Source organism: Andrographis paniculata, unplaced genomic scaffold (genome assembly GCF_009805555.1).
Source record: "Andrographis paniculata isolate CXL003 unplaced genomic scaffold, ASM980555v1 Contig34END, whole genome shotgun sequence".
In the NCBI taxonomy this organism is placed as follows: domain Eukaryota; kingdom Viridiplantae; phylum Streptophyta; class Magnoliopsida; order Lamiales; family Acanthaceae; genus Andrographis; species Andrographis paniculata.
The window spans coordinates 5167625-5234409 of record NW_026137567.1 but is presented as its reverse complement, the minus strand read 5'-3'; the positions used below and the strand labels follow the sequence as shown (position 1 = coordinate 5234409).

At 35.2% G+C, this 66785-nt stretch overlaps 14 protein-coding genes across 21 annotated transcripts; 7 read left to right on the top strand and 7 right to left on the bottom strand.

Moving 5' to 3' along the window:
* The first annotated feature begins 14182 nt into the window (after window positions 1-14182).
* On the top strand, window positions 14183-14741 carry LOC127248729 (non-specific lipid-transfer protein 2G-like). The gene has a single exon (XM_051271241.1). The coding sequence runs from the start codon at window positions 14230-14232 to the stop codon at window positions 14512-14514; it is 285 nt and encodes a 94-aa protein (XP_051127198.1). The 5' UTR covers window positions 14183-14229; the 3' UTR covers window positions 14515-14741.
* Window positions 14742-15156: 415 nt separating this feature from the next.
* Window positions 15157-20883, top strand: LOC127248927 (LEAF RUST 10 DISEASE-RESISTANCE LOCUS RECEPTOR-LIKE PROTEIN KINASE-like 1.3). Of its 3 annotated transcripts, none has more exons than XM_051271512.1 (4): window positions 15157-16045; window positions 19251-19286; window positions 19369-19710; window positions 19779-20882. In XM_051271512.1, exons 1-4 carry the CDS (start codon window positions 15283-15285, stop codon window positions 20666-20668), a joined length of 2031 nt encoding a protein of 676 aa, XP_051127469.1. In that variant the 5' UTR covers window positions 15157-15282; the 3' UTR covers window positions 20669-20882. The 3 variants fall into 3 exon arrangements, with proteins under 3 accessions (XP_051127469.1, XP_051127467.1, XP_051127466.1); XM_051271510.1 differs by lacking the exon at window positions 15157-16045 and adding an exon at window positions 17059-17884 and having other exon boundaries at window positions 19779-20883; XM_051271509.1 differs by lacking the exon at window positions 15157-16045 and adding an exon at window positions 18203-19121.
* A 499-nt stretch (window positions 20884-21382) lies between these two features.
* LOC127248928 (uncharacterized) lies at window positions 21383-21823 on the top strand. The gene has a single exon (XM_051271513.1). It carries the CDS (start codon window positions 21383-21385, stop codon window positions 21821-21823), a length of 441 nt encoding a protein of 146 aa, XP_051127470.1.
* Window positions 21693-27629, bottom strand: LOC127248926 (chloroplastic group IIA intron splicing facilitator CRS1, chloroplastic). 4 transcript variants are annotated; one of them, XM_051271507.1, is made up of 10 exons: window positions 26508-27629; window positions 25390-25870; window positions 25157-25287; window positions 24300-24650; window positions 24076-24232; window positions 23643-23932; window positions 23486-23545; window positions 23271-23400; window positions 22816-23108; window positions 21693-21823 (listed from the first exon to the last, which is right to left on the bottom strand). In XM_051271507.1, exons 1-8 carry the CDS (start codon window positions 27420-27422, stop codon window positions 23374-23376), a joined length of 2412 nt encoding a protein of 803 aa, XP_051127464.1. In that variant the 5' UTR covers window positions 27423-27629; the 3' UTR covers window positions 21693-21823; window positions 22816-23108; window positions 23271-23373. The 4 variants fall into 4 exon arrangements, with proteins under 4 accessions (XP_051127464.1, XP_051127462.1, XP_051127465.1 ...); XM_051271505.1 differs by having other exon boundaries at window positions 21741-21846; XM_051271508.1 differs by having other exon boundaries at window positions 21741-21846; window positions 22816-23069.
* Window positions 27630-28307: 678 nt separating this feature from the next.
* LOC127248380 (delta(7)-sterol-C5(6)-desaturase-like) lies at window positions 28308-30838 on the bottom strand. The gene is made up of 3 exons (XM_051270692.1): window positions 30452-30838; window positions 29718-30023; window positions 28308-28870 (listed from the first exon to the last, which is right to left on the bottom strand). The coding sequence occupies exons 1-3, from the start codon at window positions 30666-30668 to the stop codon at window positions 28578-28580; spliced, it is 816 nt and encodes a 271-aa protein (XP_051126649.1). The 5' UTR covers window positions 30669-30838; the 3' UTR covers window positions 28308-28577.
* Window positions 30839-33340: 2502 nt separating this feature from the next.
* LOC127248768 (glycosyltransferase BC10) lies at window positions 33341-35490 on the bottom strand. The gene is made up of 2 exons (XM_051271285.1): window positions 34157-35490; window positions 33341-34068 (listed from the first exon to the last, which is right to left on the bottom strand). The coding sequence occupies exons 1-2, from the start codon at window positions 34631-34633 to the stop codon at window positions 33424-33426; spliced, it is 1122 nt and encodes a 373-aa protein (XP_051127242.1). The 5' UTR covers window positions 34634-35490; the 3' UTR covers window positions 33341-33423.
* A 485-nt stretch (window positions 35491-35975) lies between these two features.
* LOC127248613 (uncharacterized) lies at window positions 35976-37649 on the top strand. Of its 2 annotated transcripts, none has more exons than XM_051271051.1 (4): window positions 35976-36163; window positions 36502-36562; window positions 36647-36857; window positions 37044-37649. In XM_051271051.1, the coding sequence occupies exons 1-4, from the start codon at window positions 36026-36028 to the stop codon at window positions 37084-37086; spliced, it is 453 nt and encodes a 150-aa protein (XP_051127008.1). In that variant the 5' UTR covers window positions 35976-36025; the 3' UTR covers window positions 37087-37649. The 2 variants fall into 2 exon arrangements, with proteins under 2 accessions (XP_051127008.1, XP_051127009.1); XM_051271052.1 differs by having other exon boundaries at window positions 35980-36163; window positions 36653-36857.
* A 445-nt stretch (window positions 37650-38094) lies between these two features.
* LOC127248612 (plastidic glucose transporter 4) lies at window positions 38095-44122 on the bottom strand. Its single transcript, XM_051271050.1, has 14 exons — window positions 43947-44122; window positions 43416-43689; window positions 42750-42864; window positions 42545-42612; window positions 41976-42108; window positions 41801-41900; window positions 41604-41716; window positions 40566-40659; window positions 40284-40437; window positions 39790-39936; window positions 39638-39711; window positions 39118-39206; window positions 38916-39030; window positions 38095-38509 (listed from the first exon to the last, which is right to left on the bottom strand). The coding sequence occupies exons 2-14, from the start codon at window positions 43660-43662 to the stop codon at window positions 38327-38329; spliced, it is 1632 nt and encodes a 543-aa protein (XP_051127007.1). The 5' UTR covers window positions 43663-43689; window positions 43947-44122; the 3' UTR covers window positions 38095-38326.
* A 2248-nt stretch (window positions 44123-46370) lies between these two features.
* LOC127248764 (uncharacterized) lies at window positions 46371-47411 on the bottom strand. The gene has a single exon (XM_051271280.1). The coding sequence runs from the start codon at window positions 47226-47228 to the stop codon at window positions 46542-46544; it is 687 nt and encodes a 228-aa protein (XP_051127237.1). The 5' UTR covers window positions 47229-47411; the 3' UTR covers window positions 46371-46541.
* A 1224-nt stretch (window positions 47412-48635) lies between these two features.
* Window positions 48636-51509, top strand: LOC127248440 (uncharacterized). Its single transcript, XM_051270771.1, has 9 exons — window positions 48636-48944; window positions 50061-50156; window positions 50246-50330; window positions 50404-50525; window positions 50659-50683; window positions 50774-50857; window positions 50964-50993; window positions 51077-51182; window positions 51271-51509. Exons 1-9 carry the CDS (start codon window positions 48852-48854, stop codon window positions 51332-51334), a joined length of 705 nt encoding a protein of 234 aa, XP_051126728.1. The 5' UTR covers window positions 48636-48851; the 3' UTR covers window positions 51335-51509.
* A 2194-nt stretch (window positions 51510-53703) lies between these two features.
* Window positions 53704-55678, top strand: LOC127248637 (mannose-6-phosphate isomerase 2). The gene is made up of 5 exons (XM_051271090.1): window positions 53704-54170; window positions 54265-54432; window positions 54595-54807; window positions 54882-55148; window positions 55231-55678. Exons 1-5 carry the CDS (start codon window positions 53829-53831, stop codon window positions 55540-55542), a joined length of 1302 nt encoding a protein of 433 aa, XP_051127047.1. The 5' UTR covers window positions 53704-53828; the 3' UTR covers window positions 55543-55678.
* A 96-nt stretch (window positions 55679-55774) lies between these two features.
* On the bottom strand, window positions 55775-57705 carry LOC127248638 (40S ribosomal protein S7). The gene is made up of 6 exons (XM_051271092.1): window positions 57555-57705; window positions 56951-57032; window positions 56778-56851; window positions 56574-56697; window positions 56196-56378; window positions 55775-56099 (listed from the first exon to the last, which is right to left on the bottom strand). The coding sequence occupies exons 2-6, from the start codon at window positions 57023-57025 to the stop codon at window positions 55980-55982; spliced, it is 576 nt and encodes a 191-aa protein (XP_051127049.1). The 5' UTR covers window positions 57026-57032; window positions 57555-57705; the 3' UTR covers window positions 55775-55979.
* A 905-nt stretch (window positions 57706-58610) lies between these two features.
* LOC127248734 (protein MAO HUZI 4, chloroplastic) lies at window positions 58611-60312 on the bottom strand. 2 transcript variants are annotated; one of them, XM_051271246.1, is made up of 6 exons: window positions 60149-60312; window positions 59936-60062; window positions 59753-59853; window positions 59310-59438; window positions 59133-59221; window positions 58611-59055 (listed from the first exon to the last, which is right to left on the bottom strand). In XM_051271246.1, the coding sequence occupies exons 1-6, from the start codon at window positions 60197-60199 to the stop codon at window positions 58902-58904; spliced, it is 651 nt and encodes a 216-aa protein (XP_051127203.1). In that variant the 5' UTR covers window positions 60200-60312; the 3' UTR covers window positions 58611-58901. The 2 variants fall into 2 exon arrangements, with proteins under 2 accessions (XP_051127203.1, XP_051127204.1); XM_051271247.1 differs by having other exon boundaries at window positions 59936-60036; window positions 60149-60234.
* A 5119-nt stretch (window positions 60313-65431) lies between these two features.
* On the top strand, window positions 65432-66584 carry LOC127248402 (LOB domain-containing protein 41-like). Its single transcript, XM_051270715.1, has 2 exons — window positions 65432-65687; window positions 65785-66584. Exons 1-2 carry the CDS (start codon window positions 65498-65500, stop codon window positions 66414-66416), a joined length of 822 nt encoding a protein of 273 aa, XP_051126672.1. The 5' UTR covers window positions 65432-65497; the 3' UTR covers window positions 66417-66584.
* Window positions 66585-66785: the final 201 nt, after the last annotated feature.

Genomic DNA, 66785 nt, shown 5'->3' with positions numbered 1-66785 from the left:
CTAGATCAATTTTCTTTGTTTCGGGCTTTTTGATTTAATTTTTAAAATATTTATATAAAAAACTAATCCGGAATAATGTTGCCGGAGAAATTTTGAATTCCGGCAACTTTCCCGGCCATTATGGGTTCAAAAGATACTTCTTTACTTTAGCATCTAACTTCAACTAATTAAACCATAAAAAAAATAATAATAATAATTAAACCAAAACAGATAAAAAGAACAAAACTAAAAACAGAATTTGAATTTGAATTCAAAAATTCAGTTGTGCAGATGACATTATAGAAGTGGTCGCCGGAGGAATTTTCCGGTACTTCTCCGCCAAGCGTCTCAGGGAGGGACAAACAGCAATTCAGCAGCAAAAGAGAAAGAGAAAGAAGAAGAAAAAAAAAAAATTAAAATGAAGGAGAATGGGCTGAAGAAGAGTGGCATGTTGTTTTAATATTAGCTTAAATTTTGTTTCGATTTTTTAAAACAATTAATTTCAATAATTATATATGAATAATAAAATAATAATATTAATTAAAAATGGATTAAACAACTTTTGATTTTAATAATAATTAAAAAATATTATTATATAATATAACTTCATAATTTTAAAATCTATAATACCAACTTAAAAACTTTCAATACTAATAATAATTAAATTTCAAAATTTTTGAGATTCATAGTACATACTAAATATAAATTTCAAAATTTCAAGACTTATTCAAATATCAGAAATAGTATATTTAAAAATAAAATAAAATTAGATTTTCGAGAATTATATTAGTATAACTTTAGAATAAATTCAAAAACTATTTATTCTTTTAAATATTAAAAGTTATATTTAAGTGAATTTTTAAAATTTTTTAGACTAATAACATTGCGTCAAGACACATTCAGAATTTCTGATTAAAATTATTATATTTAATAAATATTTAAAATATCCGAAACATTAACACTAGCCACAAAATAAACTCAAATTTTTTGTAAACTCTAATTCTTTGAAAAATCAAGCCGTGCTAGGCCAACACGATTTGCACAAACCCATACATCGTTCGGTTTTTCGATTGTGTCGGACTGACCCGGCCCGAATATATTTCAAGCTTAATTTTGAGATTTAAATTTTTATTTCTTACACAAGGTTGAATTTTATGATTGTTTTTATTTTTATGCTCTAATTTATGATTGACAAAAAGCAAAATGACAAGTTTAGCCTTATAAAATTTAGTCTGTGTTTACTTGTGAGATTTGTTTTTCCGTTTTATTATTTTAATTCTTTTTTTAAATTCAAAAATCTCAAATCAAACACCTATTTTTTATTTATTATATTACACTAAAATTAAATTTTACATTCAAAAAATATCACATCAATACATATTTATATCACATCAAACAATCATTTCAATTTAAAATTTTACTATTAAAATCATACAGTAAATATTTATTAATAATTGAAATAAATAAATTTTATAAATAAACATAGAATTTGTTTATTAAAAAAAAAAAAAAATTGAATAAATTTTGAGTAGATCTTATATGATGTAATATTTTTTTAAAAAAAATAGGAGCATATAGTGTCAACGGGCTTCAAAAAGATAACTAAACAGACCCTAAATATATTAGTTGTTTATACGTAAAAATATCGGTTAATCATATTTTTATGTTTTATTTTAAAATATATAATAGCATTATTTCATATTTTAGCATTTTTAATAATTTTTGTTATTAGTTAGGTCCGTTCTACTATATATATTTTTTTTAAAGATTATACATTTTAATCATATTTTAAAATTTTTAATTTTTAATTTTTTTAATTTTAGTTAAATTGTTTAGTTATTTTAATTTTAATTCATAATTATTTTTATTATATAATAATTATTTCGACTAATACACTCTTTAATTATTTACTAATTATATTTTACTTAAATTCTCGTATTTATATTAACGTCGACAAAAAAAACTGGAACGGAGAGAATATTGAAATTGTGAAAGTATAATTTAGATATTTACTTTTATTATTTTTAAAATGTTTGATGAGAAAAAAGAAATACTTCTTACGTTCCTTAAGAATGATATTATTTTTTATTTTTGTTTGTTCTAAAACTAAGGTATTATTTTTTAATTTAGTAATTGTATTTACATATCTAACATAATAAATTTTCTTACCACTTATAATATATTTTACACAAATATTATTACTTTTATATTATGCAATACTAATAGGAGCTTTTTTGTTTTTTTAACTACAAACCAATGTAATATTAATTCTTAAAAGATTACATGTAAAAAGCAAATGATGCTCTAGTTGCGGAACGTATAGTATTCCCTCCGTCCCGCAAGAAGGTTGTCATTGATTTTTTGCGTGTTGATATTTGAATAATAATTATTATATCAATACATAGTACAAATAAAAATAAAAATACAAAAATATGTTTATTAGTCTCTTAGAATGCAAGTAAAATGATATTTGTTAAGTAAATTATTCAAATATAAAAATTATTTTAATGTCAAGTATAATGTCACAAAAATTAAATCACAATATAATATTTTAAAAAAACTATTACTAAACATTATAATGAACAGTTTGATCCAACAAATAATTAAAAAAACTACTTCATAAAAAAATTAAATCATAAACAAATTGGGTTTCTATATTAAACTCACAATTAATTACTACAATAAACTTATAAAAACATTTATATAGTGTGTTTGTTTGGAGGTTGAGATTTGAATAGTAAAAATTTTGAATTTGAATAGTTGTAGGAGGTGATATAAATAGGTATTGATGTAATGTTTTGAATGTAAAATTGATTTTTATTATAACATAAAAGATGAAAACTAGGCGTTTGATTTGATGTTTTTGTGAAAAAAAATTAGATAACAGTGAATTTAAAATTCAATCTCCGAACAAACACACTTACACGTGTATAATGCAATTAAGGTAGAATTTGACAATCAACTGTTAATTTAAATACTTTGTTTAACTAGTTTAATATATTACTTATTTGTGTTAAAACATTTGATAAAATAATTATTGACATCAGTTATTTATATGTGTAATAACAATTATAAATATTTTATATTTTATTTTTACAATATTCAGTTGCATTATTTTAGAATTTAGATTTTTTTAAAATTTTATATTAATTATTTTGAATTGTAAAATATATTCTTAAAATATATATTTTGTTATTTTTAAATATTTTATGAAAATAAATAATGTAGTATATTTTTATTAAAAAATATGAATAATTTTTCTTCTTAAAAATATTCTTAAAATATAAATAAATGTTTTATTGAATAATTAGTTTATGTACCAAATACTTTCACTAGCCTTTTAACTTATCAAACATTTAATAATTGTTAAATAAACTATAATTACCAAACACATAGCTAGGTTTGTAGCCGAAAGGTTTTGTTTGAACCAGAACTTTTCATGTTTAATTATTATTATTTTTTTTTTTTGAAAATAATAAAAAGTTGAGTATATAATATAACATTTTATAAAAAAACATAGATATTCGACGCGATATTTTATAAAATATATATGTATATTTGATATAATATCATTTTTAAAAATAAAAAATAAATTAATAAACAATATCAAAACTTTCAAACAATAAAAAGAAATGTGCAAGAACCAATTAAAGTAGTTAGGCTGCTATCTTATCCTATAAATACACATATAAATATTACACACAATTCGTTCATACATTCAACTTATATACAACAAATTATATAACATCTTGTTAATCAATTACATCCATCCATGGCCAAGTTGGGGTTCATCGTGTTGGCGTTTGCAGTGGTGGCGCTGACGGTCGAACTTCCAATGGCGGTGGAAGGTCGTGAATGCGATTATCGTTCGAAAATAGTAAAGCCTTGTTGGAAGGTACTGGTAAATGTAGTGCCACGTCCGCTGCCGGAATGCTGCAGCGCGGTGGAGGAGCAGAAGGAGTGTTTCCCATGTTTAGTCGAGAAGCTCAAAGTCAAGTCCGCCATTCAGGCGTTTAATCGTATAGCCAACGACTGCAACGTCTCAATCCCCAAATGCAACGGATAATTTTAAGTTTCTTATTGCCACCATCGCCATAATAATAATAATAATAATAATAATAATAAAGGCGATGTAAGTTGGTTCTGTAAAATCATGGTGATGAATTGAGAATTGCGTTTGCAAACAAAGTTCCGGTAAATAAATTTATATTAGACTAATCGTGTGACAGGAAAGTACGGAGACTTAATAAATTTATTTCATATTGTTTATTATATACTACATCCGTTGCCTAATTTTGTATTTAATGCATTTATAAAATACGAAAAGAATGGATGTATAATTTTAGGACGGGGGAAGTATATTTTATAGAACGGTTATTTTGATTATGCAACAATATTTTCAATTTATCTTCATCTATTCGTATTCAAATAAATATATGTGTTGATGTCGATTTTCAACAATAAAAAATAAAATTCGAAAATAGAAATTATCTTCGAATTTGATAAAATAAATGTCTGAGATTAAGAATCTCTAAACACTGTACAATACATAAGAAAAATAGGAAACTAAATACTTCAGACTGAAAAAAAAGTAAATGGTGATCCCCAAAAGCAATTCACTGTGAATTTGATATCGATTGAAGATGGTTTCTTTAGATCATGAACAGACCTATTTAAAACCCATGTCAACCGCCACAATCAGGTCGTGCCTTCATGCCCGCTCGCCGGTTGTAACTTCTCTCAACCGACTTACAGCAAACACCTGTCCACCGCCCACAAGGTCTTCCTCTGTCAACACGTGTCTTAACCAACTCACCGACCGCTCGCGCCAGTTACAGCACTCAACTGCTTCGACCGACCGCATCTGAATACCTTTTCAGACGGATCATAAATCACCATCCGACTGAGAAATCATTTGGACCATCCACCGACTGAACCTACTGAATAACTCAACGATTGACCAACCGACCAATCCAGATATTAACTAGTCGCTAGACCAAACGACTCATTGGTCGCCCAATCAAGCGACCACCATCTGGTCCGTTCAATCGGCTGAACAACCATTCGTCCAGACGATTCATTGGTCGCCCCAATCAGGCGACCACCATCAAGTCTCTTTGATCGGCTCGATTCATTGGTCGCCCAATCAAGCGACCACCACCTAGTCCCTTCACTCGGCTGAACAACCGTTCATTCAGACGATTCATTGGTTGCCCAATCAAGCGACTGAACTACTGTCTGACCAAGTGACCGGCCAATCGATCAGGCGATTAACAGATCGCCTAATTAAGCGACGAACTAATAGACCTTTCTTTTGACCGACCTCCATATCGACGGTTGCACCCTTCTTCGCCCGACTTCTTCTTTCGACCGACCTCAGTATCGGCCTTATCTTGTCCGACCTCCGTGTCCGACCTTGTCTTGTCCAACCTTATCTTGTCCGACCTCCGTGTCTGACCTTATCTTGTTCGACCTCCGTGTCCGACCTTCTCTTGTCCGACCTCCGTGCCCGACCTTGTCTTGTCTGACCTCCTAGTCCGACCTTATCTTGTCCGGCTTCCGTGTCTAATCTGTATATCACCCGACCTCTTAATCACAATTTTCTCCCGAGGAAACCTTTCTCTTAATAGCGCTTGGACTTATATTCGGACTCCTTTTTTAAAGGTCCTGCTACTGTTAACAGGCCCATTAGACTCTACCCCAATCCTTAACCCAATATAATAGGCCTATTCTCGAAAACTCTACAAATTAATTTTTTTCTTGTTCAACAATATGATTATTCTACTTTGAGTAGTTTAGTTATTCTAACTTGTATTTCTAATTTAAAAAATGACAAATTGGTGAGATCATTCATTGTATCACTAATTATGCATGTACATCTCACTTTTTATGTTGTTTAATCAGTTGTCACACATTAATTTTTTGTATCAAATTAGATGGATCGATTGATTACAAAAATATTCACATCTTTTAACAAGATATAATTTTAAAGTTTTCTTATATATATATATATATTCCTTAATTTTTATTCAAATAAACAATTGTCTTATTTATTATTTAAATCAAATTACATATTTACCCTACTCTCGCAATCTCATATATTGATCAATAATCTCATCCGACTGCTTTAGTTAATTCAAGATAGTTTTGAATATCTTATCAAGGAGGCTAACTGGACGGAGATTAGAGATTCATTAAATAATTTTTTTATATATATACATAAGACAAAAACATCAATTATATAACTTTAAATATGTTAACATAACGTAACTGATAATATCAATTATATAATTTTAAGTAAGAATTTTTAACTACAAAAGCACTTCAAGATCTTTCCTACAATATATTTAATATTTTCTCTGTCTCATATGTATCGTTTGCTTTTTGCACGAAGTTTTAGAAATATTAGTATTATATTAGGATGTAGTAGGAATAAAGTAGAAACAACTAAAATAACTTTATTAGTATTTTATAATATAAAGGTAATGATGTTTGTGTAATATATTGTAAATTGCAAGGGTGTTTGTAATGTTAGTTAGATAGTATATTTATTAAAAAAATGGATACTTTGTATGAGACGGACCAAAATTGAAATTTTGATAATTTGTTATAGAACAGACTAAAATAAAAAAATATATAGTTTGTTATAGCACGGGAGGGAGTAATATAATTTCATAAATCAACGTTACAATATATATAAGTTTCACACACGTATTGAGTTTTTCTCTTTCAATATCGACTGATCAGAGTGGCCAAAGTGGTCTATTATACGAACATTAGCGTGTGATTTTTATATTTTAAAGTTTTTTTCTTTTTTAATATTTATAAATTTAAAATAATTTTACGATCTAATGTTAATTTTATATATATTTAATATATGAACATTTTTAGTTGTTGGTAGCAAATATTTAGGAAAAATACAAAATTAAATAGTAAACATTACAAAATAACACGCCCTTACTCTTAAATAGTCGGCAAATTAAAATTTATGAGCCTAAAAGGATGTAGGTCTTGGGATAGGACATACAAAAAAAAAAAAAAGCAAAAACGTGTATAAATTATTTAACTGAAAAAAAAAAAAATAAATCTGACTTGATTTTATTAGCATAGTTGAATTTGAATCTACAAATTACTTGAGAATTTTATATTCTTCAAGTGTATGATGCAATCTTTTTTGAAAAAAATCCTAATATCTGTCGTTACTTTCACGATGAGATATGAAAAATAATAGAAGTTGAAGCTAGACTTCGTATCACAACCATAATAAATTTATACATTTTATTATTAAGTAGTCTCATCACCCGATTAATAATTTATTAAATTTTTGCATATAGAAGACCCGTACTTATTAAATATATTATTTAAGTCTATAAATTTAATAGATCACTTAATACACCGTTCAAATAGTTACGTCTATCCACAATTGAATTTTTAATAGGCTTGTATATTAATTTCATTAATTTTTCAACTTTAATTTACTCAAATGTATCAATTTAAAAATAATTACATAATAATATTAAAATATTATAAATTATAAATATATTATTCACATATAATGGCGGACAATTTTTTTTATATATTTTTATTAATTAATAATATTAATAAATAAAAGTACATAAAGAGTATATATATATATATGATATTTACATTAAGGTAAAATTTGAAAGCACTTCAAAATATATTAAAATATTTTTTTATTATATATATATATATATATAACAGCGGTTAAAGTGTTAGTCTAGAATATATTTATTTTATAAGTTAATACAAGATAATAATATAATATTATGCTATATAAAAGTGTTTGTTTTACAATATATATATATATATATTATATTGTAATATATACATATGCATATGCTTAGGGTGTGTTTGTTTGGGGATTGGATTCGATTTACACTGTTCATCCATTTTTTTTTTTCAAAAAATATCAAATCAAACACCTATTTTTTATTTTTTATATTATACTAAAAATTAATTTTACACTCAAAACATCACATCAATACCTATTTATATCACATCGTATAACTATTCAAATTCAAAATTTTTGCTATTCAAATCCCAATTCAAAATCCAAATCCATAGAAACTGCTAAAAAATTAATAATATATTATATTATCACGTGTTATCATTTCTAAGGATGTCTCTTATATATATTTATGTTAACTAATTGGGTCAAATCGTAAATACAATCAGCACGATATATATATATATATATATACACATAACCAAAACAGTAAAACTTGCAGCTATAATATATATAATCTCAACCAATAATCAAATCGATACTGTGGCTCTTTGTGTGCCATTAATACATGCTCCCATTTTTCCATGATAGGCTTTGTAGTAACAAAATATTTTCCACAAGAAAATTAAGATACCAAAAACCACAGCATTGCTAACTTACCCTATAAATTACCCATCTTTCCTTCTCCCCAAACTCACTTCCATCTTCTTAATTACATCGATCGATCATACATATAATTAATTCATATATTTGATTCACATCATTAATTATAATTAGTACATCATGATGAAGGTTGGGTTCGTGTTCTTGGTCGCAGCCATGGCCGCCGTTGTTTGGGCGGTCCAACTCCCCGTAATGGCGGGGAACTGCAACAACCCTTCGCCGCTGCTTGTTTGCCAGCCGGCGATATCAGGCTCGCCGCCATCGGAAAAGTGTTGCGCCGCATTGAAGGGGCAACAATCTTGTTTATGTCAATACTTCGAAACCTACGGCGCGATGATTCCCCGCGACCAGGCTGAGCGAATTCTCACCGCCTGTGGTATTAATGAGAATTGCTAAGTATGGTCGTGGTCGTGGTCGTGGTCGATGTTCAACACAGAGATTAAGGGATTATCTATGAACCCTAATAATGATGATAAAGCAATGTCAGTAAAATATTATGCAAGTTTATTTTGTGTTGCGTGAAATGGAATTATATTATTTATATATATATATATATGAATGATTATGATATGTTTAGAGTAATTCAAATTATTATTTTTATTATTTTCGTTTCTCGTATTCAAAATCATCTTTTTTTTTTTTATTTTAGTAAAAGTGATCATATACTAATATTAAAATAATTTTAGTTTTTACTTAAATGATAAACATATTATTATACATATACAATTAATTTATGTATAAAATTAAATAACAAAAATATCAAAACCTTATACATTTATATTAACTAACAAAATACTAGTATTATTTTTTAATATATTACAAAATCTAAAAAAATATATATTTTTTGAAGTGGGATGGAAAAAGTATATAATATAATAAAAATATATAAATTAAATGTAAAACTCTTTCTGAAAAAAAATCATACAATCAAAAAAATTATTTTATGTAAAAATTAAAATCATACAATCAGGTGTCCAAACAAGTTGAAAATTATGATGACATGCTTTCAATATCGATGGATTGAAAATATAATTATCATAGTTCGCAAAGGTATCTATACAAAAAAATAATATATTTGTAACGGAATTTCGTCCCTAAAGTTCACGTAGCTAACGTAATTCCACTCATAATTCCGTCTCTAATGTCATTAGTAACGGAAAAAGTAGATTTAACGACAAAAAAAATTTTATTACAAAAATGATTTTTTCTTTGTAGTGGTAGAATTATGAAAGAATTTGAAAATGATTATAGCAAAATTGTGACACTTGCAAAATATATTTTTTTTTAGGATCACATTTAAAAGACAAGAAAAATAATTACGGATACGAGATGTTAGTAATATAAAAATAATATCTTGTATTGACTATTATTTTTTTTTTATGAGAAAAATATCATATACTCCCTCCGTCCACGAATAAAATATATATTTACTTTTGGTGCCGTGTTTAGTGGGTAGTTAAAAATAGAAATGAGGTATTTAATGAAATATTTATTTTATAATTGGACGTCTCAAAATAAGTATACTTTCTAGTTAGACGAAAAAGAGTATTATATAAATTAAAAATTATATCAAATAGAAAATTTATTTTGAACAAACAAACCCATATATTTTAATGGTAAAACATATTTATTATTTATTTACAACTGACGGCATATTCATCCCATCATATGTACAGACTATCGGATGTAAAAGGGCGTGTTGTTTTGTATTTTTTTTAACATAATAAAATTTTAATTAGAATAAATATTAAATATAATGTTTAACATAGAAATGTTGGATATAATATTCTCATTAAAAAATAATAAATTAAGTAAATGTTAAAATATTTTGTGAATGCTCTAAAGCTTGCATTATTGATAATCAAAATAGGGCGTATATATAGGCAACCTAAAACAGACTCGATAGACTCAAATCTAAGTAATCGTAATACAATGGATATCACCAAATCTAAATCTAAATTTAACAAATTTAAAACTAAATATCGAAAATCTTTCGGCATAAAAATAGTAATAATAATAATAATAATAAATAAATAAAAAAAACATGTCCATACTATATGTGTTCATTATTGAATGTTTTGACCAATATTTTTTATTAGCTTTGCATGATGTTAAAAAAATTTCGCCCATGCTCTAATTAACTTAATTGCTGCCCATCTTCACATAGGCTAATAAATTAACCAATTATTGATGTTTTGACAAATAATATTTTTTCTTCTTCTTATTTTATTTTATTTTATTTATTTTTTTGCATTTTTTGCATGCTCTAATTTATTGCATGCCCCTTTTTCATATAGGCTAATAAATTAACCACATGGCACTTACATTGGAGAGAGTTGTTTCCACAGTATTTTTGAATTTAAGTGTAGTAGTATTTATTTATTAAAATATCACAGTAAATTTATTTTTCTCTTATATAATATTAAATCAAATACTAATTTTATATTATTTTCAATTTTTTCAAAGCTTCAAAAATTTCAAAAATATATTGTTTAAATGGAGCCCAAAACATAATCATACTAGTTACCATGGTATGGTCATAGTTTAAGATGTTTTGTCTATCAAATTTTATACATAAAAATTAATAATAAAATCATGTGATGTTTTAATTTTTATAATAATAATAATAATTTTAATTTTAGATAAAGTATTTTATATAAAAATATACATGTATGGAATGTAATAATATTATAAAGGGTGTGAAAACAAGATTAAAACCAACTGTTTGTTTTTCTGGTGATTTTTTAAAAGGGGCATATTTAAAAAATAAATAAATAATTGGTATGGTCTTAGGCATATTTTTTAAACTATTTGTATCTAAAAATAAAAAACAGAAATTAATAGAAGTAGATAAGCTCAATTTTATTTGAGATCAACTTCTTTACTTTATTGAACAAAATTTTATTGAGTTTAAACAACCTCAAACAATTTGTTCCTTTTATTGATCTGGAAAAGAGTTGCTGGATTTGCATTAAAAATAAAAAATTGTGACTTTTCTTTGGAATTATTATAAGATTCAAATTTAGATTGTATATAATATTGACGTGCAATGTGAACGAAAGAAACCTTTGTTATTTTTGGAAAATGGACAAAAATATTTTTTATTTTCTCCAGCAAATTTTTCTTTTCAAGTAGTCTGATGTTGCAGTAAAATTGTCTCTGCAACCCGGTCGCAGTCTGAATCTGTGTGCTTTGAATTATTCATTTTGTCCAAACATTAAATGTCTGCAAGAGTCAAACTTGGTATTTAGGGGATGGTCAGACTCATGTAGAATCATTGGAGAACATTCCATCTTTTTCTATGCTAAGAAAAATTAATGTAAAGTGTGTTATTTTCAAGGATGCATAGAATATACAACCAAAGAAAACAAACAAGTTGGTGGTGTGTGAGTTGTGCATATATTGGAGAGACGATTATTGTGAAAAGCTTTCACCACTCATCCAATTTAACTCTCCATATTTTGAATGTGTGTTCTACACTGATATCAACTTGAGAGGTCGAAGGTGTTCGAAATTAATGGAGTTCCAACCGGAGGGAATGATCAAGCTCTGGACTTCTGGTCGTTGTTAGTACGAGGTTGTAGCAACGCGAACCTGATGAGGTATTTTCCTGGGTTAACCATGACAAGTGTTAGAGTTAAATGAGTTGTGGTTGTTTGTGTTCTTAATCAGCACTGGTTAGTGGAATTCCTCTTAGATTGGTATTCCGGATGTAGATTTGTTGATAATCGAACCGGGCCAACAAGCACCTGTTTCATTGTTATTTTATGTTCTGCATTGTCATTCGTTGTTATAACTGTGAACGTCCATGATTAGAGAGTTGGCCCTTTAAATTGTTCGAATATGTTTTACTCAATAAATCACTTCCCCAACATGCAAGAATATAATTAGACATACTTTGCAACATGAATTGTTTAATTTAAATTTTCCATTTTTGTTCAAACACGTCATTAAGTATATATAAAAAAGATGATAAATATTAGCTTAAATAAGAATATTACGTAATTTCTGTCACAATAAAATACAAATAGGCTGGGTAGTCAGTTCATGCTTATCATATAATTTTTATTTTTATTTTAATAAATAAAAGTTTTATTTTATTAAATCAAAATTTTGAACTCCTTGTTATTTAGTTGTAAATTTGATTATGGTATAATATATTTAATTTAAAGAGTATCTTAACAATTTTAAAAATTATACGTCAATAGTGTATATTCAAAATGAATTTTGAAATTAAAAATAAATAAATAAAGAGTATAGTAGTTAATTGTCAACCTAATACACATTGTCGAAATTTTTTCAATTTTGTTTTCATTAATTAGACATAATTTTTTTTAACCTTTGGTTTAGTATCTTAGATAAAATAATTTTCAGAATTTTTTAAACTTTATATCCTTAATTATTTTAATTTGGTGTGTTTTTATAAATTATTTTTGAAAAATATACAAATAAAGAAAAACTTTGTGCAAATAAAGAAAAATTTACAAAACATTGGATTATTCAAGATTAAAAATACTCCATCTGTCTCATTGAAAGGTTATCATTTTCTATTTTCATTCGTATCAAAGTTACCGTTTCCTAATTTAGTAATTGTACTACCTATTTAACATAATAAATATCTTTTTTAACTTACAATATATTACACAAATATCATTCATTTTATATTACACCATACTAATTGGGATATTTTTGTCTTTTTCACTATAATCCAATATAATATTAATATTAAAAAATCTAAGTGCAAAAAAGCAAATGTTACTCTTCCAATGGACAGAGGAAATTATATAAAATGTTGAACTTGTGATTGATTGACAAAAATGACAAAAAAAAAATTATTTTAATTATATTGTCTTAAAAAAAAAGAAAAAGAAAAAAAGAAACATATTCAATGTATATTTTGTGATATAATTAGAGAAATGATTAGAAAAAATTTTCTTGACAACGTATAATAAATTATGGAATAACCAAATTTGGCAGCCTCTTACCAGTAGCCTAAAATCTCAACCGTCCATAGTCTTGATGAATTATTGTGGATTTCGATTATTCAAAATAGGGTGGGCACAATCTATTGGATGCCAAGTTAGGTTTCAAATTGAAAATAATAAAAATTTAAATTAGATATATATATATATATATTTAATAATTTTATATGATATAAATAACTATTTTAATTTGTCATTTTAAATAAAAGTTATTGTTAACATGTTCTCCAATTTTCAATAGAATTTTATAATAAATTAATAAAAAATAATATTTTCTTCTTCCTATCCAAATATATATGCATGTTTTTTAATAAATTAAAAATAATATTATTTTATTAACAAGTAGAGTGCTATAATATTTCAACTAAGTTTGTCTTTTATATTTCATGTATAAAATAGTATTTTTATAAATTATGTAAAAATAAAATATATTTTAGTATTAATATATGAATATTTTTTATTAATAGAAAATAGAAGTAAAAGTACATTGATTATTTTGTCTGGCTATACATGTTTTTTCTAATGTGAGTTTTTTTATTAGCATAATTTGTAACTATTTATAAGGTCACGTGACACATATGCGTTCGTCTAGTGTGAATTATTTTGTCGGATTTAATTTGCAGGTATTAAGTTCGACTGGAGGTTTATCAAGTACACATTTTTAGATAACAGTTGCGGGTTATCATATTATAAGAAATAATAATAATAGTAATAATAAAAATGAAAATGCAAATAAAATAAAATATTTGACGCCGCAAACCTAAGGCCAAACACAGCCTATAAATAACCCTCAAAATTTCCCGCAAAGACATCGCCAATTAGTAAGATTACGTACAGCAGAGTAGTTAATTAACCAATATGATGATGAAGAAGGTAGTGATAACAATGGTGGTTCTGGCGGCGGTGGTGGCGGCGGCGGCGGCGCAGACACCGCCGGTGTCATGCGACCCTCAGGCGCTGTCGTCGTGTGCGTCGGCGATAATTGGATTTCCGCCGTCGAGAACGTGCTGCGATGGGCTGAGGCTGCGTCAGCACTGTTTCTGTGAGTATCTGAATGACCCGGACCTCCAACAGTACTTCACTCCGGAGGTGGCGCAGCGTCTCGCCGCCGCCTGCCGCGTAACCGTCCCCACCAACTGCTGATCAGATCAGATCGACGGACACGATCGAATTGATCAACATATGCATCGAATAACAGTGGACTGCCACGTGTCGTTAATAAATTAGTTTTATTCGTGTAATAAACTAAAGTCGTTGTTTGAATAAAGGTAGCTGCTAATTACCTGTTAGCATGCATGTGTATGTGTGTGTATTGTTGTGGCCTAACTAATTAATTATTATGAAATGAATTTATATATATATATATATAATCGATCGCTTTTTGATATGATAAAGTCAGTACAACAATATTTTCAATATATATATATTTTTTTAATCTCTAATTACGTGTTAAAACCAAATTTATTCAAGTATTTTATTTCAAAATGTTGCTTTATAAATTTTATCCAATCTAAGTCTAAGTTGAGCTTGAAATAACATATTTAAGATGGACTCAAATAGTTAGATCGAAGTACTAAAAGTAAAATTTCGTATGTGAGGCTCAGAAGGATTTTTTATTTTATTTTATTTATTTGGCCAACATTAAAGACCATACTTATTACTATTATTTTTAATTTCAACTAAAAAAATGTCAACGGTGTTTTTATTGTTGAAATTTAACTGCTCAAAATGAAGCCATCACCCATTCAATTCACCCTGTACAGTGTACCGTACAATAATGGATTCTCGTCTGCCCCATTAATGAGCAATCTTTAACTAACAACACTCAACTGCCATCAGTTTTTCAGCAATCATACATCGTAACCGCAAGATATGTAGAAGAGGAAATGAAATCCTCGATCCATGTGAACTATGAAGCCGAGTTTCATACTACTCTGGATTGCCGGAGCAGTCGTTATTCCGTCAATCGCCGATCTTCCTCCGATCTTAGGCGGCCAAACCGATCCCTACAAAAGTTGCGGAGCTCGATTCAACTGTGGGAACCTCAAAGCCGTCGGTTATCCATTTTGGGGGGGCGAACGCCCCCAAGAGTGCGGCGACCCGCGCCTACAACTTGTTTGTGAAAATGCCACAGCCAAAATGCGGATCGAAAACGTCGAGTACCGCGTGTTGGAGCTAAATTGGGGATTGGAGGTGCTCAAAATTGCTAGAAATGATCTCTCCCAAACGCTCTGTCCGCAGCGGTATTTGAATTCGAGCTTGGATTACGAGCTCTTCGAGCTCGTAACCCCTGGCTACTTGAATTTAACGATGCTCTACGGCTGTCCGGCGGTGAATTTTCCGGTGCCGTTCCAATTCAACTGCGCGGAGGGGAACGGTTACGTGGAATTGGAGGCGATGGCGAAGCTGAATTTGGGAGCAGTGTGCAGGACAAGCGTTGTGGTTCCGGTGAGCTATGCGTCGGTTCTGAATTCTAGGGATTTGAGAGAAACTATTGGGGAGGGATTCAAGGTGAAGCTCAAGGTGGACAGCGTAGCTTGCCGTGAGTGCGAGGGCTCCGGCGGGAGGTGTGCGTATGATGCTGCGGGGAAGCGGTTTGTCTGCGCGGCTATAGCGGAGGGACCTGCCGGAAATTTCAGCACCCGAGCGTCGACGGCGACGGTGCCGGCATCGGGTACGCACCGCACTATCCTTTAAACCTATATTTATTTTAAGGGTGAAAATTATATAAATATTAAAAAAAAACACTTATTTTACAAATACAGACATAGTAATAATTAAATAACACCACATATATAATATGCACGAGGTACAACAAGTTGTTAAACTGTTCTTTTCTTGACTATCTTGTATGAAATATTTTATATTGTTGAAAATGTTAAATAAAAAAATACATATTTTTTTAAATATATAAATAGAAGACCATTATATAAATTGACGGTTGAGATATTTTTAGGGGGTGTGACGCTAAATCTGACGTGTGAGATTCATTGTCGTCGGTTGTTAGAAGGAGTGACTCTGATATCATAATCTCATAATTGATCTCATAAGAAAATAAATAAATAACATAATCGTGACTTGGGGTTTTCTAATTTTCTTTCCACTGAGGGCCCAGTTCAATTACACATAGATATGATATCATCGTGTCTGCAAGTCTCACTGGTAGTAAACTACACATGTATGTATACATGTTTAGTTTTGGGTGTGTACACCAACTCTTTAGCCCGACAGCCACGCAACATAAACAATAATAGTAATCCATTGAATTAGTTCTTCAAGTAATAAAGCCACACCTCAACTCTCTATCTATATATGATTTCTTGAGGTAGGTAGGTAGAAAGAAAGAAAGAATAGGTAGAGGTTCAACAACAGCAATCAGAAAACCCACCCCTTCAATTCTTTGATCAAGTCAAGATACCAAATTTTCCTCTTACTTCTTTGCAATTAAGTTGGCACCCATTTTCTCACTCCATTCCATACGCCATTGTCACACACTCTCTCATTTTCCTATTGTGTCTTGAAACTAATTAATTTCTTCTTTGAAATCCAGCCTCAATATATTCCCTTTTAAGTCAGTTGCTTGTGTATCATCACATCCTTAAGAATTAGGATCATCTGTGAGTGTGAGTGAGAGAGAGATAGATAGATAGATATAGAGAGAGAGATCTCTCCCAAGTCCAGCCTCTAATGGATTCCCATTCCCAGCCCCTGTCATCATCCTTTTCCTACCTCCATTTCCTCTCCATCATTCTCCTACTAATCCAACCCCGCCGAGGCTCTGGCTTCAGCGACAAATTCTACAGGTCATGCAGCAACAACTTCAGCTGTGGCCAAACCATTCCCAGGATTGGATTCCCTTTCTATGGATCCAATGAGCCAGCCTATTGCGGCCATCCCGGTTTCGCCCTCTCCTGTGATGAGGAGAATTCTGTGTTCAAAACCACCATTGATATAATGTACACGACCTTTCGTGTTCTGGGGATTGATCAGAGCAAGCAGAGTATGAAGATTGCTAGGGAGGATCTCATGGTGGGGAATTGCCCCGAAGAAATGGTTAACACCACTCTAGACTTCTCCCTGTTTGACTACACTTCTTCGTATGCTAATATCACATTTCTGTTCAACTGCCCTGATTCTAACATATCTGATGCAAAACCAATTTCTTGTGGGAAATCTGGATATAGTGATGCTGCTGCAGATTATGTGTCTTCAGGCACTCGAGGGCCCGGAAATTGTGAGACTAGCGTCACAGTTCCAGTGCCTATTTCTGCAAGTTTTGGAGGTGGGAAATTTCTTGATTCAAAAGAAATAGATCCTCAATTCTTCCGGCAGGGCCTTGAAGTTAGATATAAAACTAGTAGCAAAGCTTGCATTGATTGTTTGGGTTCGAAAGGTCGATGTGGATATAATCTTGAAAGCAATCAAGAAACTTGCTTCTGCCTCGCTGCGCCGTATATCTCCTCAACCTGTTCGATGGATTCCGGGGCTTCTCCAGACAAAACTCAATCCTCAGGTATGGACAAAATCCTTATTACTGATGTCTTATTCTAATCCTTAGTTGTGATCGGTAGTTGCTTGAGTTGGGCTTCCACATTTTGGCTGATGACTAATAACCAATACTATCTTCCCATTGACTTGTGAGAAACAAACGTGCCAAGAACTTGACCTGAAGATTTCAGTCACTGTTTAGATGATGTAGCTTCCTTAAATGTGCTAATGTTTTTTGTCTGATTTGGAGTCTTACGTTCAAATAATCTCATCACGCGTAGGCTTTCATGTCTGCACACAAATTTCTTCTAGAATTGGCTGGTGACTTTGACTCTTTCCTCCTATGTATCCCTTTCGATGTGTCTGTCATAGTCCACCAAATCCCATTCCCACTGAAGCTTCCCAGGAAAAAACCATTAATGGCGAATTTCGTCAAAATTCCACCAAGTCCTCCACCATCTTCCATGATCATCTTTCATTTCTGAGAAACCCTCTGAACGAAAAGATGAATATCCTCAAGATCCTGCTAGTCCTAGGAATCCCTGCAGTCTGTTTCTGTCAAGAAGATCAGCTCTATGAAACCTGCAGGCAGCCACTTCACTGCGGCGCCATGGAAAACATAAGCTACCCCTTCTGGGGAGGCGACCGGCCGGAGAACTGCGGCCGCCGTGACTTCAAGCTGACCTGCGAAGACGATGTTCTTCGTATAAACATCTCTTCTGTAACTTACCGTGTTCTTGACCATAATCCCTCTGCAAAAACTCTCAGTCTTGCAAGAGATGACCTCTGGGACTCTCCATGTCCATCCCTGTTCTTGAACAATTCCTTGAATCCATCCCTTTTCGAATTCTCCAGCTCCTTTGATGCCGAGAACGTTTCTCTCTACTACCACTGCACCGTCGGTAGTCCGACGAGTCCCCCAAATCCTTTTCTAAATCGATTCCTCTGTTGGGGGACTTGGAGCTTTTACCAGTACCCGATTACGGATGTATCTGGGCTGGGAAGTGGAATTCAATGTGGACATAGAATTACTGTTTGGGTGAATCAATCTGTGGCCTCGAGTTTGGAAATTCCTAAATCTTCATCTGTTGATCTTCTACGGAATGCTTTAAAGGATGGGTTTTGGATCCATTGGACTGTGGATGATCTCGGCGGCTGCGACCGGTGCCTGCAATCCGGCGGGGCCTGCGGCCAAATTCCGACGTCGGGGAAGTTTGCTTGCCATTGCAGGGATGGACCTCATGACTCCACCTGCAATGATGGTAAATTGAAAATCCAAATCCAAATGGTATAATCTGAATAATTGGAGATGATGATGATCATAAATGGATGTATTTACCTTGTGATCTTTCTTTGCAATGGCGAAGAAACTAACATCTGTGTTGTACCAGGAAAGGAGAAGTCGAAGAACACGGGGATGATCATTGGTATGTCGATGAAATCGATCTTTAGATGAACTTGCAGGGCTGCTGCAGCATCATTTGTTGACTGAATTTTTGTTTCTTGCAGGCCTTCCTATAGCTGGTGCAGTTCTTGCCGGCGCCGTGTTCGGATGGCTGATCTTTTACTACAAGCAGAGGCGGAAAGATCGTAAGCAGCCGCTGGCAGCGCAGGCTGTCGCTAAGGACATTACGACTCCTCATCCTTCGAGCACGCCTTTGTCGACGCCTAATTCGAGTAATTTCACCAGAAGTATTCCTTCTTATCCCTCGTCGAACTCCGACCTCGACAGGGGCAGCTCATCTTACTTTGGAGTTCAGGTTTTCAGCTACGCTGAGCTTGAACAAGCTACCGATAATTTCAACTCGTCTAGAGAGCTCGGCGATGGTGGATTTGGCGTCGTCTATTATGGTAACAATAGTTCCATGGCTGTAGGTTCTTGCATCTTCTATCGGTTTGATTTATCGATCGTTGAACAGGGGAGTTGCCAGACGGTCGCACCGTTGCCGTCAAACGATTGTACGAGAACAACTACCGGCGATTGGAGCAATTCATGAACGAAGTCGAGATCCTCACGCAGTTACGACACCCGAACCTGGTGGCGCTCTACGGATGCACTTCGAAGAGAAGCCGGGAATTACTGCTCGTTTACGAGTACATACCAAATGGAACAGTTTCCGATCACCTCCACGGCAGCCACACGAAGTCCAGCCGGCTTTCATGGCCGGTTCGTCTGAGCATCGCTGTCGAAACAGCGGAAGCTCTGGGCTATCTCCACAGATCGAAGATAATCCACCGCGACGTCAAGACGAACAACATTCTTTTGGACAACAACCTCCACGTCAAAGTCGCGGATTTCGGGCTGTCAAGGCTATTCCCGACGGGCGTCACTCACGTATCGACCGCTCCGCAGGGGACTCCCGGGTACGTCGACCCCGAGTACTACCAGTGCTACCATCTCACCGAAAAGAGCGACGTCTACAGCTTCGGAGTGGTTCTGATCGAGCTTATCTCGTCGCTGATGGCTGTCGACACCAGCAGGCATCGCCACGACATCAACTTGGCGAACATGGCTGTCAACAAAATCCAGAACCACGCGTTGCAGGAGATGGTCGATCCGAGCCTCGGATTCAAAACGAATCCGATCGTCCGGAGGAAGATCACCCTCGTTGCCGAGCTGGCCTTCCAGTGCCTGCAGCCGGACAGGGATATGAGGCCCTCCATGGATGAAGTTCTTGATGCCCTGAAAGGGATTCACAGTGATGACATGAATGCTAATAAAGCAGAAGCTGTCGAAATATTAGTCGATAGCGACGAAACGGGGCCGCTCCGCGGCAGCGCGGCGCCGTCGTCGCCGCCGGAGGCGTAGACGGGAATGCTCATCGGAGCAATCCCTAATTCTTATGAATCATGTAGAAGTGTAGAGATCAAAAGCCATCTGATGCCAATTTTCTGTCTGTATAATTATGGTTTTGATGGTAACTAGACTCGTTTTTTTGTTTGTAATGAGTAATGAATGAATTATTTGTACCTTGTTGTAAGGTAATAAAGATACCCATTTAGATAATTCCCTTTTCTTCAAAATTTCAAATGCAACAAATTCTAGGTATGGATCAAATCTTTGCTTCTTTTTTTTTTTTATAATTTGTGTAAAAATTGGTAATTTCATTAAAAGCGTCCTGTAGCTGTCGGCAAAATAATAAAAAAGATAAATTCATTCCCAGTCTTACACCTATTCAGTCTTCGCAAAATAAAGATTGTGAATTTTGAGAAAGTGAAAAAATAAAATAGTGATATAAAAATATAAAAAAAAAAAAAAAAAGGAGAGAAAAGAGGAGCGACTGACCAGTGGGGAGGACCCATGTGGCGCCACGTGGAAGGAAATGATTGGAGGCCTCGAAAGGCCCACTTACCCGCCTTCAGTATTCTGAATTATTCCTTTTTATCTCTCACTCACTCCCACGCCTCTCTTCCTTTTCTTTCCTTTAGCTTCACAAATTCCGCGCACACAATAAATAACCAACGAATTTTATTCCATTATCATCCATCCCCAAATCACGAAACCCTAATTTGAGCGTCGTCAATGGCAACACTGCAGAAATTCAAGCTCTTAGCCACGCAGTGCGCCGTCGCCGCCAGCCCTACCAGAAGCCCCTCCGCCAGTCCGGTAATCCACCTCCGCCGGAGGAAGACTCTCCGAATGCTGCTCTTTCGCGGCGGAGGTGGCAGCGGCCGGAGGCAGCTGCCTTCGCCGCAACGCCCCACGGATCGGAAGGCGAGCTCGCCGGAGAATGGAAAGGAGCTTCTCGTTAGCAATAAGCTCAAGGATTTGTTCGTCTCGTCGCCGCCTCCGGCGATGGGGGAGCAGCTCTCCGAAAATGTGAGAGGAGGATTGCCACCGTCGCCGAGCGGCGGCGACTTCCAGAGAGGCGTCCCCCGCCCTCTCCGGCCGCTGTCGGCTACGCTTCGCCAGCGCCTACTCCGACGAGCTTTTCGCCCTGTCCTCGTCGGCATACCGGAGTAACTGCTTTTAACCATATCAATCTTCTGTACGGATACTTAGAATTGATTCACATGTCAATATTTATATTTATATATATATATTCTCTTTAATCATAAATTTAGTACACTTTTTAATTTCCCCCTAATCATTCACCATTTTATAAAAATCTACAAGATATACAACAACCACATAAATACTGTACATTTTGTCATTTGCTGAGCATAAGACAAAATTAAAGTGACACTTCCATTGCAAAATATATTTCTTTTTCTAATAAATAAAATCCAAAATGGTTTCTGTAGATGCTGCAGACACAAGCAAGAACAATTATGACACTTGCTTTCTTTTATTTTATTCTTTTCCCCAGTGTATATTATTATTATAATCACTTTTCGACATCATCGTGAATTCCCAGCCGTCCGATCATATATATGTTTCTTTAACCTACAAGCCAAGCAACACATCTTTCTTTATTTAGGTGCCGTACATAATTAAATGATTTTAGCATTGATTTTTTTTTTCCAGATATGTAAAAATTGTGGGTTAGCTCAGGACAGGACCAGTTATCATGAAAAGATGTCTGTTGCAATGTGGTCGTAAATTAGGGCATATTTTATGGTAATTTCATTAAAATATGACCTACAACTCTAAGAACGTGACGTGACCATACTATTCTATTCTGTCCCCACTTTGAATTGTCCAATCTCTCTAATGCATCTTTCTACATTCCTTTATTTCCTTGGCATTCAATAATTATCTTCTTCACTATTAATTCTTTGTAGAGTGTTAATTTAATTATCAAATATGTGCAAAATTAATCCTCACTTCACACAAGCTATTGTAATGTCGCATGCGTTAATATACATAGAGACATTTTTTACAATTTGGGATTAAAAATTCAACCAAATAAGCAACAATTATAATATGAGAATCGTACACAAGAGCTAGTGAAATATTTACGTGACACAGATATAACAAATTTTCAAAGGATCACTTAGATCCAAACATCTTACCTGTCCAACTTCATTGCCCACTTCATCGTCTCCGGAGCCGCCACCGGAGGATTCGATTCGATTCAACTGCAGGAGGAAAATGAAAAACATAGCATGATCTGGTGAGAAAGGTTTCAGCATACCTGACCACTGCACACAGCAAATTTATTGCAAGATCCATCTGGTAAGCAAGTTTCCAGTCAATTTGTTGAGGGATGATAACAAGTGCTGTAATTGTGCTCGATCAGGCGGGTCGTAAGCATAGAATGGTTTGCCTGCCATTGCATTGATCGGCATCAAGTTTTCGCCTGCAGCTATTGTCAAACAAAGTTTTCACAATTAGTTTTGGTTGAAGAATAAAAGTTTTTGGCTTTTCGAGCCAGATTATGCCGCCTTTGTTCATTATACAGTATTACTACAATCATCGAGTAATTGTGGAGAAATTTGTGATATAATCACGATACATACAAGCATACCTTGAGGGAGGAAGCTATCAGTTATGACTCAGCACCGTGAAAGATTCGACCCAAAGAGAATTACAGCATCTATGTGGAAAAGGCTGTTTATCGGCTTCTGCAGTCAATTCATCTTCTTTAAAAGCTCGGCCTGAGAATTTGGGCAGATAAAGAAATTAAATTTCTATAGAAGTTAGTATCAGTCGAGATTAGAAAGTAGTAGTATGTATGCACACCAGTTTGCATTTCAGATCACTGATTGCCTGTTCTTTTTGGCTGGCGAAGAACTTTAGCGACTGCCGAACAGGAAACGTAATTTACATCCATTTAAGTCGAAACAAAGAAAAGAAATGACCAAAATGTATATATGATCGATAACTAAAATTTACTTACTCCAAATCTTTGGATCTCGAGTGACCTAGATAAAGCCTCTCGTTTACTCAACAAATTAGGTGCTGCTAACTTCGGGCGCTTGTAGTTTTTTCCACGATAAACGATTATAGCATGCCCTTCTTTAAGTTTAACAACCGAAACCAAGATCCCACCAGTTTCTGTCTCGAGACGTCTTGCCGTGTACATGACCTGTGAAAAGGTTCTCTGCATTGTAATCACTTTAACGATTTCCTTGTGCTTCCAGTGCTGATGTATTCCTTCTATGACACCATCATAGATCCCACGTCGGCCTGAAGCCAAGAGAAAGTTATCGTAGAAGAATCAAGCATCACAAGATAGGCGTGTATAGAAATTAGATAAACTAATTATGGCGTAAAAGAAAAGAAATCGAGAAACAAACAACATTAAGTGTTCCTTTGTATAGTAAGCTTACCAAGGACTAAGCTGCTATCGATCTTTAAGCCCATCTGCCGCATGCAGGCCCTCTCCTCATCCGAGATTATTTCTGGATCTGGATCTTTATCAGAGGATTTTGTCGAATTTTTAAGTTTCTCTAAGATTTTAGCTGATTTTCGCATCTTCTTCTTCAGCTGCAAGGCAACAGATAGGTTATACCGATCTTGTGACATCAAAAGGCAATCTAAAATCAAGTCTTACAAAAGAAAGCCTTCGCTGATGAACTTTGAGTTCCTTTTCTAATCTTTCCTTTTCTGCCTGGACTCCAACTTCAGCCTCAGTCTTCCCTTTGTCCAAATTCCGGCTTTCAGAAATAACACTACGGAATTCTGACAAAGTACCAACGATTCCAGGGTTTAGTGTGTGTTCATCACTTATAGGAAAGGCTTTGCTTGCTTTTAGTCGTGCAGCTTCTTCTTGGAGCTGGCATCTTGTCAGCTCTATCTCTCGTTCAGCTACAACTTTTGCGACTTCAGAGGGAAGGAAGTCCTTGCCTCGATAGAGAATTATCAAGTACTTGTTTCGCAATAAAAGAACTCCACCAGTAAGCTTCTGTAGAAGCAAAAAAGATGCAGACATTCATCACTTTCCTTGTAAAAAAGAAACAAGAATGCTCAATTCAACATTACAACCAATCCATGCTTGTTTCAGCACAACCACATGCTTATGAAATCAGGTAAGCCAGATATTGTACAAACTAATTTACACGAAAACTAAAACCTACAGTCTAACCCATAATCAGCTTGATATGAAGCTATATTAAAAATCTCATTGCAATAAGTTATTGAAAATATAACAGCAGAGAGCACAATGACACTTCCATTTAGTAAATTAGCAAACTAAGAAGTACTAACAATTTCTTTTCGGAGAAAAAAGTGAAAATCTCGCCTACAGTTATAAGCCCCTATAGAAAAGACAGGTTATATATAGAAACACATGAAGTTAGCAAGAGATTCACACACGTTAGTGGACTCAGTGGTCACATAAAAGCCACAGTTCTAACAATAAAGGGACAATCACAAATAAAGAAAATCTCATCAAATTTGTATCTGACATGCCTTAAGCTCATATGCCATTGACTCATTGTCTGTATTCGGAATCCCCCATTTCAAAGCAATCTTTGCTATATGACACTTCTCCCACATTTTAATAATGGCTGCAGCCAATCCTTGTAGCTTCCAATTTCTTCCTTCAGAAACTCAAAACACAAGTCAGTCAGAACTAAATACAACATTGAAAAGCTAGCAATTTTTCCCGACAAGAAAACATGATATTAAAAATGCAAACATACCAAGAACAAAATGTGTTGGTAAAGGATGAGCAAGCTTTCTCAAATATGTAAGCTCGGCATCCGTCAGTTTTGATCTAGTAGAAGGTGGGCATAGCCTAAAAGGTGTCTTGAACCCAGGAACAGTTTCTGGAAGTAAATCGGCATCAACAGGCAAAGGCTTTGACATCCACCAATCAACAAAACGAGGGCCTAGCCCATCCAACAACCTATCAGCTTCCCTTTCATATAGTGATACAGTGTGCAGTCTTTCCGAAAGACAATATTTTCCATCAGCCATTTCATCTAGACTACCGTCAACAGAACCTTCCCTGGTAACATTTGTAGCATTTTGGAAATTCATAGGGGAGTAAGCACTCTTCTTATTATCAATACAGTTCCGGTCAATAATACTGGCATGATTTACACCTGCCTGATAATTACATCCTCTATAAACTGCAAGAAAATCTTTGTTTCTCCAAACAACAACCCCTCCGGTCTTCATCTGCTTAGAAACATAAAAGTATGTTCAGTGCCCAAAATATTTTACAGGAAGGACATCAAATAGGACAGCTCAAGGTTGATGCCAACTAAGAATGCATACTTTAATGTTCTTATCAACCTTTTTTTTTTCAGGAAAATGATAAGGAAACTTCATTAAAGGCAGAGAGACAGTGCAAATTAAAGCATGACATGTACAGAGGGGACTATACAAAAGAAACCATTAGCCAGATAGGGAAAAAAAAAAGACCAAATAATAGTTCTTTGTATCCCAAGAGAAAGCATAAAGTCATTGGATAATACTTTTTCAATCTATCAGATTAGTAGCTGAATATCTTGTCGCGTAAAGTTGGATCATTCTATTTGGAATGTTCGATATCTGGCGAATGATTCAACAAGAACTCCAATGAAAATGTATGACACTATCCATTCTACTTCTCCATCAAACTTCATACAAGCTATTTTCACATTAAAATGGGACCTGAAACTAACAATAACCCTCACATGGATTTCGTCAAGCATCAAAGCAAAGCAATGCCGATTTCAAAATTATAGGAAATCAAATCCAACATATAGAAGATACAAATTAATGTAATCTTTTTTATATTTGATATTGCACGACAGGTTAATAAAAACCAGACCTCAACTATTTCTCGAGCTCTTCTCATATTGCGGCACAAGGGAACATCAAAATTAATCAAGGCAAGCTCATCATTCCTCCAAATAAAACGAACTTGATCAACAACAGCTTGAGTTACCCCAGCTTTCTTAACCTTTACCCACTTCTTTATCGTTGCAGCCTCACCCTTCAATCTGTCAAGCAGGACTCCATCTAGACTCAACTCAGCAGCTGTCACTACTTTCTCTGGTCTCACCCTCGGAATCACCATCTTTTCATTCCTTTTCCATGGCCATTGTGTAATTCCCCCTTCACTCTTAATCTCCGTAAAAGGAATATTAAATTCACTTCTCTCCAAATCATCCTGCGCTTCTTCAGAAATTTCATCAAGTTTCGTACGGCGGTTATAATCGGCATTTCCACAGAGATCTCCTGGCGCGAATTTGAAGTTAGCACTCTCTTGCGTTTCTCCGATTTCTTCGGAATTAAGAGTTCCTTGAAGTTTCTCAATGCCTTTCAAGATTTGCTTCATTGCTATCCTGCCTCTGCCACCTCCCACTTTTCCCGTCAATGCCACATCTGGAGAACTGTGATTTTTGTTAGTGGTGAAATCCTTTTTCTTTCTCCTTCTCGAAAAATCTACAACCTCATTCGGCTTAACAAGCAGTGGTTCATTCATCCATGGGGCGGTGGGGGCCTTAATTCTGGAACTTGAATGTGGATTCGGCTGTGAGGGTTTTGTATAAACATCTTGGCTGTCGAATTCAACAGTTCGACTGTCTGCGCCATTACTGCCACTAGCAGAAACGCTAGAACACGATATCAAACTAAAATTGGAAGGACTTAAGGAGATGAAATGGAATTGATTTTTTTTCGAATTGGCAGGAAAAGGAGAAATGGCAAGAGACAAATAAGAAAGAAAAGGAGAAGTAGACATTGGCTACTAACTATACAAACAATAACTACCAAAGACGTAGATGATATCGTTATTTTCCCCCCGTAGCAGAAACAAAGCAGCGCTGCAAGGCTGCGGCGGCGGAATTACCGAATTTCGCGCCCGGCGGCGGCGTGAGTCGGAGTCGGAGATAGGAGATTGCAGAAGCGCAATTTATCTGATTCTGATTCCGCAGATATTTTCTATTCTACGCAAAAAAGAATAATATAGAAAATAATTGAAGTAAAGGAAAACTAACGGCGTCAGTGCGCCGTCTGAAAGTCGCATTGTTTCCAATGATATCGCACTTCTTTTTAAACGTGTACGTTTATGAATTTATTTTGTTTTCATCTATAAAAATAATTAGTGTGCCGCACGATTTAAATTATTAAAGTTATATCGTATAAACAATTTATTATAAAAATATAAATAAAATATATAAATATAAGTTAGTTTGTTAGATTAAGCTTTTGGATATTTTTTCACAATACTTTTTTATTAAAAAAAAAAAAAATCTTTCTAATTTTGATAATATATATGTATATCTAATATCCTCCATAATTCTTGATTTTAATTTAATTAAATTGCAGTTCTAATATCACTACTTTAGGTTTTCATTCATAAATGGGATGAAATTTCCATTATGCTATAATTTTATTTGCAAGATTTAATTTTATTTGCAAGCTATCAGATTCCGAGAATTTACCAAGTGCGCATTCTAGGAATAGCAATGGTAGAGTTCCCATGTTATATATATAACAATCCTAAGATCATGAGTTCTAACAATCCTGTAACTTTTACTTTTACATCAAAATACTATCTTTCCTCGTTCTTCATATCCAACATTATCCACCAAAATTGAGAAAAAAATGAGCAATAATTATACCATGGTTAAGCACTTATCTTCAGATAAAATGGCTGCCAACGCAATGTTCTAACTGACCTTAGCTTTACACACAGAAAATGGATCTAAAAAGCATTATAGCATTTGATTCCAATTCATAACAGCCAAGTGCTTTGGGAGGGGAAAGAACTAACCTGTCTGTTTGTTCTTGCACTCAATTTTCTTTAGAAGAAACTTAAGATTGGAAACATGACAACATGTAAATACATCTGAAGCACATACGAGAGAGGAAAGTTGCGAACCATGAGCGCGGTTTACATCTTCTTGGCTTTGTCTTCCATTGGATCACGGAGAGTTCCAAACATCCAGTCCATCCACACGGTGTAGTGGCCATAATTATGACGATATGTGGTGTGATGAATGGTATGGTAACCCGCACCCATGACAGGCCATATCTTGCCGTGTATGCAGTCGTGAATGTTGGCAGTCCATACAGCCTCTATGAACAATAGAGCAACGTGAGTTGTGTAATGCATTGGCACGATGAAGAGAACTATGACATGGGGCAGCGCCTGCAGTATGCCGTCCAGTGGGTGGAAAGCCAGACCTAATTGAAAAGGAAAAAACTCAAATTAGACAAGGTTGCTTACGATATTTGGAGCTAAAAGGCACATGATCAATGGAAAGAATTTAATGCTTGTTATGGTAAGCGAAATGCCGTGCATAATAATATAGACTGGCTTGAATGATGGATCTAGAAATCTAAATCGCAATTGGGATTAAGAGGCACAAGCAATAAACCTATTTTTTGAACCTGAAGTACTCGACAAAATGATAACCCCATGAGAAATCAGGACTTTTGTCGATATTCCAGACAAGTTATTCAGAAATCGGCACAAATATTCAAACACAATTATGTTTGCATGCTAAGATTCACTCCTATATACTACATTATTGTTTAAACATAGCTCGCGCATTTTATTAATGCAAATATACAACCAAGTCCAATTTCTACCATCATCTTTATACTAAACACATGCTTTGATGAAGAAAGACTACTTCTAAACCTTCAAGGAGTTATTCGAAACAAAGGTCAAAAACATTTAACACCAACGATATATTAGGAAAGTGCAAAAAGCGACAAATATTCAGTTGGGAAACGAGATTTGGGAATGCAACTGTTGGGAGGGAGAAGACAAAAAAAGTTTACTTTCATTGTCGGCTTCAACATCAACTTACAAGTGTAATGATTTAACAAGAAAACGTATCAACAAACAAGATCAGTCGTATTTTTAGTTTTCCTCATTGGAACTATCCACTGCAGATGCAATCCCACCAAGCCAAAAAAGTATTTGTCAAAGTAAAATATCAAGTAATGCCATGCACGCCATCAGAAACACCGAACAATTGCCATTGCTTTAAAGAGAAGGCATCAAGAAACAAGAAGAAATTACCAGCAAACGGAGAAAGAGTATTCTGCTTGTTGTAGATGTGGTGTGTGACATGAAGATACTTATAGAGCGGCTTTATGTCATGTAACTCCCTGTGCATCCAGTAAATTCCGAACTCCACAATTATAAGATAGATACACAGATATAAAAGGTAAGCTGCCAAACCAACATCGCTTATCCTCGAAAAGCATTTAGTCCATCCTTGTTCAACCATGTATTCCGAGATCGATGGGAGAGCACAGTACCACGGCATTGCTTTCATGGCAACTCCTATCTGCAAAAGCATGGCTTTGTTCGAAGGAATCTCATCTGCAATCAAACCAGCTACCAGTTCAAATTTAAATGTAAACTATACCTAAAACTCAGAGCATCTGATGAACAGATCGAATCCTGTTACAGTTTTTGATAAAGTAACTTTTGATTTACAAATTATTTGAGGAATTCAGAGGATCTAAACCCTTCTCACATAAAAATGGATGCAATTGCAAAGGTAATGTCAAAAATTAAAGATCCATATACCAAAAACGGCGAAATGCAAACCTAAACACCAGACACAAAGTCGAGTCGAATTGCGAAACTATAGCACTATTCTCCAAACTAAGCACGCCTAACGAAGAATAGAAATAGAAAATCGGCACGAGTGAAATCCAACATCCGCATCAGAATGCAATATGAAAATTGAAATCGGGCAGCAAGAAAGGAGAAAAATTAAGCAATGCAAAGTTTAAGGTACATGCCTTTAGGGACATAGACGTTGCGCTTCAAGAAGTAAATGTAAAAACACCATAAGAAACCAGATATAAAATAGAGCAAGGTGCCGCCGATGTAGTTCCGGAGCCAGCTTTGGTAGAAGTGAGGGAGTTGGACCCACCACTTTTCCGGCAGCGTCGATCCGAGAACGATGTCGTTGTACCATGATGATTCTTCCACGAACAGATTCAAGTAATCGTCCATCGCGGCCAGTCGGAATCGGGGTTCCGGCGTCGACGGGCTGGCAATCTCCGGCAAAGAATGCGGTGTACAGATCGACGAAAGAATAATATCTGACGGTGGCGGAGATACTCAGATACAGATGGAGATACAGATGGAGATGAGTGCTGTGATTGATGTGACCACTCAATTTAATCTAATAATTAAGGCCTTCCTTTCTTTTTGTTAAAATAATTGGCTGTGACTTGACGGTTCTATATGGCTGTAGTGTAAAATTAAAATAATCATAAAATGTTGATTTTATTTTTTTTAATTGTGGTTTATTCATATTTTGTTAATATAATTATATATTTTTAATTTATAATTATTTTTTATTAATATTTTATTTAAATATTTTAAATATTTATATTTATAATATTACGTACATATTATCCTGAATGAAATAAATAATAAATTTTAAAATTAAAATTTATTTTATCTATAATATTAAAGTAATTTTTTTTATTATTTAAACTAGAGCTGACAATGGATCGATTCATGTCGGTTGAATATTTTTAAACGGGTTAAATTATTCAATTCTAATCCGACCCGTTTATTATGGTGTCGAGTTTGAGTTGACTCGTGTTGACCAGTATACATTATTAAGTCGAATTTCTTGATTCAAATTAGATAATTTTTGTTATGTTGTCGTGTTATGTTAGTTTTTATTGGTTTGAGCGCAAATTAGATTGAATGATTTAAAATTGAATCACATATACAATAAATATATTAATTAATATTAAATATTATAATCAGGTTGTCGTATCGGGTTCGAGTTGAGATTTGAGAGTCTCAACCCTAACCCGACCCGTTTACTATCGTTTCGGGTTCGTGTCAACCCGTATACATAAACGGGTTGAAATATTTGACCCAAACTCAAATATTTTGTATCTGGTCAGTTTTTGCCAACTCTAATTTAAACAATTACATTAATTTTAGGTATACATTGATGTTCTCTCCATCTACACATAAAGTACACAATAATTGTTGACGCGGTGTTTAAAAAATAATAGTATTTTAATTATAATAGGCAATTAACAATAATGTAATGACATTTTTGTTATTATTTTTTAGCGTGAAAGTAATAATGTGATGTAAAATAGGGGTATTTGAAAAAAAATGAGGTATTTATGAAATGTTTACTTTGTAATTGGACGTCCCAAAATAGAAATATGTATATTTTCTAATTGGATCGAGGGAATATATAGTATTTCCTTCGTCCCAAAATCATAGCGATGAACACGTGAATTAAGAAATAATAGTATTATATTGATAGCGAAGTAAAAGTATTTCTACAATTCTTAATTATTTATTAATTATACAATACTTAAAACTCAGTGTCTAAACAAAATAAGACAGATTGAAATAGTATTAAATTTATATTTTAACAAAAAATCAATGTATTACTGTGTTGATGTAATTTTTCAACAAAAATAAAGTAAAATTCAAAGATATAGAAAATATCCTTAAACTTGATTAATTAGTGCCTGAGATTAGGAATCTCTAAACACTGTATGGTACAGAAAATAAACTGGAAAATAAAAGACTGAAATTTAAAGTGGTGATCCCCAAATCTGACTTTGTTTTGTTGAAGTTGATTGAAGATCCCTTTTCAGAATAAATCTGAATCCTTAAATAGCCTTTGAAGAAAACGGTTTGAACCGCCGTCTGGTCGGTTACAGCAACCGTTGTCAACCGACCATCAAAATCTCCTCAATTGACACGTGTTACAACTTCCTTCAACCTCCCCAAACCTCTCACGCCTTAAACCGTCCCAGAAATGCCATTCGCCCGACCTAAGTGCTACCCGACCAATCCAGAGACTAACTGGTCGCCGGACCGAACGATTTATTGGTCGCCCCATCAAGCGACCAACATCTGATTTCCCCATACGATTCAATGGTCGCCCCAACCAGGCGACCGCCATCGGGTCTCTTGCCCGACCACGTATCGTCCGTCTCATTCTTCTTCGCCCGACTTCACTTGGTCCGAACTTCGTATCAGCCGCCCTCCGTCTTTGACCGACTTTAATTGGTCCGACCACGGACCAACCAAATGTGGTCCCGACCACGGACCAACCGACCGGCTCTATTTGCCTTATCTCTTTAGAAGGACAGACTGTCCTCTGGACAGACCTCCGCATCTGTCCGCACCTCTTCCTTGCCCGACCTTTCTCTTGACAAACCTTCGCGTCTGCCCGACTTCGTCTTTCACCCGATCTACGGTTTACCCGACTTGGGTACACCTTTTTTCAGACTCCGCCCGACCTTTCTTCCTTCCCGATCCTTGCATCTGTCCGATTGCACCCGACTTCTGGGTCATTTAACTTATATCCAGACCCGTCCAGAATCCCACTGCAATTATTTATTATTATTATTATTTTTGTGCGTAACATATTGTTTTTTATTTATTTCATTTTTTTATCAAAACTTTTAGTAAATTTATCATAATATTTTAATTTTATTTTTTACATATTTATTTTTATATTAAAATGCTACTATTATTTTTAAATATCTACATACAAATAAAATAAATAAAAGTCCAAATTGTAGTGAATATAGTCCGAATTATCTTCTTTTAAAAAGATTATACTCTATTAATTTGTATTACAAATATATTGAATATAATTTTCTTCGTGATGTAACAAATGTGTTAGAATTAGAATATACTCGACACATAATTAAACTGATAGTATTTGATAAAGAATTAAAATAAAATAATTGCTTCATAAATCTAAAAATCAAGGGGTAAACCCTAGAATCGACGGTCCAATTTTCATCAACGGCCGAATAGCACTCGGCCAGAACTTCCTAGCGAAAAGGAAGCACAAATTGGTCTTTTCCCCATTGTATTCACATTCAGACCCGACCCGGATCCAATTCAGCAGCTCACCATTGACATCGATCCACCCGAACTTTTTCGGGTGGGGCCCGCCCCGCGACCAGTCGACCCACGTGACGCTCCGGTTAGAGTTCATCGCCGGAAAGAGGACATTGAGCAGCGTCGGCAGGTAGTGCTCGTCGCTGTAGCAAGGCGGGAGGCAGAGCTGGCGGAAGAGGTCGTAGTACTTCCGGTCGGCGACGATCTTCACGGCGAGGTCGCGGTGGACCTCGAACCACTGGGAGCCCTTCCGCCACTGGTCGATAGAGATCGCCGGCGACATCTGGTTGTTGTAGCGGCCACGGCCTGATTTCCTCGGGTCGTCGAAGGATCCGACGAAGCTCCGGTTGGTTCCCATGAGGTAGCCGTAGACCGTCGTGAAATTGAAAACCGGGATGCACGAGTCGGAGAGGAGCACGAACCGCCGGTTCGATGGGTCGAGCAGGGCGTTGGCCAGTAGCCTCCTCTCGGCGTCGATCATCGATATCGTGCCCCATTGCACCGCCTGCACATACATATATACATATATATAGATACAAAATTGATTTGATTTGATAAATTAGAGAGAGAGAGAGAGAGAGAGAGAGAGAGACCTGGGTGGGGATGCGGCGGGCATGGAAGGGGGAGGAAGGAGGGAAGGAGTAATTGAAGGAGGGGTGGGGGTGGACGTAGATGGAGTAGTAGCCATGGTGGCCATGGAAGAAGCTCTCCCAGAAAGGGGAGAGGGGCAATGGGCCAGGAGTGAGGAACATGAAGGCGATTTTAGGGTTTGAATTATTGTTAACTACTTTGGAAGCCACGGTAAGCAACACATCGTCGGGCATGTCGTGCATCAAGATGGAATCCATTGATGATGTCTGATTGATCTGATTGGGGTTGGAAGTCCAATTAGAAGTGAGGAGGCTGTGATTTGATGGAGGAGGGAGGTGCTGGGAGAAGAAGAAGATCTGGATGGGGAAGGAGAAGGTTGTGAGGACGAAGGTGGCGACGACGCCGGCGGAGACGCCGACGAGCAGCAGAAACAGGTGTAATAATCGGAGGAGACGTGGTTTTGAAACCTTAAAGATCATCGTCCCGATCGAGTACTAGGAAGAATTAAGGTTATTGGTTGATTATGGATGGGTGGATTGAACGATAGAGGAGGTCTTCTCAGATGCTATTAGACAAATTAACGTTGCCATTATACACACACTCTCTCTCTCTCTCTCTCTCTAAAACTGTTTGATCAAGACTCAAAGACTTCAAACGTAAGTTTTGGGGTTTTGCATGTGCTAGCTAGCTGCTGTATGTATATATATATATATATACATCACTGTCTTCATTTGTCCTCACTACTTTGCTTGAGAAGAACAGTTGTAGAGAATTAAAAGTCAAATCATGATTTTGGAGAAAGAGAGAGAGTAATATGATGGCCCTGTCCTGGTTTTGGAGTTGACCTCGAAATCTAGGACTTGGAAATTGTTTTGAGTACGATGAAAGAACCTTATACAAAATAAAAGTCAACTCGGTATGTCCTCCCGCCTTGTCGAACTTACTTTCCAGTCTATTATCGGCTGGTTTTTTACTACATGAATTTTGTGGGTTTTTTATAAATATATAAATATATATTTTTTACAAAATATTAAATTAAATATTATTTTAATATAAATTTTAAACCAAATCTTTTTTGATCAAAATCCAAAAAAAACCCTTAAAATAAGATTATTAGACAGGGAACAATATAGGGTTAGCTATATTAATAAGACATTAACAATACTATTTCATCGATGTAGACTAATACGCGTTCATTGACAAGCTGTTGGACCAATTTTCTAGGCTTTATTTTGATAAAGATTTTTGAGAATTTTCAAAATTCTAAAAATATATATATATACTCTATTCGTTTCAAAATTATAGTTCTATTTTGTCATTTTTGTATGGTCAAAACAATAATTTATTTTCATTTTTTATAACAAATTTTTTATTTTTTTACAAAATTATCACTATTTTTTTCACAATAATCAGATAAAATAAGAGTATTTTTATCTTTTAAAAATATTTTTACACTCATTATCAATATAATATTATTATTTCTTAATTTTAGTATCAATCTCAAATATCTCTATTGTATTGAGACGAAGAAAATATATATAATAATTGTTCTTTCATACTTTCCTGTACATTTTTCCAAAAAAATTAATACACTACACATATTTATTATTTTTATATTCTCTACATATTTTTTTATACCTTACATAAAAACAAATTTATTTAAAATTAGTAGTGTCATTTATTTAAAAAATATATATATATCAATGTAAAGTGTATACAGTAGAAAATATGGTCCATTAAGAATCCTTCAAAAGTGGTCCGGCCCAAATTAAATAGGTCTAACCAAACTGCAATTAACGGTAGCTATATATATTAGTTTTAATTTTATTTTATTTTTATTTCTGAACGTTAAAAGAAAGAAGGTCGAAATTATGGAGGCAATGGAGAGAGGAATCGAAGAGGATGCGGCGGATCGAAGAAGAGAATCAGCGATCGCGTCCGCGGCTTCTTTACGTCCCAATTTCAAGCCGAGACGTGGTTTATCAGAGGCGCAACTCTCTAAATTTCAGGTGAGTTCCACAATTCAACATAAACCCTAACACAACAGGATTTGGGGGAGGAAATTGGTGGTGTGAAACAGCGGGGGCATTCACTATCGGCTGTGGCTTTGGTTAGTTAGAAAAAGTTGTAGATGAGAAACAGAGGTGCTATGAATTAAATTAGTTTCAAAAACCTATTCGAATCCTGCCACTTTATACATATGAGATTAGCCTTGATCTGAATTTGAGTTCAGCTGTTTAGCTCCCTCGTTTACTATGTTCTCGAAATTGGTTGTTCATCAATTCAATTTAGTTGGCGTTTCAGGAAGAATCCTCTGTAGCAGCTTATTCTGTTTGAATTTTTTTAGGAATTGCACAAAAGACGCTTACAAATCAAAGCCAAATCCAAAGCACACAAAAGGGCCAAAGGTGTGTCAATTGATCATATATGTGCCTCGCTTTATTTTATTTTTTATTTTAATGATTGCTGTTGACATTGTTGTAACTATGGAGGATTAGATGACGGGAAAAGCAAGTTGCAGAAAAATACCATGGAAGGTGAGAGTGTTAATGACCAAGAACCAAGTGAATCCTCAGGGGATCCTGGCAATGGCGATCATTCAGTGTTGGAAAAAAGAGTGAAGGATCATTCCTCATTCATGGAAGGACAAGAAGACAATGGCGATCTAGCTACAGCAAGAAGGCGCCAAAAGTTGTATTGGGGGTATTGTATATTCCAACTTTAGTTACAATAATGATCTATTTCACTACACCATAATGTCTACACTAAGAAATGAAGTCAAATAAGAAAACTGAGACAATCTCTATTTTCTAACATTAGAGGGAGACTAGCAACTTTATTGGCAGCTGTGGTGTTCTGAGTATTAACACTTTCTTGAAAATTTTCCAGGCTTGACACCAAGGAACGCTGGGAACGGAAGTCTAATATGTGATGGTATATACCAGCATTGATGGCATGCTGTGAGTTCTGGCATTTGGAGGGGGAACCATGGCTGTGAGACTTGAGATTAACCGTTGGGATGTGTCCTCTTTAGCAACTTGACAACATTGGTATGTGATTCAATACCTTTATGGTGTTTCCAGAGCAATCTGTGTTTCCAGAGCAATCTACAGTAAGTCACGGTAGATTGCTCTGGAAACACCATAAAGGTATTGAATCACATAGCAATGTTGTCAAGTTGGATCTTATGGTCACCATGGGAGATGATGTTGAGGCAATCCATGGCTTAGCTATTACAGCCAGTTTGGATTAGTTTGATCAGCGTTTGTGCCTTTAGGCATCAAACTTTATGTTCCATGTGGTTATTTTCTTTTTTAAGGCCTAATTTGTTTAGTTATTTTTTGAGAGTGTTTAGTTATGGGAAATAGGTGTACAAAGACTGAGATTATAGCACTGATTGTTTCGAATCAAATTTTGTGTTGAACGGTGAAATTCTAAAATGGATCAAAACCCTAAGAATATCTAGAGATGGCAATGGATAGAGGTAGACCGATATCTCACCCGGACCTATCCATTTATTTGGAATCATTTGGATATTGGGTCGGATATAAGTCGGATCTTTAATAAATTTTTTCTGGTTGGTCGGGTCAAGACAATATTGGTGAAGATTTATATTTGTTTTATATATATTTTTAATTTATTTTTTTAATAAATAAAAAAAATTTTAGATAAGTTGGTCGAGTCAAGCTCGAATTTTTTTTAATTTGGCAGGTTGACAGGAACATCCCGATAGGATCCAGGTACATATGGATCTGGGTACATTAAGGTATGAATAGATCTTGGATCTGGGTACATTAGGGTCTGAATAGATCTTGAATCCAGTGATATACATATGGGTAGGGTCTTGGGTTTATACCCGACCCATTGCCATCTCTAACAATATCGGAAAAGAAAGCCCAAGACATGTTGAAAACATGTTCAGATAAGGTGCACACATACAGAACATAAAATAAGATCATCTTATTTGCAAGATTAAATATCATTTGAAAAGTCAGTCCAAGTTCAAGACAGAATCTAACATGCATCAAACTGTACCAATGCACCTCAAGATGGTGTGCCATGCAGAAAGAGAGAGAGGGAGGCTCAGCAAAGCTATAAAGTTATACCTGACTGGAAGGATGGCCGTTGTGTGGATTATTCTAACATGATGCCAAAATTATGTCCTTCAGACTTCATGATGCTGAGCTCAATGCTCGTTCTATCTCCTCCAAGGATCTCCCCTTTGTTTCAACAACATTGCCTGCTATGTACACAACTGCTAGAGCGCAAACAGATGCGAATCCCAGGTAGACAGTACTGATCCCGAACTTAGTTACAACACTCAAGAAATAGAGGCCAATCACAAAGTTTGATATCTGTGCAAGCCAGAAAAAATAGGTTGGAATAGATAACAGATAGCATTCAACCACTTGAGAAACTTCTTGTTAAGATAAACTCAACTGATTTAAAATACTAAAATTGACTACAATTGACCCGTTATATATCTACACAGTAAAGAAGTAATTGCCATGGCCGCCCTACACCGCATTAGCAACTAGAATGTGACAATTCAAACCAGTAAGTCTTCAATTTTCATTCATGCAAAGACACCCAATAATGGTACATATTAGCATGTAATTTTTCCTATTATGAAATCCTTGGGACTTTTACTTTTTTGAACCTTTTCTATTTTTTTGTATTATGTCCTCAAAGGCCATAATATGAAATAATTCAACGCTGCAATAATTTTAAAGGGCCAAAATATGTAAAAGCTTTGCTTACCCAATGAGTGCCCAACGACAATGCAACTGCTTTAGCTCTAACTCTAGATGCAAAAATCTCGGGAAGTAGAAGAGCAGGCACTGGGCCAGCACCAAGAGAAAAGGATAATACATAACTGCAAAAGGAAACATAAGTGTAATTCAGCATTAGAAAAGCTTATCGCTTTGCTGATACTGGAGAGATGCCAACAATCAACACTTACAGAACAGTTCCAACAACAGCAAGTGTGCCTGAGTATGGTGCCAGGGCCTTCCATGTGAAAGTTAATGAAAGTAGCAACATTGAAGCAGCCTTCGCAGAGAAAATTAAGCCATCAATAGAAAAGAAGGAAAACATATACACAAGAATCAACGAAACAATAAAAACATAATAATGTATGTACACATTCAGAGTTTTAAGTCATAATCTCAACCAATAGCAAAAAATTGGGTAGGTGGAGGTTAAAAGTAAGGAGATGTTAAGGGTTTCACACTATAACTTGGCTTGCACTATGAACTAGGTTAAAATCTATTTAGATTTCTAAGATAGAACGACATGATTAAATGCAGAAGATAGATAACAAGAATAACTATTTTAGCTAAAGTAGAAACTAGGAGCATTAAGTAGACGAAACCCCATGATAAATCTACTGACTGAAGAAATCATTGTAATATGTGTACTGTAAGCGAAAGCATATCAAATAAGTTCGATGGAATTTTCGAAACTGGTAGATTAAACAGTACCATCCCAGCAAAGCTTGTCAGCAAAAGGCTTTTCCGTCCTTGCCTATCCATCAGTGAGGATGCAACAGTTGTGCCTTAAAGAGATAAGGGAAAACACTTGAATGACCAATTGAAGCCAGCATTTTCTTATAACCTTCAGAAATAAAACTGACCAAAAACATTTGCAGCCCCAACCAGAGCACTGGCAGCAACATCAGATGTAATTCCAGCACTACGGAAGACCGAAGTGGAATAGTATACAACAGCATTTATCCCAGCAAACTGCTGGAATAAAAAGAGGGCTGCACCTACGCTTACCACTGCAAAACAATATGGAATGCTAACTTCAGGCAGCCAAAATATGCAGCACAACAGTTTGAACTTGTGAGTTTAAGAATTGCTTCAGTCAATTATATATTATAATTGATAATTAGTAATGCTCAGGTTAGATATGATTTTATACAAGAGGCTTTTGAAATAAAATTAGGCAGTCCAGGTTCTCAAGAACCCAATAAAGGAGGAATCACAACTTTGAGATGAATGAAATCAAATGCATTCACACTTGTTCCTCATAAGCATACTTTGATAATATATGCACATATTAATATATATATATATATCAAGTCATATGAGGCCAGAAAAAGGACTTGAGTAACACAAGATATACCTTTCCAGTAGCGGCTGCTGAAAAGATCAAACCATCCAGCTTCAGGTTCAGAAGAACCTTGGCTTGCTGCATTCAAATCATCCATAACCTCTGCAACTTTTTCTTTTCCATATAGCCTTTTAACTGATAGTTCAGCATCAGAAATTCTCCCTTGCTGAAAATGCAATGTGAAGCTTATCAATTATGACAAAGAAAAGTCACCCTACATGCATATTACATTTTAAGCAAAGGGAAATAAGCATAGTGAATTTGGAGCAGCAGCAAAGTAGGTTGACAACAAACCTGATAAAGCCAACGTGGGCTTTCAGGAGAAAATGCCATTCCAAGTGCTAGCAAAACAGATGGAATAACTGCAATGCCAAACATTGTCCTCCACCTGAATTTAAAAAATAAAAAAGTAAAAAATATTATCGAGATATTTGCAGATAAATGAAACTGCTAATCAAAACATACTGTATTTAAAAAGTCAATAATTTTGGCACTGCAACAGTAAGAAATTATATAAAATTATAAGTTTCTAAGTTATCGACATAATGAAAAGTATACCTAATCAGCAACAACATAGATGCAACCCTAGTTTTATTTCAGTTTGAAGGATATTCTAGATGTTGGATTTCTGTGTCACAAAAATATTAGACGAGTTTTTATGAACAATAATAGCATATGTGGACCCCAGACTCAGGATCCAAGCACTGCAGACACTGACATGTATGAGATTACTTGATTCCAAGTTGAGATACATGAACACACAAACATGTATACTCTACATTATAGGTTTGCAATAATCCGCAGGAAAATCATACTGTAACTTTTTGCTGGAAATTGTTGGGAGAGTGTCATACAAAGTAAATCCATAGCATGTGCAGGTCCTTTTTTACAAAAAAAAAAAAAAAAAACAACCTGAACATAAAAATTGCCATTAAAGTGTCATCCAAAATTTACAAGAAAAGGAAATATATATATATATATATCATATAGAAGGGCGTCATCAATAAATTTAATTTACCAAAAGATCAGTTGTAAAATAGCATAAACCACGAACCCACAAGCAATTTCCAAAAACAAAGAAAAAGATGTTGGAATGACTGCCATTTATACATGTCAACCTCACCAGACAAGAAACTGATGTGTTATCTTCATGCGAACCAAAATGGTAAATTTATCACACATGTTAGTTACTGATTCATGTGACTTTGCCATATTTTACTCACAGATGAACACCAGATTTCTGTACAGACCTTTATTTAATTTTACAAAGACTCCAAAAGGGGATTTGGCACTAACATCATGTTAATAACAAATTGTTCGGGTAGAAATTACCATAGAGGATTCTGAGCTAAAGGCAAACCAGCAACTAATGCTGCTAGGATCCCAACACATATGAATAGTTGATTGACTGATCCAAGTGTACCACGGATTTCTGTTGGTGAAATCTGATGTTACAGGGGTGAGAGGCATGTTACAGTGTTAGTATTTGTCAAGTAATAAAGTACACATAAGTAGTGCTGAATAGGTACCTCGGATATGTAAAGTGGCACAATAGCAGAAGATATACCAATTCCAATGCCAGCAAGTAATCGGCCAATTATCATAGTCTGTACACTTTGAGCTGTTGCACTGTAAATGAAGCAGCTTAGAGCAGCTTTCCCAATTTTATTGAAGAGAACCACATGGTTATATCAGAGTATGTACCAAAGAAATGTTCCAACTGCCAGAGGAATTGCATCCAATATAAAAGTCTTTGTTCGCCCAAATTGATCAGCCAAGGAACCCCCAGTAAATGAACCAACAGTGGCGCCAGCAAGAAGTGTGCTAACCACCCACCCTATGCATAAAATGAATTGGACAATGCATGTTAAGAAAATTGGGTTTTCAAGGAGGAAATATATTAAATGTAGTACAAATGTAATCCCTTTACAGAATAATGAAGTTTAAAGGAATAAGTAGAATGGGGGAGAAAAGGATCTCCGCATTATTGTTCGAATAGAATGGTCTTTATAAGCACAAGGAAAGAACATAAAATTATACTGAGTAAACAAAAGAAGATGATTAATCAAGCTTAAGAGAGATTATATGATTGTTTTTGCGAGATCTGTTTCATAAGTTTACAACTCAGAAATCACTAATTTATGATCAATAGTGTGCTTTTCTTTTCGTTTTTTTTTTTTTTTTTGTCTAGTGCAGAATACTCCAGCAACTCCACTTCCTTTATAAACCAGACGGAACCTAAGGTTGCATCTTGGAGTTCAATCACAAGTTACCTTGCAGCACAGTGTTTTCAGCTATCCCAAGATCCTTAGCAAGGTACTCTAGAGCTCCGTTAACCACCCTGAACAACACAAGCAAAATAAACATTAATGAACAAGCTTCAGACTTCCCAAAAGGCCAGCTAAACATGAATATCAAGGAAAAACTATTCCATAAAGAATCTTATAAACATGAAAAGAAGACAAATAAAATGCCTACCCCAGATGATACCCAAATAGAATTGCTCCTAGACAAGCAACTCCAACATATGGAAGAACTGATGCAGATGATTTCACTTGAATTTTGTTGGGTGCAATGTCTTCAACATCTCCTTCTGTTGCCCAAAGTATAAACAGATATTGTCATTTCAAGCTTGCATAGTGCATGTTCGGCTTAACAGTAAAGCTAACACTTAAATTGCAATATAGAACCATAAGGTTAACACTAGAAGAACCTTCAACCAACTTTACAAGAGAAACTTTATTTATGGCACTTGCAGTAATTTAGTAAGAGAACAACAGATTCACACTTGCATCATGCAGCCAGGGACACAGAGGACGTAAACACACCAAAAGACAAAATCCAAGAATGCAATAAACAATAGTCTGACTAACTGGTTGCTAATTTTTAGGAATCACTTGCAATATCTTGCCCACAATCCCTGCTCTTTAGCGCACATTGAAATCACCCACTCCATAATCTACCAAAGTAAAATCTGTGTGCGGGGGCAAGCGCACGCGGCGTGTTCATTGACAATAACTAAAAGGAAATTTTGAAGCTCCCATGGGCTATAATGTCAGCAGTCACAGCTGCTCAATACAAACAGTGAATGATATAAAGCTTCAGGCAAAACGAAAAATAGAAATTATTCGATAGAATACCGACCATAAGCTTGAGCCCTGACTGTTCTCGCCATCGCCAACGATCCAGACATACTTCGAGCCCGACCCGTAGCTCTCATTGAACGGGAGCCGATGCTAAATCCCAAACAATTATTCCCCTTATTCACTCGAAGATCGCAGCTCGCAACCGCAAAACTGTGTTTCCGCAAATCACCCGTCCTTCGCAAGAGCCTAGGACCGCAGAGGCCAGAGGCCGACGGCGATTTGGTAGCATATATGATAGACTCCATCCTTTTCCGCCACTTATACCGTCAACGCTTAAATTAGAATACAAAAAGTCAAGGAGCGTACAAATTAACATAAAGATGGCAGGAGAAAAATGGCACGGCGGCGGTTCCGACGGAATCAGTACGGAAATACATCGGCGCATCAACCACATGCTCGAAATGTAATAGATTACTTAATCGCAAACTACATCAACATCATTGCAGTAAAAGGAGAAGAAATATGCATCGATCCAACAAAACAATCGAGACTCAAAATCAATGCAAGTTAAGGAAAAAGAAAAAATTACTAGTGTGCCGGCGGTGCGAGTGGAGAGTGGTCAGTGCAGTTCAGCAGAAAAGTAGAGAGGTTTCTCCTCCGTGCGTGCGGTGGCGGTGGGGACTTGGAGGGGTCCGGACGACGAGTAATGGTAACAAAATTTACAACTGTGTCTGTGTGTCCTTACAGTTGGGTGGATATTGCAACGCTGCTGACTATGCTTCCGATCTATCTTTATAATTAATAAATTGTGTTTGTTTGTACTATGGGCGTTTTATTTTTTATTTTTTATTTTTTATTTTTGAAATATAATTTTTTATATTTATAAAACTATTGTTGCACAGCAATAGATTATACTATATGGAATATAATTTATTAAAAAAATTATTATTAATATGAATAGATATATGATAATTAATTGAAAAACAAGTTAAGGATAATGTCTATAATGGTTTCTGGAACTTTCTGTTTTTATGGATTTGGATTGAATTTCCACGTTTTAAATTGACGTCCGGAATTAGGGTGTGTTTTGTTATTTATTTATTGGCATAGCTGTAATTTACCAAGCTTGCATGTCATGATTGAGTTCGATTCCTTAGCTAATCAAGATACGAGCTGAATTTTTTATGAATTCCATTTTTATTTTTTTAGCAATTTTCTTATTTGTGTGAGACTCGCTAAGAGAATTTTTTATTTTATTTTTAAATATAATTTTTAAAAATATATATTTACTTATTAAATATAAAAATATTAATTTATTTTTTTTAATAAATATTGTAGAACGTTCGCGAAATAACAAACTAAAATTTATGTTTGTATTCGATTCGTTTAACTTAACAAATGAGCAAGATTTTGATACTATTTTAAATGATGTAAATGACGGATACCTAAAATTTTAAGCCATTAGAATATGAATCACCACGACCAATGTCCAATGCCACCAAGTCCACTTCACCATCTAACCGGGCTCTGATACCACTTTGGGACTGGGCCAACTCAATACTAGTATGATATTGTCCGCTTTGGGCTGAGCCACACAAATTTGTTTTTGGATATCCTCCAAAAGGCCTCATCCCAGTGGAGTTCACGTGGGACTTATAAAGTGTGTAATTTTCTTCGCAACTTCCAATGTGAAACTTGAGTTTGCACCCCAACAAAAACGAGCTCAAAAGCCCAATATTGTATATCGTCAACGAGATCCCGTGAAATTCATCTAAGGAACAAACTATATTTAAGACATATCGACAGAATACATAGAAAAAAAAAAAAAAAAAAAAAAAAAAAAAAAAAGAGATAATAAGATTTCCAAGCTTAAAAAAAGATGGATGAGGGTATAGTTTAACGGTGAAGTCTTCCACTCTTTCACCTTTATGTCGTAAGATTAAAGATAACTAATTAGTCTAATTAAAATTTAAAAAATTATAAAATATAAAATTTAAATGAAAATTAAAATACATAATCATTTTTCAAAATAAAAAAAATGACATGTTACGTAGAACGAACAGTGATAACAATGTAACTGAAAATGATGCTTTAATATTTATTATTATTATTTGTTTTAAATGATGCTAAAGTGCTGTAGAAAATTCAATCTAATTGTATTAAATTAATTATAAAATTAAAAAAAAAAAAGAAAAAGAAAAAGGGTAATAACAGGTTTTTATATGGTAAAATGTTGTGTGCAATCAGATATTCAAATTCGTGCCTGTGAATTAATTTATATATTCAATGACGACTTTTGTCTCCTCGCAGCAATGAAAAAAAACGCGCCTTTGAGCATAATTGACAACTTCAGAGTTAGGAAGAATATATATTTGAATTAATCAAATTAATTACTAGAATCATTTTTTACTATAATTGACCGTACAATGAATATAATTTAAAAATGAACTATTTATCAGGATGACATATATAATCAAAGCATGACTTAAATTGGAAACCAAACTCCGCATATACAATTTCCTACATACTTCATGCCGTACCGTAGCAGTAAAAGTATATGACGCATTAAATACTTGTACCCCATGGTACAGCGACTGTGCACGTGCCTTGCATGCACCGACGTGAACGCAGTTGAATAAAATTAAAAACTTTTTATTTTTAATTTTTTTACTTACATATGGTTAATTTATTTTTAAAACTGACATAATAGGTAAATTAATAAAAAGAAAAATTCATATCTTAGTATAATTAATTAATAATAAACGTGATTAATTACTATAAATAGAGTGAGCGTGGTTTGGTCGGGATTTCCAAATCTGGCTTCCCAACATTCCTTCCATCCTGACCGTCCATTCAGAAACGTTACAGCCGTTGATTAATTTTCGCTCGCTTCTTCCACCTGGGGTTCAGAAATATCTCCAGACAAAAAGTAGTGTAGAAAGTCTGTGGTAGAAACCAATCTTGCAGTAAAATTACAAAACCACGACAAGTACGTGAAAAAAGAAAGTACCAATTCTTGCATCAAGACAGCTCCATGAATGTACAACGAAGAAGATGACGACATAACCATGAAAGCACTCGATCACAATCGAATCAAAAAAATAAATTACCAAACGAAAGGGGTTTCTTAATCGCCATTGTCGATTTTCGTTTCTGTTAATCTAATTGATGAATTAATCGATGATCAGTGCTTCTTTTTGCCGCCGGAGAAGATGGAGCCCAAGCCGAAGAGATTGGCCGGAGGGACGTTGAGGATCGGAGTGATTTTAACCGCCGTGGTGTTTGAGTGGAAGCTTTTCTTCAATGGCGGTTTGGAGGAGGAAGAAGGTTGTTTGAGAGGGGAGAATTTTGAGGAATTTTGCTTTGGAATATTTGGGGAGCGTTTTCCGGCGCCGGAGGAAGTAGAGCCGGTGGAATTGCTCCGGGAAAGAATCGGCAACGGGCAGAGCGTGCCGCCATAGCCGCTGCCGCAGTTGAGGCTGGAGCTGCGCTTAATCCGCCAGAATGAGGGTTTGTAGCTGTGGTGCTTTTCTTCGCCGTCGGATGAATTGTCTGGAAACTTGGTCGGAGGAGGATCGTCGATTTGCCTCGCCGGCGGCGGCGGCGGCGGCCGTGATTTTCTTACATGAGGTGGTGGTTTTTGCTTGATCTGGATTGGGAGAATCTTGCCGTCGGAGAAAAGCTCGTCGGCGGAGGAGGACTCCTGGTCGAAGCTTTCCCGGAAGACGCAGAAATCGAAGTCGCCGGCGGCAGGATTTGAGGGAAAGCAGTGGTCGTCGGAGATGGGGATTGGAACGGCGTCGTTTTGGGAGATTAGATCGTGTGAGAAGGAGTATCTAGGGCTGTCAGGAACCCCTCCCATTAGTGCCATAGCGGAATTGAATTCGATTCAATTAAAAAAATTCTGATAATATCTGATCAAGAACAACAACGTAGAGATTTGAGAACACAGACAGGCTGTAAGAAATGGGATTTATTCAAGAAAGAGTGGAGGGGAAGATTAATAATGAAAGAATGGAGCTTGGAATTGAAGACAAAACAAAACAAAATGTCGTAATAAAATTGACAATACATATAATTTGAGTGCCCTTTGAGAAAAGTATACGAATTTTACTTATGACGACGTGGGAAGATGATATTAAATGCCAATCATATCATATCATATCATATATATGGTCACTGCCTATATCTATATATACCTTTTCTGTAAATTCAAATCGACACTTGCACTACAATATATATATATATATAGTAATTAATGTTTTTACAGTTCAATTATGCAAAGTGAAATAAATGTTAACGGTGGTTGAGATTAGGGTTGAGTGAGGGACAAAGTGAAGAGGAAGACATGTGCTTCAAACAAACCCAAATAATTCCCATGCCAAACATTTGGGACACATGATCTGCCCAAAAAGTAGCCCACTTCCACATCTGGATATATCTTCTATAAACTAATATTTCTTGAAAAATAAAATAATTCACTACAAAGAATTGCAATGGTTTCATTTTGGTACAAAATATAATAAATAATAACAAAGTTGTAGACTTTATTATCTGCTCCATGAATCATGAGAGAACACAACACAACTTCATATCGTAAACTTGTGCATCACTGAATTGGAAACTCATAATTATAACGTAAAGGATCAAATTTTCAAAACCTGTCACCATCGAATCAATAGTAAGATCAACATATACATATATATATATATATATTTATTTATTTAGAATCAATTATAGCTATAGACTATGGTAATAATCTGAGATGAATGATAAATATTAAAGATGGGTTGAGAAGGAAGTACTCTGATTGCCTCACCCATCTATGGAAGGAAAAGTACAATAATGGGCCCATAGGCCCATTATTTCTTCCTTGATGATGCCCACACTCAGAAATTTTATTTATTTATTTTTCATCTTAATTTTTTCTTAATTGATTATATTGTTAGCAAAATATTTCAATTAATTGGAACCACTAGGCCATGTGACCAAAAACCCTTTATTGAATGTTCTTATCTGTTATGTGTATCTTTTTAGCACCCCTTCTTATCCAAAGCATGAATTAGTGGATGCTTAAAAGGTTTAGTATTTTATTTTTAATTTATTTCTCTGATTATTTATTTATATATATATATATTTTTATTATTGGGCCAGGCAACGCATAGTGATGGGCTAAAGGCCTATTAGTAAAATAGAATCTATAAGAAGAAAACAAAGCCCATCAATTTGAATATTTTATTTACCATTTGACCCTTCTGTGAACATACACTATACGCAATCTGTGAATGTTGAATCGAATTCCAATCGCCCAATCAAATTCAAATATTGTTCAACCATAACAAAAACTTCCCCAAATCCAAAATCTCAAACCCGAAATACCCTTCTTCTGTGCTGTTCATCTCCCTCCCGGGGTCTTGATTTGTCAAGATCCTGGAAATCTCGAAAGTGTATAGCATTTTTTAAATTTGATTGGGCAGGGGAGGGGAGGGAAACCATGAATCCGAACTGGGAACTGAGGAATTGCTGCCGGCATGAGCAAGTAGTGTTTCTTGCCTCCATTGGCGTCTTCACTGTGGTTATACTTGCTGTAAGTTCTTTGCTGCGTTTGATTTACCTTTTTGTCAGTGAAGATTCACCCTGCTTTTTGCGAGTGCTTTACAAATGCATATGTGCTTTATTTGAGATTTTTTCTGCTTTCCTTTTGGGGTTTCTGTTTTTCTAAATTTTTTTGTAGTTAAGCTTTTTCCTGCCACTGTATCAACTACTAATAGAACGAACGTTGTCGCGATTTGGGGAGGAGTAGAGTTATAAGGATTTAGATTGCGAAATTGAGATGTTTTTGGATTTGGAAAAGTTGAAGAAACAATGGCTGAGAAATCAAAATTAAGGCAAACAACAAATGTAGAAAAGTTATCTGTCACACAAATTCGAATAATCAGAATACAGAGTATGAACTTCTCCAAAAACTTGAGAAATTTGTGCTTAAAACTTAAGTATGAATATTACAACTTAAAGTTGAATGTGCTCTGTTGTGAAGTTTAAGTTGAAGTTTGATGGATTACTGGATATCCAAGATCAACAGTGGTGATCGAACTTGTTGAGTTCGCCGGGGGGGTCTAAGGGGGCCGCCTATATTTTTGGACCAATACCTTTTCTGCATCGTTGGCTCGTTAGGATTTTATGTTTACGCCTATTAATACTCAATGTATCCTATCAAAACTTTAGTTATATTTATATTAATGAAAATGTATAATTTGGCGCTTTCGTAGGTTCGTTGAACTAGTCACCAAATTTCGACTTTCTTTCGTGTATGTGTGTGTGTGATCATCTTGATTTCCATTACTTTCGTTTCTGAATGAACATGCTGTAAATTTCATCTAAAGTTGTGCTTAATAAATATCTCAACTACTTGGATATGTATATAAGATATCTAATTAACTTTCATAAATCGAGCAACAACTTGGGGTTCACGCACTAATTGGCCTTATACTTAACTATTAGTAAAGTCGTCTGGTTTTGGAGTTCTGAATTAAATTCTCGAACCAATGCTACAAGATCTTGTACTAAATTTGAAAATCTAAAGTAGAGATCGTGGTAGGCTTGTTTTTTGTGTCTTGAACCTGTAAAGTAGAATATATGTTAGAAAATTGAAGACCTGCATCGCTATTACATATTTGAGTCGACCTTTTGGCTATTGTGGCAGTTATGGAGGACATTTTTGCTCACACCTTTTAAGCTCATCACCGTATTTCTTCATGAAGCCAGTCATGCAATCGCTTGTAAGCTTACGTGCGGCGAGGTAAAAGGCTTATTACCACAATATTTTTCTTACATCGGTTGAAGCTGCCATTGTTTGCTCTTACAAATGCTCTCTTCTATTGTATCTAGGTGGAGGGCATCCAAGTTCACGCTAACGAAGGGGGCATGACTCAAACGCGCGGCGGCGTGTATTGGTTGATCTTGCCAGCTGGATGTAATTTTCTTGTCCTTATCACCCATTCGATCGTGCCCTCAATTTTATGTTTTGTAATTGCATTCTTTTATAGATCTTGGCTCATCCTTTTGGGGCATGGCTCTTATACTCGCGTCAACAAATCTTCTGACTGCGAGGATTGCTGCCGGCTGTCTTATTCTTTCGCTTGTGATTGTACTCTTTATCGCCAAAAATGTAAGACCCTTGAAAAGTAATCTGACGCCTTAACTTTTGTTTGCAAAAAATTGACACGGACTGGTCCCGAGTACACATGATAAATTATCTTAGCCGTTTAATACAACTTAACGATTTCTTTGGCATTGAACAGTGGACGCTGCGCGGGCTTTGTATAGGTAAGCTGATCGACCACTCCTACACTTAAACTGCAATTGAATTCAAGAAAATTCGGTACATTGATTCTTTTTGTGTTGTCTGATTACCAGGATTCATAATTTTTATAGCTATTATCTGGGTTCTGCAAGAAACAACAAAAGCCCGTATCCTTCGATATGTTATTCTCTTCATTGGTATAGATTCATCCGGTTTACACATTCGATGCTTTTTTTTTAAAAAAAAAAAAAAATCATCTTTACACTTATTCGTGTTGCTCATCGTTTCTTTGCTGAACGGCAGGTGTGATGAATAGCCTGTTTTCGGTCTACGGTATAAATTCCTCCTCATAATCTCTGTATAACCGATTTTTTTAGGCAAACAGACACTGTCTGATGATTATTTTTGTGTTTCAGACATATACGATGATCTGATATCTCGAAGAGTTCACTCGAGCGATGCTGAGAAGTTCGCCGAGCTCTGTCCCTGTCCCTGTAATGGAGTCGGATGGGGAATCATCTGGTATGTACAAACGTTCATTAAAGTTTAACGAGATCGAGCTTAAACAAAAATTCGGGACATTGTCTGAACCTTGTTCTTCTTCCTGCAGGGGAATGATATCCTTCGTGTTTCTGTGCGGGTCGATATACCTCGGACTTGTAATCTTGTCTTGATCGATGTTCATTTCTTGCACCATTATTTTTTCCCAAACTGTTTTAATGTGATTAATTTGGCTTTGTTTTCTTTTCAAGGAATGTGTTTGTTTGTTTTTTAGTCTTTATTATTTTTACATTGTATAATCTCTTACATTAAAATTATTGAATGCTAAGTTGGAGATGTGATTGTAAATTGGGTCTTACCGGTGAGTAATGAAGTATTTGTAAATCGAGTTACAATGCAACATATATTTAATTAAATTTAATCTAATATAATAACTAACAAGAAAAATACCAACAAATCATAAACACTGGAAGAATAATAATCTCTTACTCCTCCAAAATTCAAACAACATTTGAAAGACCCAACCAAACACACCCTTACAGATTCAATCAATTCACTTCCAACCATACCGAATTCAATTGAATTTCCCAACCCAACGGACGGCTGGGATTGATTGGAATAACAAAGGGTCGTGATCGGACGGAATATACTCATCGCATCTTATCCATTCTGAACAATGCCCATTCCTATTTTTTATTTTTTATTTTTTATTTTTTTACACCAAAGCACATTTGGTCGAATCACCGTTCGGCTATATTAACACATTTTCACTAATTTAGTGTTATTCATTTTTCAAAAAACATCATATCAAATATATTTTTTTTCTCGCAAAACATCAAATCAAATACTAAATTTTTACTTTTTTTTCAAACTTCCAAATTTTTAAAAACTTCTATCTAAACAAACCTAAATTTTCCATTCAAAAATATTTCCATATATAAATAAATAAATAAATATACTCTCTATGTCTCATAATTAAATATTCATATGTTTTTTACACGTAGTTTTAAAAATATTAGTATTATATTGGGATGTAGTATAAATAAAATAGAAATGACGAAAATAATCTTATTAATATGTGCGATATAAAAGTAATGATATTTGTGTAATATATTTTAAATTGTAAGAGTATTTGTAATGTGAGGTAGACAGTATAGTTACTAAAAAATGAAATAGATATTTTGTTATGAGACAAACCAAAATTAAAAAATTGAATACTTTGTTACGGGAAGGAGGGAGTATAATAATTTTATACGATAAGTATTTTCGGGGAATGCGATACCGCCCAAAACACGCTTTTTACTTTATTTGGGAATTTCGAGCTATCTCGCGATAGCGACTTCCTCACCTCAATTTGCAATTTGCATATCCGAAATTATCTACGGCCGCACAGCACATGGCGCGGTGGATATTACAATGATGCCTACGTTGGACCAATCCTTAACTCCTAAAATCGCATTTCCAGATAACCTCAGGACGACAAAAACATTTTTCCTCTTCTCATATATGGATATAGTGCTGAAAAAACATATAGTATTTGCTAATGACCAACATTTGTATATTAGTAATTTTAATATATAATTTAGGTAAGCAGCACTCATTTAATTTCAATTTTCCAATTTGATATAATGCCAAGAAAAAATTTGAATAGTATGATATCAAAAAGGTTATTAATAGAAATATCTTTCTTTGTTTTTTAATATCACGTACAAGCTCCAACCAAATATATATTTAGTATATACTACTATTATTTATTTATTGTAAATAATTTCTACACACTTTTAATTTTTATTCCTTTATATTATATTTATTTACAAAATTTAAACATATTACGGCAATTTGCCAATTTGCATGTAAATAAACATACATATATAAATAATAATTTGGATTTTTTCAAAAAAAACCTCAAATAACATTCCATACTAAAATATAAATCCAAAATTATAGTCGAAAGTGGACGTGATTGCTTTGATCACCAGTGTCACGTGACATGCAAGAAAGATTTAGGTGAATACATTAGTTGCTTCTAGATTTCAAATGGCATTAATATTTTTACCAAACTGTCCAAAGCACAACTCTTCAACGTTATATTAAATGACTACATCAAATTTGACACTAATAATTTTGTATTAATTAATATGGGAAAATAATTTAGCCCTAGAGATTTACAATGTAACTATCATGATTAATCAAAGTTATTAGATTACCTATTAAATTGTAGTATTCCAATTTCAATATTGGATTTACTATATTGGGCGGTCCGGGATCCGAAACGAAAATAAATCTGGACCATTCATGGAGTGGGGACCACTCTATATCAGTCGTGGATACGTCAGGTGTGAAAGTCCCGAGATTCAGCATTCTATCCAGAAGGGTGTGGAGGTCCCACACGCTGACGCTGCCGCCGTTACCGTTTCCGATTAATGTCAACACTTTGTCCGACGTCACCCCACCGCCTCACCGCACCGCCGTTACATTTAACGCCGTTTATCTCTCTCTCTCGCACAGAGACGCACCACCATTTCCCTCGCTCTTGATCGTTGCATTTAAATATCAAACCTTCCGATTTCCAATGGACTCCCATCTTTCATCTTCGTCTTCATCTTCATCTTCTACGGCTGCTACTTTTTCTGCTGATTAGTCGAAATTCTGGTAGCGGTAATTCAAATGGGATCGGAAGTCGCCGGAATAGTTAAACTGAAGTGCTCCGTTAAGAACTACGACTGGGGAAAGGTCGGCAAGGAATCAACGGTGGCGCGATTGTACGCCAAAAACACCGGCGAAGAGGCGGCGGACGACGGGGACAAGCCATACGCTGAATTCTGGATGGGGACTCACCAATCGGGGCCGTCGTACGTGGTTTTGCCAAACAGCGGCGCCGGATTCGCGAACGAGGATCGGAAAAAACAGAGGCACTGCGATTTAGTAAGTCTCAAGGATTGGATTGAGCGGAATCCTAGCGTGCTCGGTGACTTGAAGTCGGCTTCAAATCTGCCTTTCCTCTTCAAGGTAGATAACTCAATTTCAATTTCAGTTTCTGTTGCTGTTCGTGTCGTCGTAACCGCCGTGCTCTCTCCACGTCGGAAATGAATGAATCCATTAGGTTCTGTCGGTGGAGAAGGCGCTGTCGATACAGGCGCATCCGGACAAGGCGTTGGCGGAGATTCTTCACAAGGAGCGGCCGGAAGTGTACAAGGACGATAATCACAAACCTGAGATGGCTTTGGCGGTCACTGAATTCGAGGCTTTGTGCGGATTTGTCTCTCTCGAGGTAGTTCAGTTAGTTAATCTTCATGTTCATGTTCATCTCCTCAATTCAACCAATATTCATCTAGTCCTTGGGAAGTAGTTCTTGTTTGATCTATGAGTATGAATGATTTGATCGATCTCTCTTGTGCTTAATGCATTCTCTGTTTTATTTGACTTCATTAAGGAGCTCAAGACTGTCGTCCAAAACGTGCCAGAGATCATCGAAGTGATCGGCAGCTCGTCTGCAGAACAAGTGCTAAAACTAAACGACAAAACCGGGGAGAACATATCGAAACAAGTCTTGAAATCACTTTTCTACGAACTCATGTCCGCAAGTGAGGCTGTGATATTTGAGGCAATCGCAAATTTGATAAGTCGACTTAACTTGAAACACGAGGTACGCGAGAAAGACCATTCTTGAGACATTTTCAGCATAAATCCAACTGTTCTTGAGGTTTCTTGTCTGAATAGGTGAGAGAGTTAACAGACAAAGAAGAGCTTATCCTGCGGCTTGAGAAGCAATACCCCGGAGATATTGGTGTTCTAGCAACTTTTCTCTTCAACTACGTGAAACTGAATCCCGGCGAAGCTTTATACTTGGGAGCAAACGAGCCTCATGCCTATATACACGGAGAATGCATCGAGTGCATGGCCACATCAGATAATGTCGTACGAGCAGGCCTCACCCCAAAGGCTCGGGATGTTGAGACACTCTGTTCCATGCTAACCTACAAACAGGCAGTCATTATCCTACAATCACGACAAAATCAATGCCAATACCATCATCCATTTGCGCGATTAACTCAATGTTTTCTTGCAGGGTTTTCCGGAAATACTGCACGGGGTTCCCTCGAATCCTTATACTATGAAGTACCTTCCTCCATTTGATGAATTCGAGGTTGATCAATGCAATCTCCCCAAAGAAGAATCTACTGTATTTCCTGCAGTCCCGGGCCCTTCTGTTTTTGTGGTTGTGGCAGGAGAAGGCAAAATAAGCACAGCCACCTCCGGGGATGTGATTACTGAAGGCGACGTACTGTTTGCTCCTGCAAACTCTAAGATCACCGTGGAAACTGTTTCCGGTTTGAGTTTATACAGAGCCGGAGTGAACAGCAGAGTTTTTGAGAGATGAAATATGGGCAGCAGCAAGTGGGAGCTTTCCATTCTCTTTTATGTAAGAGTAGCAATCAGATTAGACTCAAATCTGTACTCATACATTATATCAAGAAATAAAAAAAACGAAATAACGAGCGTTATTGGCTTCGTCATACTCCATACCTCCTTAGCTTAATTTTGGTGCTCTGGATTCTACAGGACATGATTTTTGGTAAAATATTTATGCATGTAATCTAGAAATTTCACTATAAGGCAACCTTGAATATCGATAAAAGAACACAATAGGCATTGTAACAAGAGGCCTTGCATTCATCACTTTTGGCACAGAAACATTGTGATTTAAGACGGAAAGAGTTTTCTAGGTGTCAAAATCTTAAACATATCAAGAACTAACAACTAACTACAGCTTAAATTAAATTAAGTAATAAGAGCAAATCGCTAGCTGCCTCAACTTCATGGCTCTGTGACAGGGTAGTCGAACACAACATCTCTACCTGAAAGTTTCCTGTAGACACCGGAAAATGCTTCCAGCTTATTCTCAGTGTCGTTTTTGGCTTTTGGATCCAAGAAAACCTGCATATATGAAGAATCAAATGTTACATAATTACTAAGAGGCTTCATATGCAATAGATCCGATAAATTAAAGATCATCAGAAAAGAAGTAACCACCTTCATGATCTTTGATCCATCATGTCTGTATCTAACACGTTTCCCAACAATTTCAGCTGGGTAAACAATATCCTCAAGCATAGCTTCATGCACGGCAGTAAGTGTGCGGGATCGAGGCCTTTGAACAGAAGAACCCTTCTTTGGCGGGTGCAGCATCCGCCTGGTAGCAATTAGAACAACTTCCTACACACACACATAACAAAAAATCAGATAAACATCTGAAGGGTAACCAGATAGAAATTTTCTTAGCCTAAGTGGCAGTGAAAGAGAGAGAGGAATATATCTTCAAGACCCGAAAGACATATAACATCTCCACAACAAAAACAATTGCAGCAGTAATTTATAATGTGCATTTTGTTTAGACATTGCCGGTTTTACCTTCCCACTGAACTTCTTTTCCAGCTCTCTCACCAGTCTAGGATGGATCTTGCGGAAAGATTTCCTCAATCGGTAGGGGACATGGATCACAACAGCCTTCTTACTTCCAGGAACATCAATTTGCCTGCAGCATCAAATGTATGCATAAATATTATATCATGCTAAAAAAGAGAACACAGAACATTTAAACAATGAGACACCTACAAGGCAGAGTTGATGTAAAGGTCTTTCAGGTCACCCTTTATCTCTTGGTTGGAATTTTCCAAGTCAAATAAAGCCTGGAAATAAATTCAAAACGCATAACTTTACAGTAAAACCCATAAAAAATTCAGGTACAGTAGCATAAACAAATTTAGCAGCATCAAATTGATGTGAACCTGGGCAACATTCTCTTCAAACTCAGTGGGATCAGCATTCTTGTCCTTGTGAATCTTTTGTAGTGCAGTGTACATCTTGAAACTAAGCAAGAAAATGCATTTAATAAATGCTAATTTCGACTAGAAATCCTAATATTTGTGTTGTCATTTTTTTTTTTTTTTTTCCTGAATAATTATTTGGCTAATTTAAAAAGCAAAGGTAAATGGAAAAATGCATCCCAATATTAGTGCCTACGTACAATGAATCAGACGAATTACCAGCCGAATTCACCTAGTTTGTATCATGTTACATACTTCCTCTTCGATGCTAACAAGCACGAAAGGACTCATCGTACCAATTTTCCGATAACCAAATAACCGATATGCGCAGCGTAATTATAGCATCAAATTCACATCGACAATTCATTGAAAGGCATTCATAAACATCTGAATAAAGGCTGAACATACAATCCAGACTATCAACGTTCCAAACTTCCTCAAAACCTACCCTACATTACCACCCGCCCTATGAAACTCAAATATTCGCATGAAAAAAATAAAATGAATAATAATAAAAATAAATTATAAACACCTAAACCCTAGAAATCGCGGCTCCATCAGGTACCTTGCAGTGAAAAAACGGCAGGGAAATGTGGCGGAGCTCCGACGTCGAAAGCAACTCGCGGGATGTAGCTATGCAAGCGGAGGGAGCCAGACTTTTCAGAGATGATTTATACCTCATAAACCCTAATTCGGCGACGGCCGCAATTTAGATAATCCCTTCTTAGTTAAATTCCATTTTAACCCCTGAAAGTTTCAAAATGATCACTTTCGTCCTTTCGCAAGAAAAAATGATGCAGTTTTCTAATTAAAAACTATATTTTGTTTGAATTTTAAATATATATAATAATAAAATATATTAAAATATTGAGTTAGTTTGTTTTACTTTTTAATTTGAGAATTTTTTATATTATATAGTCAAAAGATAATACTTCATCCGTCCAATTGGAAGAGTGACATTTATTTTTTGCACTAATATTTTGAATATTAGTATTATATTGGATGATAGTAAAAAAAAAGTAAAAATACCTTTATTAAATAGTGTAATATAAAAGTAATGATATTTGTGTAATATATTGTAAGTTGAAAGAGTATTTATTATGTTAGGTATACAGTACAATTACCAAATTAGGAAATTGTAGTTTTTGGGACAGACGAAAATAAAAAATGATAACATTTAAATGAGACGGAGAAAGTATATACTTTCTCCTCATTCTAAAACAATAATCTCATTCTGATTATTTTTGTTCACTCAAAAGAATAGTCTTGTTTATATTTTTTTTTTTTGTAACAAGCTTCCCACATTTTTACAAAGCTATATCTATTTTTTTATAATAATTACATAAAAAAGTAAGGATATTTTGATCTTTTAGTAATATTTTTACACTTACTATCAATATAATACTATTAATTCTTAATTGTCGTGTCAATCCTAAATATCTTTATTGTTTTGAAACGGAGAGACTATATATACGGACAATTCCACCAAAGAAAAATTATTAAGCAAACAAATTCATTATATTTCGAATTTTGGATTGTTTCGAATTTTTAGTATAGCGAGTTAAATTCGAACCAAAATTTAAATTTCAATTTAAGGAATCGAATTTTTAAATTTGGAATATTTTAGTCTAATAACAATTCTTTTTTGAATTCCTAAATACTGATTAAAATATATGGAGTATGCTTGAATGAGTATTACACAACCAGAGGTCCGGTCAATACTGAATCTAACCGCAGCAGCAAGTAATCCGACAACCCTACAAATAAAAATTCATCTTCCTCAAACCCCATGTTTGGCATCTAAACGACACAATCAATCATTTCTCCAAAATCACAATATATCAATAAAGAAATGGCTAAGAATCTAGAGCTGTCTGAATCTGCATCTCTGTGTCTGAACATAACATGGCTTTTATCTATGAATCCCACTCTCTGTTTTCCCCCGTTTTGCAGCCACGGCTTTGGTAATTATGTGTGCAAGAATTCCAATGGGGCAGAACATCAGGCAGAGTGTCACTGAATGCCTCGTCTCCAAACCCTCCTCCACCCCCTCGAAGTAAACTTTTCTGTTTCCATAAAAATAATAAAATTTTTAATTAAAATAATATTTGATGTGATATAAATAAATATTTTTTTTTCAGACCTCGCGGCGAAAAGATCCACGGCCAGTAAGTGAATCCAGGCCGAAGCCAGTGTCATTTCAGAGGAGAACATTGTCGCGATACCTGGAAGCTGATCGAACACACATACAAAACATGTACTATGAACTTTGTTCTTACATGGATTAATAATAATTGGTCGTAGGAAGAAATAATCGAACCTCGGGTAACCAGTATTTGCTGCCGAAGATTAAGTGGACAGTGTCCGGCGTCCACGACAAGTAAAGTAGGTAACCGTACAATGCGCCGAGGATGACGAACGGTGCGCTGCTTGCCGACACTTTTTTTGTCTGTGCCGGCAATGTATATTCTTGTAAGCCCATCGCACGATAACAATGTTGTAAATATATTATTAATCAGCTCATTGTAACATTGTTTGAATTTACTTTAAAAATTATTTTAAAATTAAATATATATGTGTATTATAGGCTTCGTTTTAGATAAATTGATTTTTTATGTTTTAATTTTTTGTAATGAATATTTGATTTTTTATTTTTTATTTTTTCACTTTTATAGAAGTCATTTTCTATTGTTTATTATTATTTTTAAAAAATATGCAATTTTAAAATAATATTGGATGAATAAAGACATAATTAATGCTTACAAATTCAGATCGGGGCGCGGCGACCATTAAGGTGTAGAACGGGAGAACGGCAACGGTACCCCATGTAAATGCGCTGCCAGCGATCTGCGAACTCGGCAGCCCTTCAAACAATTCACGATAGGAATGAGAATGTAAATAATTATATAAGGCGTAAGATTATTGCAAGAAATAAGGAATTATTACATGAAGCATGTATTGCGGAATCTCGTCGGATAGCGACGGATATTGTGGAGTGGCGGAGGAATCTCCGGTAGGGTTCCGGCGGCACCATTGTACGGCGGAGGCTGCTTTTCCGATCAGAGACACGCAACTTTAATTTGCAGAGAGTATATTAAGTAACCGATCAGTGTAGGAACTGAATCAACCCTAGAAAACCTCGAAATTAACGAACTGTACCTTAATTGGGGTAGAGAGTTGTGGTCGGAAAAGACAGGAAGACATCGCCATGGTGGGATGAATATGATCAATGTTGAGGTATGTTTTTTCTTTTTTTTGAGGTCTGAATTTATGGAGAAGAAAGGAGGGGAGAGTGGTAATAATGCTTACCTGGAGATGCCCACTAACCAACAAGAAGTCAATTAGGCACAGGGGAAAATAGTATGATGGGTGACAGATGGGCTAACAATAAATGTTAGCCAAATCAAAAGCGACAACGTTATTGGACACGAAAGAACTCTTACCAGAAACCACCTTTTTTTTTTTTTTTTTTTTTTTTTTTTTTCCGGTTCAGTGCGGTTTAATTACACCAAACGGCTCTCCCTAACGCACATGGACCGGTCGTGACTTCACACGTGGCGCACATGCAATGCTCGATGCTGCCGATGCGCATTTCAAGATTTTTTTATTTTTTTTAAATGAAATTTGGGGATGGCACGTTGTTAATCTTATTTTTCTGAAAAGTTTGCACTAAAGAAATATGAACGTGACCTAATTAGCTGAGGGTCGACAAAGATTGGGTTATATACGATTTTATTTTAAAGTGTGTACGTGGCAGTTGCAGTGAGATTACACGTGCTATATATGTATATATAAAAGTTGGTTTTGTTTGAATGGGGCGGTTTGTAAAAAGGCAACACATAAAATTGTTTCCAAGGAACTAAAATTAATAAAGTTTGAAAGAGAAGTTTATTTAAGTGTTGTTGAATTGTTATTGGCACCAACATATAGAAAATATCATGATTTTTGAATGCCTGTAGATGCGTGTGACGTGGCCAAGTCTAATCAAAGAAGAAACGCGTATTTCAGCTTCTTATTTTGCAACAATTAGTCATTTTTATTTTTTATTTTTTATTTTTTATTTTTTAAGGAATGGATTGATGATGTGAGAATCAACGATGTTATTTGTAGATATATATATATATATATATGTTGCAATATGTTGGACAGCTTTGCAAATTAGGCTAGTTTGATAATGTACATTAAAAAATTATTGTATAAGATATTTTAAGTTGAAAAGAAGCTGACAATGCTTGAACGTGAAAGAATAAATTAATAATGGTAGAACAAGCGACATTAAAATTTTGTAATGACAACAAAATCTTTAATGCACTAATTAATTTTGATAACATTTATTAGGTGTGCGTAGGTCAACTTATATACTATTAATTTTTGTTTTATTTTAATTTCCAATCAAATCTCTATCATGCAGTCAGTATAGTTCTTTTTTCTTAAAAAAAAATAAAAAAATAGAAATATAGTAATTTTTACAAAATATTACTTAAATTAAAATTTAAAACTCAAGCCAAATCAAACAAATCTCTATGTTAAGTGAAACTTTGATTTCACTCTGAATTGAATCGGATTTAATTAAAACTAAGAACGAAGAGTCAACACCATTGATGGAGATAAGTCAACTTTGTTTCAAGCACTAATGATCCGATTTTATGGGATATATAGTGTATTTCTTTTGATTAATTTGAAAAAAAAAATTTGATTTAAATTTGATATGAAAATAATATTTAAAATATTTATAAAAAATGTATATATATATTTTTTTAAAATACTAAAGAATAAAAAATTGGAAATTTTGAGACAGAGAAATACACCATATATTTTATTTTCAATAAAAAATATTATTATTTACAATAGTAGGATACCAAAAATAATAATAGTTTTATTTTTATAAAATATAATATTAAAATATTATTTAAATTGATATTTAAAAAACATCATATTCAAATTAAAAACAAACAAAATTTTTAATATAATATTTAAAATATATTAGTACAATTAAATTAAATTATATTCAATTTAACTAATAAACACGAAAATACTAAAATTTGAAACAAAATCAAAATGAATAAATAAAAAAATTAATTTTATTTGTTTCGAATAAGCGGTTCTACGGTTAAAATGGACTATTTTATTTATCTTTAATTATAATAAACAATATATTTAAATTAAACTATACAAATTAAGCCCATGGCGGCTGGGATTAGTCGCTCCAAAGCGCGCAAGGCAGTGCAGTGCATTCCAGCATCCATTTCAGATCAGGGAATGTTTGATCTGATTTTTGCTTTCTTCGATTTCACGGTTATGCTATCAGATCCGGTAACATTTTGCGGTTTATTTAATATTTTTGGTGCAGGTTTGATGATGATTCAGTAGTCGGTGGGCAATGGCGTGGCGTAGTCCTACGTCAGGTAGATTTGTTCGTAATACGTTTGCAATTTGAGTTAACATGTGTGCTTGATTAAATGTGCGATGCGTAAGAGTTTGAATGTGATTTTCTTCTTAATGCTGCGAGGCGGCAGATTTATTCTTGGATTTCTATGTTGCGTCGATTCAAAATCCAGAGTCTAACAATGTTGTTTATGATATTTGAAATTTTAGAGTCTCTATTAGAATTTTGGTTCTTATTGAGGTATAACTTTTAAGGATGCTAGATGTCGGTTGCTGCTGGACTGTTAGCCTCACAAAACCTATTTTGCTGACGAAGTACCAAATGAATTCTTATTCATTGAATATGGATTTCTTATAGTTTTATAGTTTCATTTGGTGTTTATTTCAAGAGAATTTTGCATATCATATGTGGACCATGTGGTTGCCTCCTGGAAGTTGATTAGATTAGCCAATTAAATGTTTTCCTTTTCATTTCCTGTAATATTAGAAGCTATATCCATGTTTGTACAACGGATATTATTCCTTAATTTACATGGAGGGGTTTACTATTATATAATCTACATCCAATTGCCCGTGTGATGAGTTTACATGTTTAATGCCAGATAAACAGAGTTGTATAGAACATAGAAATTTGGTGTGGCACCAGATATTAGATTGAAGCTTACAGGATGCTCATGTTTGTCAAATGTAGATGTTGCTTTCAAGAACTTGAAGTTTTCACAAAAGTGATTAATCTTGCAATACCTGTATGACACAGCAATGTTTTTCACAAGTCACCCCATTTACATTTGGATCTCCTCCACCAAGAACCAAAAATCCTTTAACGTGCAAGCCTTTTGATGTTGATAACATAAGCTCCATAAGTTCATCATCTTCTGATTCAGCTGTGCCAAGATTTGTAAATAATTGAGAACAGCTAGTGAAGAAACAAGCAGCTCTTAGGGGGAAAAGATCGAAATACTTATAGTTTGATACATAATCAATTGTCCATCTTTGTCTTTGCCTCATAAACTGCTTCAACTGGATGTACAAAACAATGAATGACATATAAAAGCATGCAAATGTTGGTGAATTGGAGGTATATAAGAGTCGAGCATTGCCATAGATAGCTTCGTTATAGGAAATTCTAGTTGATTATTTAAGTTGATGAGTAACACATTTTTATCCAGAGCTGATAGTTCAGAGAGTTCATATGTAAATATGGTAATGCCATGTTGAAGATTTCTTACCTTTTCTCCATTTGTTTGACAGCGTGAAAGTGCCTCGACTTCAGATTAAGCTGCCTTAATATAATTCCAGGTACAATTTAAGATTATGAAAGGCATTAGCTATTAGTGTTGCCAAGTTTTTACAAGAACACACGAGTTCAATTAACCATGATGAATGCTCGACATTTCTTAGTTAATTTCTCACTTACAGTCATCTATGGTGAAATACACACACATATATATATATATATCTGTCTGTATAAATATCCTATTTGCTTGAAAAGCTTTCGGTAAACGCTATAAACCGCCTTGGTATAGTCTACTAGTTTGATTCAAATTCAAGCTCTACACGGTAATGGATGTTTCTGTTTGTATTCTATACCGTTTTTAATGTTTTTGCTGTTTAATTTAGTAGTATTTCAGACCTTTTTCTGTTTCCCCATTGTAAATAGTAAAAAGCTAGAGAAAGAACTAGTACTATTCTATTTAGATACTATATTTATATTATTACCAATTTTAACAAAATAAAATATTCAATATTTAATTATTATTCATCATAATTATTAATACCTCACATAATTTTTTTTTTTCCTTCAAAATAAAAAGATATGTGTTAAGTAGTGATGCAATTTGGTCTCGCATAAGCTCAAAGCCTCCACCCAAACCCAAGCCCATAACAAAACTGCTACGCCCGGCATCACTTAAGAACATGAATAATAATAAGAATTTTTGCAGCCAATTTGGTTAGATGACAAACATTAGTTTGTAAACTGTGAGCTGGCCTAGCCCAGTCAATTGCCTGTTTTTGATTAATGGCTTCTTAAATTGTCAAGTTTTTAAAATTTCATTGCGTTTTTTTCTATGGTTTATTTTGTAATTTTTTATTATTTTAACTTTATCAGTTTTTTTTTTTTTTTATATAAGAATATTATATTAAATATTTCTTCCGCAAGAGTAATAAATTTATCTATGCTAAAAAAGTCAGTAAGCATGCATATTTGTTTTCGTTTTTCCCACAGCAAACAGACAGAACAGAACAGAGCAGAGCAGAAACCGTAGTGGGTATCGTGTGTTTGTAGTAGTTGTGATCAGAGTAGGACTTGAAATAATGGAATGGGAGTTGGCAATTTTTTGGTTTTATTAGTAGTTTCAACTAAACCTATTTCATACTATTAAAAATTTTAATTTAATTTATTAATCTGAAAATTCGTCCAAACAAATCCCAAGAACCTTCCCGACCTTGTGGCGAGGAGAGGCGGCGCGGCGCCCACAGACGAGCCGAGACGAGACCCACGAAACAAAACCAAAATCCGAAATCCGAAATGGTCGCCAACTGTTTTGGGAGCGGTCCAAACAGAGTCTCCAGAAAACCGGGAGTGGGAGGGCCCCACTTTCCCTTCCACCTCGGCCTCCACAATACGCGGCGATTCGACCGCCATCTGACACCCCACGCGCTACCCCACCACTCTTCACGTGGCATCATCCCTCACAACAAGACAACTCAATGTTCTGTCTCAGTCCGGCATGCACTGGATCACGATTTCATTCACTAACTTTATTTTTAGCTTCTCCAGGTCTACGATACCCAGACTGCTGACGATCACAGGCTTCTTTGCCCGTGTTATATTTGTTCCGCCGTGTTTCCCATACACCGCCAATGGGAGGCCCCGGAACACGCCCGTGTACCCACGCGCCCCCGGATGTTGGTGAGCCTGGCTATCCATGAATCTTGAAATCCTCCTCCTGTATTGTATTGTATTCCAATTCCATCCCCACTTAAACTACTGCCTGCGTCCCTGGTTTCTACTAACCCTTACCCACCCCCACCCCTACCCCCCATAAATACACACACAAATTCGATTAATTTTTCCTCGTCGTTCGAATTGGTATTTTATTTTATATTAATAAAAGTGAAATGCGGATAAGTTGCAACGGGTGTCGGGTGCTGAGGAAAGGTTGCAGCGACACCTGCAGCATAAGGCCGTGTTTGGATTGGATCAAAAGCCCCGAATCTCAGGCCAACGCCACCGTCTTCCTCGCCAAGTTCTACGGCCGTGCAGGCCTCATCAACCTCATTAATGGCGGCCCCACCCACCTCCGACCTGGTACGCTTCGCCTTCACCCCCTCTCATTTGATTAAGTGGTCTTCGATTTCTAATTCTGACGGTCTTTTTTTTTTTTTTTAAAATTTTTTTTTTGCAGCTATATTCACTTCTCTGCTGTACGAAGCCTGCGGGAGGATCGTGAATCCGATATACGGCTCCGCCGGCCTTCTCACCGCCGGAAACTGGCAGCTCTGCCAGAGGGCGGTGGAGGCCGTACTCAACGGCGCTCCGATTACCCCGCTGGCCGTCGACGCGGCGGAGACGAAGGCCGCGCCGCCGATGAAGGCGTACGACATTAGGCATGTGAACAGGGAGCTGAGTCAGCTCTCCGAGTCGAACAATCTGCACCGAGTCAGAAGACCGAGTCGTTTCAAGCGGTCCGCTAGGAACACGAATCGGAGGAGCCGTATTTGGGTCGGGTCGGGCGACGAGTCGGGTCGTGATGATGTCCACCGGTCGCCGAGCCACGACTCGTCGTTGAGTCACCAGTCTGAGGCGGCTGAGCCGAATGTCGAGAGGGAAAGCCGGGCGACCGAGAGCTTGGCTTCCGACGGCGCGCCGGAGCCGGCTCTTGATTCTTCCGGCGATGGAGACGTTGACTTAGATTTGGCCCTGGGATTCAAGTCGTTCAAACGCTGTAATAAGCCGCCGAAGGATTCGGCGTGGAAGGAAGGCGCCGCCGCTGGAAAGTCTAAAATAGAGCTCGGGCTCGACTACCCGGCTGCCTGAAATCGAACGGCGCCGATCAAATGTTTCGTTTTCCCGTGGAAACATCCTGGCCGTCTATCGTTAGGATTAGCCGTTGAGTAAATTTTTTTTTTTTGTTTTTTTTTTCTTAGTTAATGTAGTTGTAAAAAAGAAAAAAGAGAAATGCAATAAGTTGTGACTTATGACTTATTTGTTTGGCAAAACGCAATATTTCTTTTAGGTTAGGCAGAACATAACATAAAATTAAATTTAATCTAATGCAACAAAGAATTTGGCAAATTATTTTCAATAACTGGACTGGGCCATTTGAATGTATAACAGGTACAAGTTTTGGACTCTTGCCCAACTTATGGCCCACTAATAAAATAGATTTATGAGTGTGGTCGGGCC

Bases quoted from the DNA above. Each gene is read 5' to 3' on its own strand.
- LOC127248734 (XM_051271246.1), bottom strand. From the start codon at position 60,199: ATGGCGATGTCTTCCTGTCTTTTCCGACCACAACTCTCTACCCCAATT. The intron at 59,854-59,935 runs GTAATAATTCCT...AATTGTTTGAAG, and splicing joins TTCCGCAATACATGCTTCAT to GGCTGCCGAGTTCGCAGATC. The intron at 59,222-59,309 runs GTTCGATTATTT...GTGTTCGATCAG, and splicing joins GCAAATACTGGTTACCCGAG to CTTCCAGGTATCGCGACAAT.
- LOC127248440 (XM_051270771.1), top strand. From the start codon at position 48,852: ATGAATCCGAACTGGGAACTGAGGAATTGCTGCCGGCATGAGCAAGTA. The intron at 50,331-50,403 runs GTAATTTTCTTG...ATTCTTTTATAG, and splicing joins GTTGATCTTGCCAGCTGGAT to ATCTTGGCTCATCCTTTTGG. The intron at 50,526-50,658 runs GTAAGACCCTTG...GGCATTGAACAG, and splicing joins TACTCTTTATCGCCAAAAAT to TGGACGCTGCGCGGGCTTTG.
- LOC127248927 (XM_051271509.1), top strand. From the start codon at position 18,203: ATGTATCCCTTTCGATGTGTCTGTCATAGTCCACCAAATCCCATTCCC. The intron at 19,122-19,250 runs GTAAATTGAAAA...GTGTTGTACCAG, and splicing joins TGACTCCACCTGCAATGATG to GAAAGGAGAAGTCGAAGAAC. The intron at 19,287-19,368 runs GTATGTCGATGA...TGTTTCTTGCAG, and splicing joins GAACACGGGGATGATCATTG to GCCTTCCTATAGCTGGTGCA.
- LOC127248928 (XM_051271513.1), top strand. From the start codon at position 21,383: ATGGCAACACTGCAGAAATTCAAGCTCTTAGCCACGCAGTGCGCCGTC.
- LOC127248402 (XM_051270715.1), top strand. From the start codon at position 65,498: ATGCGGATAAGTTGCAACGGGTGTCGGGTGCTGAGGAAAGGTTGCAGC. The intron at 65,688-65,784 runs GTACGCTTCGCC...TTTTTTTTGCAG, and splicing joins CCCCACCCACCTCCGACCTG to CTATATTCACTTCTCTGCTG.
- LOC127248768 (XM_051271285.1), bottom strand. From the start codon at position 34,633: ATGATCTTTAAGGTTTCAAAACCACGTCTCCTCCGATTATTACACCTG. The intron at 34,069-34,156 runs GTCTCTCTCTCT...ATGTATGTGCAG, and splicing joins CCCGCCGCATCCCCACCCAG to GCGGTGCAATGGGGCACGAT.
- LOC127248637 (XM_051271090.1), top strand. From the start codon at position 53,829: ATGGGATCGGAAGTCGCCGGAATAGTTAAACTGAAGTGCTCCGTTAAG. The intron at 54,171-54,264 runs GTAGATAACTCA...TGAATCCATTAG, and splicing joins ATCTGCCTTTCCTCTTCAAG to GTTCTGTCGGTGGAGAAGGC. The intron at 55,149-55,230 runs GCAGTCATTATC...GTTTTCTTGCAG, and splicing joins CCATGCTAACCTACAAACAG to GGTTTTCCGGAAATACTGCA.
- LOC127248638 (XM_051271092.1), bottom strand. From the start codon at position 57,025: ATGTACACTGCACTACAAAAGATTCACAAGGACAAGAATGCTGATCCC. The intron at 56,698-56,777 runs GTAGGTGTCTCA...TTGATGCTGCAG, and splicing joins CTTTACATCAACTCTGCCTT to GCAAATTGATGTTCCTGGAA. The intron at 56,379-56,573 runs GTAAAACCGGCA...GTGTGTGTGTAG, and splicing joins AAAAGAAGTTCAGTGGGAAG to GAAGTTGTTCTAATTGCTAC.
- LOC127248764 (XM_051271280.1), bottom strand. From the start codon at position 47,228: ATGGCACTAATGGGAGGGGTTCCTGACAGCCCTAGATACTCCTTCTCA.
- LOC127248926 (XM_051271507.1), bottom strand. From the start codon at position 27,422: ATGTCTACTTCTCCTTTTCTTTCTTATTTGTCTCTTGCCATTTCTCCT. The intron at 23,933-24,075 runs GTAAGCTTACTA...TCTTGGCTTCAG, and splicing joins CGATAGCAGCTTAGTCCTTG to GCCGACGTGGGATCTATGAT. The intron at 23,546-23,642 runs GTAAGTAAATTT...CCTGTTCGGCAG, and splicing joins TCGAGATCCAAAGATTTGGA to TCGCTAAAGTTCTTCGCCAG.
- LOC127248380 (XM_051270692.1), bottom strand. From the start codon at position 30,668: ATGGACGATTACTTGAATCTGTTCGTGGAAGAATCATCATGGTACAAC. The intron at 30,024-30,451 runs GCATGTACCTTA...GTTTGATTGCAG, and splicing joins CAACGTCTATGTCCCTAAAG to ATGAGATTCCTTCGAACAAA. The intron at 28,871-29,717 runs GTAATTTCTTCT...CTTTTCAATTAG, and splicing joins TACTCTTTCTCCGTTTGCTG to GTCTGGCTTTCCACCCACTG.
- LOC127248613 (XM_051271051.1), top strand. From the start codon at position 36,026: ATGGAGGCAATGGAGAGAGGAATCGAAGAGGATGCGGCGGATCGAAGA. The intron at 36,563-36,646 runs GTGTGTCAATTG...GTAACTATGGAG, and splicing joins AGCACACAAAAGGGCCAAAG to GATTAGATGACGGGAAAAGC. The intron at 36,858-37,043 runs GTATTGTATATT...AAAATTTTCCAG, and splicing joins CGCCAAAAGTTGTATTGGGG to GCTTGACACCAAGGAACGCT.
- LOC127248612 (XM_051271050.1), bottom strand. From the start codon at position 43,662: ATGGAGTCTATCATATATGCTACCAAATCGCCGTCGGCCTCTGGCCTC. The intron at 39,031-39,117 runs GTAAGTGTTGAT...TTCCTTTTGCAG, and splicing joins GCTGTTGTTGGAACTGTTCT to TTATGTATTATCCTTTTCTC. The intron at 38,510-38,915 runs GTAAGCAAAGCT...TGGCTTGCACAG, and splicing joins TGTCGTTGGGCACTCATTGG to ATATCAAACTTTGTGATTGG.
- LOC127248729 (XM_051271241.1), top strand. From the start codon at position 14,230: ATGATGATGAAGAAGGTAGTGATAACAATGGTGGTTCTGGCGGCGGTG.